The sequence below is a fragment of the Arachis stenosperma genome, unplaced genomic scaffold, assembly GCF_014773155.1.
Source record: "Arachis stenosperma cultivar V10309 unplaced genomic scaffold, arast.V10309.gnm1.PFL2 arast.V10309.gnm1.Scaffold_100025, whole genome shotgun sequence".
Lineage (NCBI taxonomy): Eukaryota > Viridiplantae > Streptophyta > Magnoliopsida > Fabales > Fabaceae > Arachis > Arachis stenosperma.
Genome location: NW_026651369.1, coordinates 257,567 through 329,655, shown reverse-complemented (window position 1 = coordinate 329,655; position 72,089 = coordinate 257,567). Strand labels below are relative to the sequence as shown.

At 40.9% G+C, this 72,089-nt stretch overlaps 3 protein-coding genes across 3 annotated transcripts; 1 reads left to right on the top strand and 2 right to left on the bottom strand.

Annotated features, from left to right (window-relative positions):
• Window positions 1-36,536: 36,536 nt before the first annotated feature.
• LOC130959863 (uncharacterized) lies at window positions 36,537-39,753 on the bottom strand. Its single transcript, XM_057885326.1, has 7 exons — window positions 39,383-39,753; window positions 39,036-39,202; window positions 38,647-38,810; window positions 38,374-38,553; window positions 37,723-38,272; window positions 37,128-37,605; window positions 36,537-36,654 (listed from the first exon to the last, which is right to left on the bottom strand). The coding sequence occupies exons 1-7, from the start codon at window positions 39,751-39,753 to the stop codon at window positions 36,537-36,539; spliced, it is 2,028 nt and encodes a 675-aa protein (XP_057741309.1).
• A 132-nt stretch (window positions 39,754-39,885) lies between these two features.
• LOC130959862 (uncharacterized) lies at window positions 39,886-40,728 on the bottom strand. Its single transcript, XM_057885325.1, has one exon. The coding sequence runs from the start codon at window positions 40,726-40,728 to the stop codon at window positions 39,886-39,888; it is 843 nt and encodes a 280-aa protein (XP_057741308.1).
• Window positions 40,729-50,585: 9,857 nt separating this feature from the next.
• LOC130959861 (uncharacterized) lies at window positions 50,586-51,362 on the top strand. The gene has a single exon (XM_057885324.1). The coding sequence runs from the start codon at window positions 50,586-50,588 to the stop codon at window positions 51,360-51,362; it is 777 nt and encodes a 258-aa protein (XP_057741307.1).
• The last annotated feature ends 20,727 nt before the right edge of the window (window positions 51,363-72,089 follow it).

Genomic DNA, 72,089 nt, shown 5'->3' with positions numbered 1-72,089 from the left:
CTGCTCAAAAGAACAAAAAGCCAAACAAGGAACAATTGACAGAGGACAAGCACACTACTGTTCAAAATCTCTCTGAGGACAGTAAGAGCCCAGAGAGGAATGTCATTGGCGTTCAAACGCCAGAAAGGGAAGGAAAGCTGGCGTTAACGCCCATTCCTTGCCCAATTCTGGCGTTCAAACGCCAGAAAAGGAAGAGAAGTTGGCGTTTAACGCCCAAACTTCACCCTTTCCTGGCGTTCAAACGCTAAGGGAAGATCAGACACCTGAGAGTGCTGATAATTATCCCTCTAACAAGGCTTCTTCAACCACTTCTGTAAGGAATAAACCTGCAGCATCCAAGGTTGAAGAATATCAAGCCAAGATGCCTTATCCTCAGAAACTCCGCAAAGCGGAACAGGATAAGCAGTTTGCCCGCTTTGCAGACTATCTAAGGACTCTTGAGATAAAGATTCTGTTTGCAGAGGCACTTGAGCAATACCTTCTTATGCTAAATTCATGAAAGAAATTTTAAGCCATAAGAAGGATTGGAGAGAAACTGAAAAGGTGTTTCTCACTGAAGAATGCAGTGCAGTCATTCTAAAAAGCTTACCAGAAAAGCTTCAAGATCCTGGAAGCTTTCTGATACCGTGCACATTAGAAGGCACTTGCACCAAGACAGCCCTATGTGATCTTGGAGCAAGCATCAATCTAATACCTGCATCCACTATCAGAAAGCTTGGGTTGATTGGAGAAGTCAAACCAACCAGGATATGCCTCCAACTTGCTGATGGCTCCATTAAACACCCATCAGGCATAATAGAGGACATGATTGTCAAGGTTGGGCCATTTACCTTTCCAACTGACTTTGTGGTGCTGGAAATGGAGGAGCACAAGAGTGTAACTCTCATTCTAGGAAGACCTTTCCTAGCAACTGGACGAACTCTCATTGATGTACAAAGGGGGAAGTAACCTTGAGAGTCAATAGGATGAGTTCAAGTTGAATGCTGTAAAAGCTATGCAGCATCCAGACACACCAAATGACTGCATGGGCACTGACATTATTGACTCTCTGGTAGAAGAGATCAATATGGCTGAAAGCCTAGAATCAGAGCTTGAGGACATCTTCAAAGATGCTCAACCTGATCGAGAAGAACTAGAGGAAGCAAAGGAATTTTCGAAAATTCCTCAGGAAGAGGATAAGCCTCCTAAGCCTGAACTCAAACCACTACCACCATCCCTGAAATATGCATTTCTGGGAGAGGGTGACACTTTTCCAGTGATTATAAGCTCTGCTTTAAATCCACAGGAAGAGGAAGCACTGATTAAAGTGCTAAGGACACACAAGACAGCTCTTGGGTGGTCCATAAGTGATCTTAAGGGCATTAGCCCAGCTAGATGCATGCACAAGATCCTATTGGAGGATAATGCCAAACCAGTGGTCCAACCACAGAGGAGGCTAAATCCTGCCATGAAGGAGGTGGTGCAGAAAGAGGTCACTAAATTACTAGAGGCTGGGATTATTTATCCTATTTCTGATAGCCCTTGGGTGAGCCCTGTCCAAGTTGTTCCCAAAAAGGGAGGCATGACAGTGGTTCATAATGAAAAAAATGAACTGGTTCCTACAAGAACAGTCACAGGGTGGCGCATGTGTATTGGCTACAGAAGACTCAATACAGCCACCAGAAAGGATCATTTTCCTTTACCATTCATAGACCAAATGCTAGAAAGACTAGCTGGTCATGATTATTACTGCTTTTTGGATGGCTATTCAGGCTACAACCAAATTGCAGTAGATCCTCAGGACCAAGAGAAGACAGCATTCACTTGCCCTTCTGGCGTGTTTGCCTACAGAAGGATGCCTTTTGGTCTGTGCAATGCACCTGCAACCTTTCAGAGGTGCATGCTCTCTATCTTCTCAGATATGGTAGAGAAATTTTTGGAAGTCTTCATGGATGACTTTTCAGTATATGGAGACTCATTTAGCTCCTGTCTTAATCACCTAGCACTTGTCTTGAAAAGGTGCCAAGAGACTAACCTGGTTTTAAACTGGGAGAAATGTCACTTTATGGTGACTGAAGGAATTGTCCTTGGGCACAAAATTTCAAGCAGGGGAATAGAGGTAGATAAGGCAAAGGTAGAGGTAATTGAGAAATTACCACCACCTGCCAATGTTAAGGCAATCAGAAGCTTTCTGGGGCATGCAGGATTTTACAGAAGGTTCATAAATGATTTTTCGAAAATTGCAAAACCTTTAAGTAACCTGCTAGCTGCTGACACACCATTTGTGTTTGACGCACAGTGTCTGCAGGCATTTGAGACCCTGAAAGCTAAACTGGTCACAGCACCAGTTATCTCTGCACCAGATTGGACATTGCCATTTGAACTAATGTGTGATGCCAGTGACCATGCCATTGGTGCAATGTTGGGACAGAGGCATAATAAACTTCTGCATGTCATTTACTATGCTAGCCGTGTTCTAAATGATGCACAGAAAAATTACACAACCACAGAAAAAGAATTACTTGCAGTGGTTTATGCCATTGACAAGTTTAGATCCTACCTAGTGGGATCAAAGGTGATTGTGTACACTGACCATGCTGCTCTTAAATACTTACTCACAAAGCAGGATTCAAAACCCATGCTAATAAGATGGGTGTTGCTTTTGCAAGAGTTTGATATAGAAATAAGAGACAGAAAAGGGACAGAAAACCAAGTGGCTGATCATCTGTCCCGAATAGAACCAGTAGCAGGGGCATCCCTCCCTTCTACTGAGATTACTGAGACTTTCCCAGATGAGCAACTCTTTGCCATTCAGGAAGCTCCATGGTTTGCAGATATTGCAAACTTTAAAGCTGTAAGGTTCATTCCCAAAGAGTACAGCTACGTGCAGAGAAAGAAACTAATTTCAGATGCTAAGTATTACCTCTGGGATGAACCATATCTCTTTAAGAGATGTGCTGACGGAGTGATCCGTAGATGTGTACCCAGAGAAGAAGCACAAAGGATCCTATGGCACTGCCATGGATCACAGTACGGAGGACATTTTGGAAGTGAGCGAACAGCCACTAAAGTCCTCCAGTGCGGCTTCTACTGGCCTACTCTCTATAAAGATTCCCGAGAGTTTGTGCGTAACTGTGACAGTTGCCAGAGAGCTGGTAACCTGCCTCATGGATATGCCATGCCTCAACAAGGGATATTAGAGATAGAATTGTTTGATGTATGGGGAATTGACTTCATGGGGCCATTCCCACCATCATACTCAAACACTTACATTCTGGTGGCAGTGGACTATGTATCTAAGTGGGTAGAAGCAATTGCTACACCCACTAATGATACCAAGACCGTGCTAAAATTCCTCCAGAAAATATTTTCAGCAGCTTTGGTGTTCCCAGAGTACTAATCAGTGATGGGGGATCTCATTTCTGCAATAAACAGCTATACTCTGCTATGGTGAGACATGGAATCAGCCATAAAGTGGCAACTCCGTATCATCCACAGACAAATGGGCAAGCTGAAGTCTCTAACAGAGAGCTAAAAAGAATCCTAGAACGGACTGTGATAGCCCAGAGAAAGGATTGGGCAAAGAGCTTGGATGATGCTCTGTGGGCATACAGAACAGCATTCAAGACTCCTATAGGAACCTCTCCATATCAACTGGTGTATGGGAAGGCCTGTCATTTGCCTGTGGAACTGGAACATAAAGCCTACTGGGCAACCAGATTCCTAAACATGGATGCACAGTTAGCTGGTGAAAAAAGATTGCTCCAGCTAAATGAGCTAGAGGAGTTCAGACTCAATGCCTTTGAAAATGCAAAAATTTATAAGGAAAAGGCAAAGAAATGGCATGACAAGAGATTGTCAACCAGAGTCTTTGAGCCAGGACAAAAAGTTCTGCTCTTTAACTCTAGGCTCAAGTTGTTTTCAGGAAAACTCAAATCCCGGTGGAGGGGTCCGTATGTGATTACAGGAGTCTCACCATATGGGTATGTTGAGCTTCAGGATACTGATTCTGACAAAAAGTTCATTGTTAATGGACAGAGAATCAAGCATTATCTTGAAGGAAATTTTGAGCAGGAGTGCTCAAAACTGAGACTTGAATGATTCTCAGTGGAAGTCCAGCTAAAGACAGTAAAGAAGCGCTTGCTGGGAGGCAACCCAGTCATTAGGAAGTTGTATGAATTGTTCTTACAGAGGCAAGTATCAAAAATGAAGGGATTCACAGAGTTACAGAAGGATTCAGCTCAAAAAGCAGAGAAAATGAGCTTACTGGCGAAAAAACGCCAGTAAGGGGCATTTTGGGCGTTAAACGCCAGAATGGGTATCATTCTGGGCGTTTAACGCCAGTAATGGTACCATTTGGGCGTTAAACGCCAGAATGGGCACCATTCTGGGCGTTTAACGCCAGGTGTGCAGCATCCTGGGCGTTTTGGAAAAACGCCCAGTGATAAAGGATTTCTGGCGTTTAACGCCAGCCAGGGCACCTGGCTGGGCGTTAAACGCCCAAAAGGGGCACTAAATGGGCGTTAAACGCCAGAATGGGTGCCATTCTGGGCGTTTAACGCCAGCAAGGTGGGGGGACCACAATTTTGTTTTCAACTCAAATTTTTTCAAACTTTCCTTTGCTTACCCATACTTTTCTACAAAATCACACTTCAATCATTCATCATTCACCTTCAAATCTTCAAAAATCAAAACCATTCTTCAAATTTATTTCAAATCAATTACAAACATTGTTCAAAAATTTCACTTTTTTTTCAATTTCTTTCCATATCTTTTCAAATCTCTCTCTTTTTTTTCGAAAACTCCCCTCCCCACCTTATAAATACACGATTGGCTCCCTCATTCCACCACACCATTTGAATTTTCTCTTCCTCCCCCTCTCTTCTCTCTTTTCTTTTGCTTGAGGACAAGCAAACCTCTAAGTTTGGTGTGCTTTTCCGTGATCACTAAGCCAAGATTCATCAATATCATGGCTCCTAAGGGAAAACAAACCAATTTAAGAGGGAAGAAAGAGACTAATCCAAAGAATCTTTGGAATCAAGAGAAGTTCTTAACCAAAGAACATGAAGACCATTATCAGAAAATAATGGGTCTGAGGTCAGTGATCCCGGAAGTTAAATTTGATCTGAAAGAAGATGAATATCCGGGGATCCAAGAGCAAATTCGAAACAGAGGATGGGAAGTTCTAACCAATCCTGAGACAAAGGTTGGAAGGAACATGGTTCAGGAATTCTACTCAAATCTGTGGCTGACAGATAAGCAGAGAATGACTGGAACTGCTTACCATACCTACAGAACTATGGTCAGAGGGAAAGTTATGTACTTTCATCTGGACAAAATAAGAGAAATCTTCAAGTTGCCTCAACTGCAAGATGATCCTGACTCCTTCAATAGGAGGATGGTGAGAGTAGACAAAGGGTTGGATCAAGTTCTAGAGGACATATGCCTCCCTGGAACTAAGTGGATAACCAATTCTAAGGGTGTCCCTAACCAACTCAAGAGGGGAGACCTCAAACCAATTGCAAGAGGTTGGCTAGACTTTATTGGGCGTTCCATACTACCCACTAGCAACTGTTCTGAGGTCACTATCAAGAGGGCAGTGATGATTCATTGCATTATGCTTGGAAAAGAAGTGGAGGTCCATCATGTGATTGCTTGTGAGATTTACACAATTGCAAATAAGAATTCCACTGAAGCCAAACTGGCCTACCCAAGCTTGATTTCCTTGCTCTGTAAAGAGGCTGGGGTGAAGATGGGAGTAGATGAATTCATACCCATTGAACATCCAATCACCAAGAATTCAATGGAAGGACAAGTGCAAGACAACTCTATCAAGAGGAGGGCGCAGGAATTCCTCCCTGAATTCCCAAGAATTGACTACTGGACCAGTCTAGAAGCATCTATCTCCAAGTTGCAAGAAACTATGGAGCAACTGAAGGAAGAACAGCAGAATCAGAACTGCATGCTCTGCAAATTGCTGAAGGAACAAGAGAAGCAGGGGCGTGAAATCCAAGAGATGAAGCGCCAAAAGCTCTCCTCTCAAGCTGAGGGAGCATCCACTTCTCAAAATCAAGGTTGTTGAGTCCTAACTCTGTGAAAACCTCTATCATTAGGAGCCTATTTTTTATTTTCTTTCTTTCGTTTTTCTTGTTTTGCTTTCTATTTTTATTTTTTTAGTTTCATCCTTTATTTATTTTTGAGTCTTGTTATTAATTCATAATTAATAAAACTTAAAGTTTATGCCTTAAAGCTATGAATGTCCTATGAATCCATCACCTCTCTTAAATGAAAAATGCTTTAATCACAAAAGAACAAGAAGTACAGGATTTCGAATTTATCTCTGAAACTAGTTGAATTAGTTTGATGTGGTGACAATACTTTTTGTTTTCTGAATGAATGCTTGAACAGTGCATATGTCTTTTGAATTTGTTGTTTTAAGAATGTTAAAATTGTTGGCTCTTGAAAGAATGATGGAAAAGGAGAACTGTTATTGAGGATCTGAAAAATCATCAGAGTGATTCTTGAAGCAAGAAAAAGCAGTGAAAAAAAAATTTCGAAAAAAAGAAGAAGAAAAAAAAAAGAAGAAGAAAAAGAAAGAAAAAGAAAGAAATAAAGTTGTGAACCAAAGCAAAAAGAGTGTGCTTAAGAACCCTGGACACCTCTAATTGGGGACTCTAGCAAAGCTGAGTCACAATCTAAAAAAAGGTTCACCCAATTACGTGTCTGTGGCATGTATGTATCCGGTGGTAATACTGGAAGACAGAGTGCTTTGGGCCACAGCCAAGACTCATACACTAGCTATGTTCAAGAATCATTATACTTAACTAGGAGAATCAATAACACTATCTGAGTTCTGAGTTCTCATAGATGCCAATCATTCTGAACTTCAAAGGATAGAGTGAGATGCCAAAACTGTTCGGAGGCAAAAAGCTACTAGTCCCGCTCATCTAATTGGAACTGTGTTTCTCTGATATTTTGGAGTCTATAGTATATTCTCTTCTTTTTATCCTATTTTGATTTTCAGTTGCTTGGGGACAAGCAACAATTTAAGTTTGGTGTTGTGATGAGCGGATAATTTATACACTTTTTGGCATTGTTTTTAGAATATTTTTGGTATGATCTAGTTAGTTTTTAGTATATTTTTAGTTTTTAGTTAAAAATCACTTTTCTGGACTTTACTATGAGTTTGTGTGTTTTTCTGTGATTTCAGGTATTTTCTGGCTGAAATTGAGGGACCTGAGCAAAAATCTGATTCAGAGACTAAAAAGGACTGCAGATGCTGTTGGATTCTGACCTCCCTGCACTCGAAGTGGATTTTCTGGAGCTACAAAAGCCCAATTGGCGCGCTCTCAACGGCGTTGGAAAGTAGATATCCTGGGCTTTCCAGCAATATATGATAGTTCATACTTTGCCCAAGATTTGATGGCCCAAACCGGCGTGGCAAATCAACCTCAGAATTTCCAGCGTTTAACGCTGGAACTGGCATAAAAAGTGGAGTTAAACGCCCAAACTGGCATGAAAGCTGGCGTTTAATTCCAGAAAAGGTCTCTACACATGAAAGCTTCAATGCTCAGCCCAAGCACACACCAAGTGGGCCCGGAAGTGGATTTTTCTGTCATTTTACTCATTTCTGTACACCCTAGGTTACTAGTTCACTATTAATAGGATCTTTTGACATTGTATCTGTACCGAATGACACTTTACACGTTTTCTTTGTGTACCTTCCACGGCATGAGTCTCTAAACCCCATGGTTGGGGGTGAGGAGCTCTGCTGTGTCTTGATGGATTAATGCAATTACTACTGTTTCTTATTCAATCATGCTTGCTTCCATTCTAAGATATCACTTGCTCTTAACCCGGATGAATGTGATGATCCGTGACACTCATCATCATTCTCAACTATGAACGTGTGCCTGACAACCACCTCCATTCTATCTTAGATTAAGTAGATATCTCTTGGATTCTTTAATCAGAATCTTCGTGGTATAAGCTAGAACTGATGGCAGCATTCAAGAGAATCCGGAAGGTCTAAATCTTGTCTGTGGTATTCTGAGTAGGATTCAATGATTGAATGACTGTGACGAACTTCAAACTCCTGAGGGCAGGGCGTTAGTGACAGACGCAAAAGAATCATTGGATTCTATTCCGGCCTGATTGAGAACCGACAGATGGATAGCCGTGCCGTGACAGGGTGCGTTGAACATTTCCACTGAGAGGATGGGAGGTAGCCATTGACAACAGTGAAACCCTACATACAGCTTGCCATGGAAGGAGCCTTGCGTGTTTGATGAAGAAGACAGTAGGAAAGCAGAGATTCAGAAGACGGAGCATCTCCAAAACCTCAACCTATTCTCCATTACTGCATAACAAGTACCTATTTCATGTTCTTGTGCTTTTCACAATCAATCCTGATAATTTCTGATATCCTGACTAAGATTTACAAGATAACCATAGCTTGCTTCAAGCCGACAATCTTCGTGGGATCGACCCTTACTCACGTAAGGTATTACTTGGACGACCCAGTGCACTTGCTGGTTAGTTGTGCGGGGTTGCAAAAGTGTGATTGCAATTTCGTGCACCAGTATACCTGGGAGATGTTAGACGAGGTTGAGCAGGCTTTTGTTGCTGCTTTAGAGGATATTTGGGGGGAACCTCCCCATCTTGAGACCAAGAAATTTCTGAGGGATCCATCATTGATCTGTACCATATTGGGTATTTTATAAACTGTGTCCCCATTTGTTTTTTTTTCTGCTTTCTTTTCTGGCTTGTAAGTTGTTGTATTTTTTATTTTTCAGAGATGTCAAAGAATAATAACTCGCTGAAGGCTTTTAAGAAGGCGAGGAAGGCTACTGCGGCTCAGAACGTCCCGGCCAAGGTGATCGGAGAAGGGTCCTCCCAGGTTTTGTCGAAACCGCCTGTCCCGAGCTCTCCTGGGCCGAGGAGGATGATCCCTACTCCCTGGGTTCGTTTGCTCGATCCATCGCAAACTTCTGTTGGTACCTCCTTTCCTTCTGTCGCTCCTCCTCCAAAAAGACCTCGTACCGTCGAGACTTTTAATCTTGGTACTCCCGACTTTGATGCTGTTGGGTTTGTAGATCAACAGATTACTCCCTATGGTGTCATGCATACTAATGATGTATCCATTCTTCATCATTTAGACTTCATTACTTGGAGTGGTATTACACTGGCACATATGGGAGTGGCTTTATACCGGACTTCTCAAGGTCTTCTTATCCATGCTACCAAGGCTTTTATGGAGGAGGTAAAATCGGAGTTTGAACGAATTAAGGGTTTGAAGGAGGAGCTTGAGGTTAAAGTGGCCGAGCTGGAAAAGGAGCTGAAGGAGGAAAAGGCTCGGGCTGTTGGTCTAGTAGCTGCTGTGCAACTGGCCGAGGATACGGCGTTAAAACATAAGGATTGTTATGTTACTACTTATGGAAAGGTGATGGAGCTCAGGGGTAGCTTGGAGTCTGTCCGGGACGATTATGCCGAACTTCAGAGTCATCTTGTAGGCAGTATTACTGCTGCTTATGAGAACCTGAAGGAGCAAGTTCGAGATCTTGCGCCAGATCTTGACCTTTCCCTTTTTAGTCTGGACAATATTGTTAGGGATGGTAAGATTGTCTCTGACGATCCTGATGATGATGATGATGATCGTCCTTCATTGCCCGCTACCAAGACTTCTGTTGTGCCAACTTTTCTGACTTCCACGGCTGAGATCAATCACCCAGAGGGGGAACCGGATTGCCAAATCTTGAATCGGGATGATGGGATGGTGGATGCGGTGCCTCTTCAGACTCGTCCTCCTTCACCCCGAGTTGATGCCGCTGAGAAGCCTTCTAATGTTAACTGAGTTTTCTTCTTGTTCGTTGTAGATAGCCCGGCTTATGGGCTTTTAAAACTCTTTATTTTGTAAATGATGTTTTGAAGACTATTGATACCCATTTAGTTGCTTTGTTTAGCAACTTTATTTAAAAAAAAAGTAGTTTCCGAGCTTTTGGGGCTGTTTCTGGTGGCCTCTGAAGTTTGCTTTTTATCTTAACTAGCTGTTTTTATGTTAGGCCTGCTTGCACTTGGCTTAGTACCTTTCTAGGTTTTGGGAGTGTTAGAACTTTTCCTTTGTCTGACCTCTCTGGATTTGCTTGATTTCTTTGCTTAATGCTATTTTCAGCAATTTATTTTGTTCTTTGGTTCGCTGTGGTTGCTGATTTTGTCATGTTGATTTTGTCCAAAGAGTTGTTAGTGACCCTCTTTTAGGGGTTATTTTGGTAGCTTTATGTTTTGGACCGACTTCGTCACGTCAGGCCATGTCGATTTACTTTGTAATCCTCTTGTTTGGACCTTTGTTCAGGTCTCTTACAAGGATTACCTTTGTAGCTTTATATTTTGGGCCGACTTCGTCATGTCGGGCCCTGTCGAGTTACTTGGTAATCCTCTTTCTTGGACCTTGTTCAGGGCTCTTTCAGGGATTACTTTTGTAGCTTTATATTTTGGGCCGACTTCGTCATGTCGGGCCCTGTTCGAGTTACTTGGCAATCCTCTTTCTTGGACCTTGTTTAGGTCTCTTTCAGGGATTACCTTTGTAGCTTTATATTTTGGGCCGACTTCATCATGTCGGGCCCTGTTGAGTTACTTGGTAATCCTCTTTCTTGGACCTTGTTTAGGTCTCTTTCAGGGATTACCTTTGTAGCTTTATATTTTGGGCCGACTTCGTCATGTCGGGCCCTGTCGAATTACTTGGTAATCCTCTTTCTTGGACCTTGTTCAGGTCTCTTTTAGGGATTACCTTTGTAACTTGTTCGTGGGAGTCCGACTTCATCATGTCAGGCTCTTCTAAGTTATAGTAATCCTCTTTTATAGGGTTGGCCAGACCTCTTTCCAGGGCTTTACTTATAACTTGGGTTGTTATGGCTGGTCCAACTTCTTTGTGCCGGCCAGTCTTCAAGTTATTTTATAGCAATCCATTTTATTAGGACCTCGTCAGTTCCTTTCTATGGATCACTTTCTATAACTTCTTGCATTATTCTGTTTTCATCTTTGCTGATTTTGTAGAGATTGGGTTTTAACCCTCGTTTGGCAGACCTTTTAATGAATTTGGTTTTCATCTTTGGTCTTTATCGCGATCGCGCAGTGAATTTGATTTTCACTTTCTGTCGATCTGTAGCGTTATAATCGGACGATGAATGTTTCGGAATAATACGGCTTGAGCGTTTGTAGAAGATCTAAACAGATTTTATTAAAAGAAAATGCAAATATACATGGGGTTTAATTTCCTAAGTCGGGTGATTTGTAGGTCTTGGCTTGGCGTCTCGTTAAAAAACCTTTTCAAAAAAAAGAGTGTGCCTTATCCCAAGGTCCTTCATCATCCCTAGCTATAGTACCTTCTTAGGTTGCAGGCGTGCCATGACCTAGGAAGCTCTCACTCGTCGAGTTCGGAAAGCCTGTAGTAGCCCTTTCCCAGCACTTCTATGACTCGGTAGGGTCCTTTTCAGTTCGCTGCCAGCTTTCCTTCTCCAGGTCGAGTTGTTCCGATGTCTTTTCGGATTAGAATGAGGTCGTCCTCAGCAAAGGCCCGCTGTATTACCTTTTGGTTGTATCTGGAAGCCATTCGTCATTTCAACACCTCTTCCCTTATCCGAGCTCTTTCTCGGATTTTCGGAAGTAAGTCAAGCTCTTCCCTTTGAAGTTAGTAGTTGGCTTTTTCGCTATAGTGGATCACACTGGGTGATTCTTCTTCGACTTCCACTGGGATCATTGTCTCCATTCCGTATGCTAATCGGAAGGGTGATTCCTTTGTGGTGGAATGTGGCATTGTTCGATATGCCCATAAGACCTGTGGGAGCTCCTCGGCCCAGGCTCCTTTTGCATCCTGTAATCTCTGCTTCAGCCTAGCTAGTATGACTTTGTTGGCAGCCTCAGCTTGTCCATTGGCTTGGGGATGCTCAACGGAGGTGAATTTTTGTTTTATATTCAAGTCGGCCGCTAGCTTTCTGAAGCCTGCATCTGTGAACTGAGTACCATTGTCTGTGGTGATGGAGTATGGAACCCCAAACCTTGTGATGATATTTCTATATAAGAACTTTTGACTTCTTTGAGCAGTGACGTTAGCTAGGGCTTCTGCCTCAATCCACTTTGTGAAGTAGTCTATTCCCACTATGAGGAATTTGACTTGTCTCGATCCTTGGGGAAAGGGTACGAGAAGATCGAGTCCCCATTTTGCGAATGGCCACGGTGAGGTCACGCTGATGAGTTCCTCTGGTGGGGTGATGCGAAAGTTGGCATGTTTCTGACATGATGAACATGTCTTTACAAATTCTATGGCTTCTTTTTGTAGAGTTGGCCAATAAAATCTTGCCCAAAGTACTTTTTTGGCAAGTGCCTGCGCTCTGAGGTGGTTGGCACAAATGCCACTGTGTACTTCTTCTAGGACTTCCTTTGTGTTGGAAGTTGGCATGCATTTTAGCAGTGGTATTAAAATCCCTCTTTTGTAAAGAGTATTATTTATGGTAGTATAATATTGTGCCTCCCGTTTCAACCTCTTTGCCTCTTTTTCCTCTGTGGGGAGTGCTTCTGTTTTAAGGTAGTTAATTATGGGAGTGATCCATCCCTGATTCCGACCTGTTATGGCTAGGACTTTTTCTTCTTCTGAGATTGATGGATTCTGTAGAATTTCTTGGATGAGGCTTCTATTGTTGTCCCCTGGTTTGGTGCTGGCTAGTTTTGAGAGTGCATCGGCTCGGGCATTCTGTTCTCGGAGTATGTGACGAATCTCATATTCTCCGAATTGTCCGAGTTGTTCTCTGACTTTTTCCAAGTACTTTTTTATGATGGGGTCTTTGGCTTGGTAGCTTCTTCCTATTTGTGAAGTAACTACCTACGAGTCGCTAAAGATGATAAGCTTATGAGCTCCAATTTCCCTGGCCAATTTCAAACCAGCTAGTAGTGCCTCATATTCCGCTTGATTGTTTGAGGCAGGGAACCCAAATTTGAGGGAGAGTTCGATTTGGGTTCCCTGGTTGCTTTCAATTATCACGCTTGCACCGCTTCCAGTTTTATTCGAGGAACCGTCCACGTAGAGATTCCATTCTGTGGGGATTTTCGGTGTGTCTGTAAATTCTGCAATGAAGTCGGCCAGGTGTTGTGATTTGATGGCCGTTCGAGCTTCGTATTGAATATCAAATTCAGATAACTCGACTACCCATTGTAAGATTCTGCCCGCCAGGTCTGTTTTCTGTAAGATCCTTTTTATGGGCTGGTTGGTCCGAACTCTAATGGTGTAAGCCTGGAAGTATGGGTGAAGTCGTCGTGATGTTAGTATGAGAGCGTAAGCGAACTTTTCTATTTTCTAGTAGTTTAGCTCGGATCCTTGTAATGCTTTGTTGATAAAGTATATGGGCTATTGCCCGCTGTCATCTTCTCGGACCAGTGCTGAGGCTACTGCCTGAATTCCTACTACGAGGTACAATATGAGTGGTTCTCCTTCCCATGGCTGAGTTAGTATAGGTGGCTGTCACAGGAATCTTTTGAAGTCTTGAAAGGATTGCACGCATTTCGCTGTCCATTAAAACTCCTTTCCCTTCCTTAGAGTGGCGTAGAAGGGGAAGGATCTTATTGTTGATCCAACCAGGAATCTGGGCAAGGCTGCCAACCTCCCGTTGAGTTGTTGTACCTCTTTGACACATGTCAAACTTTTCATGTCGAGTATGGCCTGGCATTTATCCGGGTTTGCCACGATTCCTCTCTGTGTGATCATAAAACCCAAGAATTTACCAGCTTCTACTGTAAAGGTGCATTTTACGGGATTGACTGCATGCCATGTCGTCTCATAGTGTCGAATACTTGGGTCAGGTCGGATAATAACATCTCTTCATTTTGTGTCTTTACTAGCATATCGTCCATGTAGGCTTCCATGATTTTTCCGATGTGATCCAAAAAAACCTTGTTCATTAATCTTTGGTAAGTGTCTCCTGCGTTTTTAAGACCGAAGGGCATGACAATGTAGCAGTAATTTGCTTTTGGGGTTAAGAATGAGGTTTTTTCTTGGTCGGGTGGGTACATTGGGATTTGGTTATATCCCGAGTATGCATCCATAAAGGAGAGGTATTTATATCCGGAGGAGGCATCGACCAGTGCGTCGATGCTTGGGAGTGGATAAGGATCTTTTGGGCAGGCTTTGTTGAGATCGGTGTAGTCGGTGCACATTCGCCACTTCCCGTTTGATTTTTTCACCAAGACGACGTTAGCATGCCATAGTGGGTATTTGAGTTCTCTTATGAAACCTGTCTCTAGTAGAGCTTGTACCTGCTCTTCCACAGCTTGAGAGCATTCTGGTCCCAACTTTCTACGCCTCTGTTGCACCGGCCGAGATCTTGGGTAGACTGCTAGCTTGTGGCACATTAACTTGGGATCTATACCTGGCATGTCTGCGGCCTTCCATGCAAAGAGGTTGACGTTATCCCATAAAAACTGTATGAGTGATTCTTTTATGTCTCCTTTTAGGAGTGTGCCGATATTGGTCGTTTGGTCCGGGGTATCCCCGATCTGGATTTTCTCTATTTCACCTTCAGGTTGTGGGCGGAGTTCTTCCCGCCTCTGAACTCCCCCGAGTTTGATTGTGTGGAATTCTTCTCCTCTGCTTCTGAGGTTTAGACTTTCATTGTAACAGCGGCGCGCCATCTTCTGATCTGCTTTTATCGTAGCTATCCCTCCTACAGTTGGGAACTTCATGCATAGAAGTGGAGTTGAGACTATTGCACCGAGCTGATTCAACGTTATCCGACCTATTAGGGCATTGTAGGCTGAACTTACGTCGACTACGATGTAATCTATCTTAAGTGTTCTTGACTGGTTTCCTTTTCCGAAAGATGTGTGTAGCGAGATATATCCCATCGGTTGAACCGGGGTATCTCCTAATCCAAACAGGCTATCCGGATATGCTCTGAGTTCTTTTTCTTCCAAGCCGAGCTTGTCGAAGGCAGTTTTGAATAAGTATTTGGCGGAGCTCCCCTGGTCTATCAGCGTGCGGTGGAGATTTGCGTTTGCCAGTATAATAGTGATGACCATGGGATCGTTGTGTCCTGATGTGATGCCGGATGCGTCTTCTTTGGTGAAAGTAATCCCGGGGATATCGGGTTCTTCCTCCTTCCCTTCGACATGATATACGTCTTTGAGATGTCATTTGCGAGATGATTTGGAGATTCCTCTGATAAATCACTATTTTATGGTTTATCTTGTGCTCAATTGAGTGGATTTTATCAACTCTTTACCCACTTATTCATACTATTTGCATGTTTTACGTTTCCCTTCCTAATTATGTACTTTGATTGAAAACATGCTTCTTTGGACTTATATTTGCTTATTATTAATCCTCTCTTATTACCATTAGATGCCTTGATATGTGTGTTAAGTGTTTTCAGAGATTACAAGGCAGGAATGGCTCAGAGGATGGAAAGAAAGCATGCAAAAGTGGAAGGAATACAAGAAGTTGGAGAAACTGCTAAGCTGTCCAGCCTGACCTCTTCACACTCAAACGGCTATAACTTTAGCTACAAAGGTCCAAACGACGCGCGCTCCAGTTTCGTTGGAAAGCTAACGTCCGGGGCTTCGATTTGATATATAATTTGCCATAGTTGCCCCGACGCTAGGCAACACAAACGCATGGGTCACGCGAACGCGTGACCTGGCAGGAACGCAACCCGCGCGGCCGCGTGGACAACGCGGCCGCGTCACTCTTCTGCGACCTGTACGGACCAGAAAGCGTTGGGAGTGACTTCTGGGCTACTTTTGACCCAGTTTTCAGCCCAGAACACACAGATTAGAGGCTATAAAGTGGGGGAATGCATGCATTCATAATCATGCACTCATAATTCACTTTTCATGATTTAGATTAGTTTTGAGAGGGGTTCTCTCCTCTCTCTCTTAGGATTTAGGATTTCTCTTAGTTTTAAGAGTGACTCTCAATCCCAGTTTCTTTATTTTTATTTATTTTTCCAATTAAATTTATGAACTCTTTCATGTTATGATTTTCTTTGAATTAATATTATTTGAGATATTTCAGTTATCATTGCTTTCTTTTAATTACATGATTATTGCTTCCCATCTGAACGTATTTTTATTCCAGCAGTTTCAATTTTCTTTCCTTTTGGCTTTGGTTAAATAATTGGTGACTCTAGAGTTATCAAACTCATTGTTGATTGAAAATTGGAATTCATCCACTTAACTTACCTTCATAATTAGAGGTTAACAAGGTGGGAGAAGAATCCAATTCTCTTCATAATTGATAAGGATAACTAGGATAGGATCTCCAGTTCCCATACCTTGCCAAGAGTTTAGTTTATAGTTATTTATTTATTTTTCTTATTATTTTTTGTGCAACATACTGCCCAACTAACCTTTTACCTTGATCCAAAAACCCCAAACACACTTTTCATAACCAATAATAAGAACATACTTCCCTGAAATTCCTTGAGAAGACGACCCGAGGTTTAAATACTCGGTTAACAATTTTAAAGGGGTTTGTTACTTGTGACAACCAAAACATTTGTACGAAGGGATTTCTGTCGGTTTAGAGACTATATCTACAACGCGACTGTTTTTATGACATTCTTTACTGGCAAAAATCCTAACGTCAAAATGGCGCCGTTGCCGGGGAATTGTCAAGCAAGGTTCAACATGGTTGTGTGCTCAAAGTTTAAATGCAAAGGTTGGTGTAAGGCTCAACTGAATGGGTCTAGGAAGTTGTTTGGACACTTCAGTGAGAATTCTAAAACTGAACCACCCGGATGGAATCATGATAATCAACTTGAAGACGGGTACAAAAGCAAGGTTTGGGACCCCGGAATTCATTCCAACAATCAACACTCTTGGGGCCTTGTAACTTGCTTTAACTTACTTGAAGGCTTTCTGCGCCTAGTTGGGACCCCGGAGGTTACTGGAGATACAAACATTGGTGGAGATTCCTGGATGAGTTCAAGCACAAGCCACCATAACAAGGAGCTCATCAAATGTCCAACTTAAGGACTTTAACTAAAAGTGCTAGGTGGGAGACAACCCACCATGGTATGATCGTCCTTTTTCATTTTTATTTAGTCTTATTTGTTTTTGAATTTTATTTATTTTGTTATATTAAACCTGGAGTTTTGCATCACATTCATATTAACACTGCATTCTGCATTTTTCAGATTATTAAAAAAAAAGCGAGCACGCGACGCGACCGCATCAGCGACGCGACCGCGTCGTAAGGAGATGAGAGAATAATAAATTGAACAGAGAATTTCGCAGGAGCAGGGCTAGAGGCGCGCTATTAGCACAAATTGACTCCACGCGAACGCGTCGATGACGCGTCCGCGTCATTTGGAAAAATAGCCTCCCACGCGACCGCGTCACCCACGCGGCCGCGTGACCTGAAATCGGCGTAAAAAGGGTATATGGCCGAAAGTTGAGCTGGAATTGGGCTGGACCCGTGCTAGCAGCACAAGCCCTGCCACGCGAACGTGTCACTCACGCGTCCGCGTCATATTGGAAATAAGGCCAACCGCGCGATCGTGTCGACCACGCGACCGCGTCACCCTGGATTTTGGCAATACCAAGTTTTGAACAGAGAGTTGTGCGGCCGCGAGGCTGCACTCGCACCACTTGCACAAATCGAGTCACGCGATCGCGTTCCCCACGCGTCCGCGTCACCCAACCTTATCGCGCACCACACGACCGCGTCACCCACGCGACCGCGTCGCCAGCGTCGCACAACCTATCCAGATTAGTGCCAATTTTCTTATCTTCTCTTTTCTAATCCTAATTTCTTCCTTCTCTCTCCTTTCTCACTTTCTTTTTTCTCCTCATCCTTTTTCCCTCTCATTTTATTTTACTTCATTTATTTGCATTTTTCATTCATTGCATTGTTCTCATTGGTGTTGGAGTTTTATTTGGATAAGTGCCTTATTTTATTTGAGCACGTGGCTACTTGGAGAAGAGATTTGACAATTGACATTTACTTATGGCTCTCATATACATTTGGATTACATTATTTTCATCCCTATTTTAACTTGCACACTCAATGTATTTGGGATTATTATTCACAATTGTCATCATTACACATGCTCTTTAATTTGGCACATTTATTACTTGATGCTTGAGCTATGCCTCTCATGCCTATTATTTGCATGTTTTTACCCTCTTGCATCTAATTATTTTGAATTGCTCTTTATTGTTGTCTTTCCTACATGTTATAGCTACCATGTAGATGGACTATCATCTTTCCTTTGGCATTCTTTATCACTTGGAATTTCCTCCCTTCTGGTCTTTGTTTTTTATATTTCACACTCTTCCTTTTTCTTCTTCCTTAGGCATGGGTACCAAGAAAGGAAAATAGAAGGCCACTGACAAGACACCAGCAAGGAAAGGAACCAAGAGATCTCCAACTAAGGCGCCTCCATCTACAAGCGTCAATTGGAGCAACCCGTCCACCTGCACATCTCAGCATGCACCGAGGACGGTGCAATCTTTAAGTGTGGGGAGGTCGATACCGATCTCCATGGATTAGTTACTTCTTGACTCAACACCAATATTTTATTTTATTTGTTTGTTCATTGTTGCATTTGCATGTTTGTTTGATTTTTGTGCATATTTTACCACTTGGTTAAAGTAATATTCTTCTTTTTCAAGAAATTTTTATAGTATTTCACCAATTTGAATAAAACTTTTTGAAAAACTTGTTTGAAGAAATATTATTTTGGAACATAGTTTAGAACTCGAACACACAAAACCTGTGAGATTTTGAGCCTATTTAAATTGGTTGCATTTTATCAACCAAAAATTTTGTTTTAGTGTGTATTTTTCTCTCTAGAATTGTGATCTTTGTCTTGCTTAATTCTATATTTCCATAATTTGATGTATGCATACACTTAGATGATTGAGGCCTTTGTTTCGCTATGCTTACATACCCATATGGCCTTACCTTTCATTATCCCTTGCAAACCAATGTTGAGCCCATTATACCCCTTTGTTCTTTACTTTAGCACATCATTAACTCTAAGCGGAAAACAATAATGTCCTTAATTTGAATCCTTGGTTAGCTTAGACTAGTAAAGATGCTCATGAATTAAGTGTAGGGAAAAGTGGGTTTGGAAATATTTGGTTTGAGAATTGAGTATGTTAGAAGTTTCTGAAAATGTGAAAGAAATGTTTAGGACATGTTCATGCATTCAATATATTAATCATATGCATTGAGAAAAACGAAAAAAATGTATAAAAAAAAGGAGCAAAATAAGTGAAAAGGGACAAAATGCCCCAAAGTAAGTGGTGAAAGCAATGCATATGAGTTGTACTTGAAATTAGAACGCATGAATATGTGGAAAACATAGTTAATGGGAAGCCAGATTTTATATTATGATTACATGGATTGTCCTAAGTTAGGTGGAATAGTTTAAGTTAATTAAGGATTCAGATTTCAGTCCACTTGACCAAATACAATCCTACCTTGACCCTAACCCCATTACAACCCTTAAAAGACCTCTTGATCTGTGTATTTGTGCATTAAATTTATGTTGATTGTTAGATGAAGAGCAAGCCTTAGAAAGCAAGGTTAGTAGAGAATTGAGAGATCGAACCTTAAACAACTGAGTGATTAGAGTGTATACACTACCAGTAAGGGTTCGATGCTCAATTCCTTGTTCCCTGCTTTCATAAGCTATTTTCTTCTTACAAGTCTATTTGTGCTTCATTTTTATGATTTGAATTAGTGAAATCCAGTTCATATTTGTTCTTGAAAGATTTGTTTATTTTTAATCAAGTAGGTAGAAACATTTTGCATGTAGTTGCATTTATATAGATAGGTTGCATTTCATACATTCTACCATTCCTCTTCATCTTTATAGCTTCTCTTGAGCTTAGCATGAGGACATGCTATTGTTTAAGTATGGGGAGGTTGATAAACCACTATTTTATGGTTTATATTGTGCTCAATTGAGTGGATTTTATCAACTCTTTACCCACTTATTCATACTATTTGCATGTTTTACATTTCCCTTCCTAATTATGTACTTTGATTGAAAACATGCTTCTTTGGACTTATATTTGCTTATTATTAATCCTCTCTTATTACCATTAGATGCCTTGATATGTGTGTTAAGTGTTTTCAGAGATTACAAGGCAGGAATGGCTCAGAGGATGGAAAGGAAGCTTGCAAAAGTGGAAGGAATACAAGAAGTTGGAGAAACTGCTAAGCTGTCCAGCCTGACCTCTTTGCACTCAAACGGCTATAACTTTAGCTACAGAGGTCCAAACGACGCGGTTCCAGTTGCGTTGGAAAGCTAACGTTCGGGGCTTTGATTTGATATATAATTTGCCATAGTTACCCCGACGCCAGACAACGCGAACGCGTGGGTCACGCGAACGCGTGGCTCACGCGAACGCGTGACCTGGCAGGAACGCAACCCGCGCGGCCGCGTAGACGACGCGGCCGCGTCACTCTTCTGCGACCTGTACGGACTAGAAAGTGCTGGGAGTAACTTCTGGACTGCTTTTGACCCAGTTTTCAGCCCAGAACACACAGATTAGAGGCTATAAAGTGGGGGAATGCATGCATTCATAATCATGCACTCATAATTCACTTTTCATGATTTAGATTAGTTTTGAGAGGGGTTCTCTGATCTCCTCTCTCTCTTAGGATTTAGGATTTCTCTTAGTTTTAGGAGTGACTCTCAATCCCAGGTTCTTTATTTTTATTTATTTTTCCAATTAAATTTATGAACTCTTTCATGTTATGATTTTCTTTGAATTAATATTATTTGAGATATTTCAGTTATCATTGCTTTCTTTTAATTACATGATTATTGCTTCCCATCTGAAGGCATTTTTATTCCAGGAGTTTCAATTTTCTTTCCTTTTGGCTTTGGTTAAATAATTGGTGACTCTAGAGTTATCAAACTCATTGTTGATTGAAAATTGGAATTCATCCACTTAACTTACCTTCATAGTTAGAGGTTAACAAGGTGGGAGAAGAATCCAATTCTCTTCATAATTGATAAGGATAACTAGGATAGGATCTCCAGTTCCCATACCTTGCCAAGAGTTTAGTTTATAGTTATTTATTTATTTTTCTTATTATTTTTGTGCAACATACTGCCCAACTAACCTTTTACCTTGATCCAAAAACCCCAAACACACTTTTTCATAACCAATAATAAGAACATACTTCCCTGAAATTCCTTGAGAAGACGACCCGAGGTTTAAATACTCGGTTAACAATTTTTAAAGGGGTTTGTTACTTGTGACAACCAAAACGTTTGTACGAAGGGATTTCTGTCAGTTTAGAGACTATATCTACAACGCGACTGTTTTTATGACATTCTTTACTGGCAAAAATCCTAACGTCATCCTCCCCCGGCGAATCCGCCGTGTATCATGTGGACATGTCTTTCTGGTGTACGAGGTGATCGCTCGGTTTGTCCAATATCTTCTGCTCTTCTTCTATTCCTTTGCTCATCGTCGCGGGTGGCCAGATATCGATCTAGCTTTCCTTCTCTTACTAGTTTTTCTATGACATTTTTTAGATCGAAACACTCATTGGTGGAATGCCTGCGGATCCGATTGTATTCACAATATTCAGCCCGGTTTCCTCCCCCTTTTTTGCCTTTGAGTGGCCGAGCTGGTGGTATTTTTTCCGTGTTGCAAACCTCTCTGTATACATCCACAAGAGACACCCGAAGGGGGGTGTAATTGTGGTTTTTTTTATTTTCTCTCCATGTCGATCTTCCTTCTTTCTGGAATCTTTGTCCTTATCCCGGGAGGCAAATTCGGCTTTTGAGGTCTCTCCTAGTCGGGAGTTTTCCTCCATGTTGATATACTTCTCTGCTCGTTCTTGCACTTCGTTCAGAGATGTGGGGTATTTTTTTGATATAGATTGACTAAAAGGTCCTTCTCGCAAGCCATTAATAAGGCCCATAATGGTGGCCTCTGTCGGTAGGTTCTGTATGTCCAGGCACGTCTTGTTGAATCTTTCCATGTAGTTGCGAAGGGTTTCCCGTTCTCCTTGCCTAATTCTTAATAGACTCAGAGCATGTTTAGGAGGTAGGTTGTCGAACCATCTAATTGCCGTCTTTGTCGAAGTAGTCTGAAAGGCTTTGCATCGAACTGCATCTGAGGCATCGGTGAGGTACATTCTACTTCTGAAATTGCTGAGATGATGGCCAGGATCTGTAGTGCCATCGTATAAGGTCATATCTGGGAGTTTAAAGTCTTTTGGGATTTTGGTCTTCATGATCTCCTTGGTGAATGGGTCTTGCTCCTTGCGGGAACTATTCTCGTAAGGGGATCGGTTGGCTTTGGTCTTGATATCGGCTTCAAGTTTTAGGAGTTTGTTCTCCAATTCCCGGCATCACCTTATTTCCCTTTGTAGGTCTTTCTCCGCCTCTCACTGATGTAGAGCTTCTTCTTCAAGTTGTTTTAAACGATCTTAGAGTTCTTCTTGTTGTTAGGTTGGGATGTATCTTTTGGTGTGCTGTCCGCATTTTTGTGCGGTGTTCTATCCTCTAGATCTGAAGTGTTGTCGTTGTCATGGTCGCCTTCCATAATGATGGGATGACTTCCAGCCTCCTTGGCAATAGCGCCAATGTTCCGAGGGTTACCTGAAACTGTAGGTCGATCTCGTGACCTTTGCAGATAAGATAAGTTAGTTGTCTTATCTTATCTTTATCTTATCTTTGAATGCGGTCATCTTATCTTCATGGGAACCGCCTTTCCCTTTGTAGGCTTGGGCTGCCTTAGGATTTGGGTCGTGTTCCTCTATTTGGGCCCTCTGCTGGGCTTTCCTGGTGACTTGGCCGAGCTCCCTGAGAAAAGGTGGGTCATCCTGACCTGAAGAGGTCGGTCGCTTTGTCTGTAGAACATCCCGAGTCGGACAACTTTGACCCAAGGTATGAACAGTCACTGATTATACCACATGTATTTCCAAATCAAAGTGTTGGGAAGATTACATGTCACTATATCCGCCCAAACCCCAATTTGGTCCAACATGAAAAAGTATTTCTAGCATGATCTCCTCATCCCTTTTCCAAGGCTCAGAGGAGATCCAATTATGGAGAGTTTCTTTTCCAAGACAACTAATTAATTGAATTAAGATTGAAAGCTTTCTAGTAAAATCAAGAGAAAAGAAAGAAGAAAAAGAATGAAAACTATAATTGATCTATCAAATTACAACAGAGCTCCCTAACCCAATGAGAGGGGTTTAGTTGTTCATAGCTCTGGAAATGGAAAATGGTAGGAAAGAGTACATGCTTAACAAAACTAGAAAATGCAGAAAGTAAATATACAGAGTGTAGTTCTCTAAAAGTGCCAACCTTCCCTATAGTTCAAAACTACTCCTATATATACTACTCTTCTTGATCTTCTAGTGAGTTCTTCAAGTCTTGGATATGGGCCTTTGATCTTGAGTTGAAGCAGTTACAATCTTTAGTGGGCTCAGCTTTGTTTGCAGAAAAGTGTTAGTTAGGCATGGGCGTTAGTTAGGACGTTAGTGGCATTAATGTTAAGTGAGGATGTGGGTTCGAGAACGTTAGTGACAATCACCTTTTCCACTAACATTCCAGCCCAAAATGATCAACGTTAACTTCAACGTTAGTGGCACTAACGTGACCACTAACGTGACCACTAACGTGACCACTAACCTTTGTCACTAATGCTCCAAACGCCCCTCCTTCCCACGTTAGAGTTCAAGTTAATTAGATTAACATGGCCACTAACGTGGTAGTGATTGCCATCTCCAACGTTAGTGACAAAGGTGAGTGTCACTAATGTTGGCTTATCATGCTTAGCTCCACGTTATCTCTCATGTTAGTGATCTTAACGTGACCACTAATGTGGGCACTCTTGGGTTGGTCCAACGTTAGTGACAAAGGTGAGTGTCACTAACGTTGGTGATTGGTTCTTCATCTAACGTTAGAGTTCACGTTAATTGGATTAACGTGACTTTTAACGTGGCTTCATTGTGCCTTTGTGGAACGTTAGTGGCAATCACTTTTACCACTAACATTGGAGCTCCTCTTCCTCCTCTACGATAGCTACTACATTAATCTAGTTAATGTGGCAACTAACGTGGGCTATGATGGCTTCGAAGGCGTTATTGGCGATCACTTTTTCCATTAACACTACAAGCTTGTCCCCATTCCACATTAGTGGTCACATTAATTAGATTAATGTGGTTGCTAACATGGCTCCTTCTTACTTCCTTTGTCCTGAAATCAAGCAATTAGAGTGCATCAAAGCTCTGTTCCAAGTCATGAGATTATGCATCATCAATTATATCATACAATTCCCGCCTAATCCCCATGAAATCATGTAAAGTTCACAACAATTGCTTGAATCAAGGTGTAAGTATATTTTCATCCAAAACTTGCTTATTTACTAATAAAATGCATGAAACTACCCTAAAACAGTAAAGAAAAGGTCAGTGAAACTAGCCAACATGCCCTGGCATCACAACACCAAACTTAAAGCTTGCTTTTCCCTAAGCAAGTACTGAAACACAGGAAAAATGAATGAAAGAATAAGATAAACAATTAATCATTATAGAAGTCAAATCCTTGGTTTATGGGGTTTCATACATAGCAACTTAGGTTTATTCCTTCACTGGTTTTCAGGCCTTTATTATGTCCTTGAACACTCACTTGATTGCATCCTTTGAGACTTCCTAATTGGTGATCCTTCCTTCCTTTCCAGGTTTTATTGCATTCTTTTTAGGCTAAGTGCTCTGTAAGAGGGCGACTCTTTATGATAAGCTTTCAGCCAACACTCCCGAACCAGTTGGTTCAAGGTGCTAGGTGTTAAGACACCCCTAAGGACGTACTCCCTCAAGTCTCTTTCCCCCATACATACGCACCACAGGCATATGGTTTGTTATTTTTCTTTCTTGAGACCTTGGTGTCCAGCACCTCTTTGGGTTACTAAGTGCTCTGTAGCAAATGTTACTCTTGAGAGTGGACTTTTAGCTGATAATTTCGGATTAGTTAACCCAAGTTACCAAGTGATAAGGCACCCCTGAGAGCTTATTCATCCAAGCATATCCCTTGGTGCCTAGCCTTATTTCTTATTGCACAGGAACACCACAGACACATGCCTCAATATTCAACCCTTGGTGCCTAGCCTTATTTCTTATTATTTTTCTTTCTTTTTCAACTCTTATTGCTCTTTCTCTTTTCTTATTAGGATCTTATTTTTGTGTTAGTCTCATCGGATGTGTTTCAAGCATGTGGTTTAGAGCATATAGTTGCCTATATACCTTGTTGGCGAACCAACTTAGCTAATTAATCACCATACCACAAACATTCAGACTTTGCTTCACAAGATAACTCCACTCTTGTTTTTCATAACATCTTCTTTTTAATTGACTTAAAAGGACAAGCATACATACAAGAAAGATAAAAATGAAAGCTAGGGCCTAGACCAATACACTTATATGTAAACAACGAAATCTTAAAGACAGAATTGAAAATTCCTAAGCTACTATGGAAGCATGTTCTATTTCATACATGATTTTCCTTATTTAAAGCTTGAAAAAGATAAAACTAAGAAGGAAGGTCCTCTCAGGTTCAGAATCAAAGGAAGTTGAAGCCCCGCTTCTTCTCTCTGTCATACAATCAACAAGGCACAAGCAAGGAAATAAATGCAAAAACTATTCTTGTTAAAAATTGCTATTAGTGTGAGTGATGCAATATATCAAACAGTTAGTGGGTGAGTGGAAAAGATTGTAAACAACTGGAATAAAGGGGTAAAGCGATGGGAAGAAAAACAACTGAAACTGAAAGTAAATTGCTCAAACAGAAATTTAAATCAGCAGAATGAAAAATGCTCAATCTAGTTATCCTCCAACTTAATCATTGTTGATACAAAATCAATCCCCAGCAATGCGCCATAAACTTGATGCACGGAAAATTCGTCTCGTAACAAATTTCCTTCGGCAAGTGTACCGAGTTGTCGTCAAGTAAAAACAACTATAGAGTGAGGTCGAATCCCATAGAGATTGATTGATCAAGCAATTTTAATTAGAGGAATGTTCTAGTTGAGCGAATCAGAATTTTCTTTGAGATTTGCAGAAAATTAAATAGCGAAAAAGTAAATAGCAGAAAAAGTAAATGCTAGAAATAAAGAGCTGAATGTAAATAGCAGAAAGTAAATTGCAGAATCTTAAATGGGAATGGGGGAAATGCTCAAAAAGTAAATGGCATAAATTAAAGAGAATGGGTAAGATTAGAAATGGGGAGTTTGGCTTAGGAGATGTTGCATTCTCCGGATCAAATTCAATTTCATCTCTTCCTCAATCAATGCATTCATTGATCTCCTTGGCAATCTTAAGTGATCGAATTCCAATTCCTTGGTAATCCAATCTCTCAAATCTTGATCAATAGCCAATTCCTTGGTCAATTGCTCATGAGAAGAGATGAAGTATGGTCACTGATTATACCACATGTATTCCCAAATCAAGTATTGGTAGGATTATAGTCACATATCCATCCAAACCTAATTTGGTCCAGCATGAGAAAGCATTTCTAGCATGATCTCTTCATTCCTCTTCCAAGGTTCCAAAGAGATCCAAGTATGAATAGCTTCTTTTCCAAGATAACTACCCAATTGGATGAAGATTGAAAGCTTTCTAGTAAAATCAAGAGAAAAGATAGAAGAAGAAAAATGAAAACTAATATTGATCCATCAAATTGCAGCAGAGCTCCTTAACCCAATGAAAGGGGTTTAGTTGTTCATAGCTCTGGAAAATGAAAACAAAGATGGAGAATACATCATGAAAGTAAAACTAGGAGTTGCAGAGAAAGTAAAATACAGAGAGTAGTTCTATGCCCAAGGCTCTCTAAAGTTTTCCAAAGCTACTCCTATATATACTACTCTTCTGATCTTCTAATTGGCTCTTCAAATCTTGGGTGTGGGCCTCTGGATCTTAAGTTTGAAGCAGTTATCCTCTTTATTGGGCTTAGCTTTGCTTGTAGAGAGAAAATGTGAAGTAGGCAGGGACTTTGGCTTAGGACGTTAGTGGTGTCAACGTTAAGTGAAAGTGTGGGTTCGAGATCGTTAGTGACAATCACCTTTTTCACTAACGTTCCTAACCCAAGTATGATCACGTTAACTTCAACGTTAGTGGCACTATCGTGACCATTAACGTTGCCTCTTGGTCCTTCGCACACGTTATTGGGACCTACCTTTCCCAATAACGTGGATAGTCACCCCTTCTCCCTACGTTAGAATCCACGTTAACTAGGTTAACGTGGCTTCTAACGTAGTAATGCCAATCCTTCGAGAATATTAGTGACACTTACCTTTGTCACTAACGTTCCAATGTGCCCCTACTTCCCACGTTAGAGTCCACGTTAACTAGGTTAACGTGGCTTCTAACGTAGTAATGCTAGCCATCTCCAACGTTAGTGACAAAGGTGAGTGTCACTAACGTTGGCTCATTATCTCTTTATCAACGTTAGCTTCCACATTAACTAAGTTAACATGGGTGTTGACGTTGCTTATGGTGGCTTGTGGTGGTTCACCCCAACGTTAGTGACAAAGGTAAGTGTCACTAACGTTGGCGATCACTTGCTTTCTCCACGTTAGCTTCCACGTTAACTAAGTTAACGTAGGAGTTAACGTGGCTCATTGTGGCTCGGCCAACGTTAGTGACAAAGTTTAGTGTCACTAACGTTGGCTTCTCTTTTGCTTTCCAATGTTAGAGTCCACGTTAACTAAGTTAACGTGGCAACTAACGTGGCCACTCATGAGCTTGGTCCATCGTTAGTGACAAAGGAGAGTGTCACTAACGTTGGCCTTGCTTCTTCTTCCACGTTAGAGTTCACGTTAACTTAGTTAACGTGACTCTCAACGTGGGCTATGATGGCTTCGAGGGAATTATTGGCGATTACCTTTCTCATTAATGTTGCAAGCTAGGTCCCATTCCACGTTAGAGGTCACGTTAGTTAAACTAACGTGGCTGCTAACGTGGTTCTCCTTTGCTTCCTTTGTCCTGAAATCAAGCAACAAAGTGCATCAAAGTTCTAATCCAGGTCATGAGTCATGCATCATCCAATTTGTCATATAATTCATGCAAAATTCTCATGAAATCATGTAAAGTGCACAATGTATGCTTGAATCAAGATGTGAGTGAATATCCACCCAAAACTAGCTTATTTCTTAAGATAATGCATGAAACTACCCTAAAAACAGTAAAGAAAGGTCAGTGAAACTGACAAAAATGCTCTGGTATCACAACACCAAACTTAAAGCTTACTTGTCCCTAAGCAAGTACTGGAGCAAGAGAATGATGAATGGAATTCCAAGAGAAATGAGTCATTCTTGTGGATATCATGTCCCTGGTTTTATGGTGGTTTCATGCATAACAACTTAGGTTCATTCCTTCACTGGCTTTTAGACCTTTATCATGTCCTAGAACACTCACTTGATTGCATCCCATGAGACTTTTATTTATTGATCCTTTTGTTATCATTTCAGGGATTATTTCTGTTCTTAGGCTAAGTGCTCTGTAAGGGGGCAACTCTTTAGAATAAGCTTTCAGCCAACACTCCCGAACCAGTTGGTTCAAGGTGCTAGGTGTTGAAACACCCCTAAGGACTTACTTCCTCAAGTCTCTCCCCCATACATACACACCACAGGCACATGGTTTGTTTATTTTCTTTCCTTGAGGTCTTGGTGTCCAGTGATGACAGGTCATCATATACCCATTTTTCAAGCTAATTTCACTTGTTTTACTAGTCTTTATGCACTTTCTTGCATCCTAAGTAAGTGATTTGGAGTGAAAATGCATAACTTCTTTAAATCAAACAACCACCATGAAATTAATGTTAACTCATGAGGTTTAAGCTGAATTTAATTGATTTTTAATTAATTTATAAGCCTTGTGAATTTAGTGATACTTTGAGTGGTTGTTTTGGTTTATTGTAGGTGAAGAAAAGAAGAAAAGAGGAAGCGTGGCTTAAGAAAGCGTGGCCCAAGAGAGAACAAGTGTGGCGCATTAAAGGAGGAAGCAAGCATTGCCCTCCACAAGGGCACACTGCCCTCTAGGAGGGCAACATAAGGAAACAAGGCTTGAAAGGCAACACTGCCCTGCCCACAACAAGGACAGAGCACAAATTGGTGCCATGAATCAAGAAAATCAAAAACACTGCCCTGCCCTCCTCAAGGGCAATATCGGGCTCAACAAAGGAAGAAATCCAAAGAAAAAGCTCACCATTGCTTGCCACAAGGATCGAACACGGCACCATGAGAAATCAAAGAACTAAGCCTTACTTTGGTGCCAAGAAAATCAAGGAAAAAGTGTAGTGTGTGCATTGCCCGAGTTTCGAACATGGGACTTCAATTAGGAAACATTGCCCTGCCCTCCGCAAGGGCAGGGAAGCATTTTGTTGTCGCACGGTCAGCGCACCATTCTGGCGCACCAAGGGAAGTCTCGGCAGCACCAGCACACGCACGGGCATCATTCTGGCGCACCAAAAATTCCTGCCCTGCCCTCCACAAGGGCAGGGCAGCATCCTGCAGCACCAACACGCACGCACCAAGGCACCAACGGCCGCACGCATCATTTTCTGCCCTGCCCTCCACAAGGGCAGGGCAGCCTTCTGGAAGCAAATTGTTTTGGGCTAAAAATTGAATTAAAAATCCAATTTAATTCATTTTCTTCACCAAATCAAAAGCCCATCCAAATCTCAAGATCCAAGAATAGAAAGTGTATAAATAGGAGCTAGTTTGATGTAATTAGGAACTTTTGGCTTTGAGCTTTAAATCTTTATTTTTATTTTGAAACTTTTAAATTTTCTTTAAGAGACTTCACCAAGATTTCTGAGAATTTGGGAGGAGAATTGATCTCTCTTCTTCCTGGTTCTTACTTGGGCATCTTTACCTTTCTTGTTTGAGTCTTGGGTGTCAAGAATTGAGGGAATTCTGTCTCAATCTCCACTCAAGAGCTCTTTAATTTCTTCTCTGCATAATTAAGTTCAATTACATTCCCTTTACTGCCTCTTCTTTAATTTCTTGTTAATTGCTTTGGGAATTTGGATCTGGGAAGGCAATTGAGATCTAGACTTTGCTATCTAGTCTCTGGAGTCCTGAGATCACATTTTCCTTTTGGTTCTTCTGTGAACCTCTGCTGCAACTCAATTTCCTCTCTGTTTGAATTCTGAGTATTTCCAAGTCATCTTCTGCTTTATTACTTGCTGCAATTTAATTTCCATTGCTTAAATTCTGAAATCCCAATCCTCAAATCCCTTTTTCATTCAAGCAATTTATATTTCTTGCACTTTAAGTTACTGCAATTTACATTTCTTGCACTTTAAGTTTCAGTCATTTAATTTCTTGTTCTTTAAGATTCGGTCCTTTTACTTTCAGTTCCTTTTAATTTCTACAATTCTTCCCTTTCCCCTTTACATTTCCTGTTGTTTAATTGCTGTTGGATACAAAACACTCAACCAATACTTAATTCGCTTGACTAAATCAACCACTAAACTAAAATTGCTCAATCCTTCAATCCATGTGGGATCGACCTCACTCATGTGAGTTATTATTACTTGATGCGACCCGGTACACTTGCCAGTGAGTTTTGTGTCGGATCGTTTTCTGCACATCAAGTTTTTGGCGCCGTTGCCGGGGATTGAAATAGATTGACAATGATTACGTGAAGTGGAGATCTAGATCAAGCACTTTTTCTTTAATTTTAACTAACACACTAACTGTTTGAGAAATTGCCTCTATTAACTCACTAACAGTTTATCTCAATTAACTGCACTCAATTCTCAAGCGTGCTGCTGTTTGTTTATCCTGATTGTTTACGTACCACAGGAAATCAAGTTTTTACAAACAAAGGATATCATGACATGAAGCCACCACTTATTACACTCATCAAGAACAATTGTTCTTATAACGGAAATCCATTGGAAGATCCTCAGCAGCACATTTCCACTTTTCTGAGGACTTGTAATGCTGTCAAAACTAATGGTCCAGATCATGACACTTATAAGATCCTGTTATTCCCTTTCTCATTAAAAGGTGAAGCTGTACAATGGTTTGAAACTCTTCCCCAAGGAAGCATCACTAGTTGGGATGATTTGGTCACCAAATTTCTGGCCAAATTCTCCTCATCCAGACAGATCATTCAGCTGAAAGAGGAGGAATATCTATTCACACAAGGGGAAGAAGAACCACTCTTCAAGGCCTGGGAGAGATACAAGAAAGCAACTGATAAAGTGGACTTCCGAGCTTTTTATGAAGGATTAACCCCAGAAACAAGAAAAGCAGTATATTACTTCTCAGATGGCTTACTCAAAGCAACAACAACTGCCCAAGGAATTGCAAATTTCAATGACAAAGGAGTCATCAACCAACACTCATGCGAGAAACCACAGGATGCAACTTCAGAAAAAGAAGTGATGAAACTTGAAGGAATGAAGGCATCCATGAACCTAAACAAACAAATGCACCATCAAACACAGCAACACATGGAACTGAGAGATAGAAAAGATGATTGCCTGCAGTCTGCTGCAGTGAATGCCCAATTTCCACCATGGAGACCTCATTCTTATCTGAGAACGAGGGAGTCTCAACATCAAGAACAAGGAAGTTTCAACCAGGGCAAATCCATGACCACAAACAACCAACATCACTCACCCACTAAAACCAATCAAAGTCAATACTCACAACACAGTCACTTCCAGACTCATTCCAACTGGAGAAGGACCAAGTACCAAAGTCACAAACCAAGGGACTTCAATTATAACAACCCCAACTTCACAAACCAACAAAGACACCATTATAGTAACAACAACCACTACATGCCACCACAACACCCACCCTTCCACCCTTCAATATCTCACAACCAACCAATCTCACAAGACTCTCAGAGGATCACGAACTTGGAGATCTTAATGGAGAGAATGATGAAACACCAAGAGGAGATAACAAAGAACCAAGAGAGTTCAATCAGAAGAATTGAGGGGTAGATAGCTCAACTGGCGAAGCACTTTGCAGAAATGGGTGAGAAGAGGGCAAATACTTCCCCCAGAACCATTGAAGACAAACCAACTGACAACAAGGATGCTGCAGAGAAGGAAGGATGGAAAAGGGTCATAGAGGAAAGTAAAAAAACCTTGGACAAAGAAAGTACCAGCCAAGAAAAACACAACAAGGAATTCTTACAAGGAGAGACAGAGGATAGAATTAAAGAAAAGCAGAAAACCCCCACTGGAAAATTTTCACTAGGGTATAGAGTAATGATAAATAGTCAAACCATGAAGGTGTTTCCACAGCTGTCTGATCAATACATTGTGACTAAAATCCTTCCACAGGAATTCATAGAAGTCATCAAAAAAGAAACAGGAAGGAAGTTCACAGTAAAGAGAGACAAGCTAAGGCACTGTGGTTTTCAATCTTCATAATCAGCAGATGGAGGATGTCAAGCTAGTGACAATAAAGAAGCACTTATTGGGAGGCAACCCAACCTGAGGTAGTTTTCTTTTCATAGCTTTTTCAATAAAGATGTTGAATCATTGATATGCATTGCAAGGAGCTAAGTTTGGTGTTGCACACCAAAACAAATTAAGAGAGAATGAAAGATTCTAAGTTTGGTGTTCCACCAAAAATTTTAAATAAAAGCACATTCTCACCACTTGCATAATGCTAGCTCCAAGCAATCGAACAAATTTTTCAACTATTTAACTGCTTTCTAGCTTTAATCCCATAACCTTCAGCAAGGATGTAAGGTTTCAAATATGGTTAACTTGTTGCATCAGAGGTAGTGGCAATCAATTAAGTTTGGTGTTCACACACCAGAATCCAAGAGCCACACTCAATTTATGCATACTAACCATACACTTAAGGGCTTGAGAAGCAAGCAACTTTGAGAATTATGCAGGACATGAGTCAACAATTGAAGATATGGTGCATCTTAACTCAAAGAAAACACAATAGAAGGAAGAATCAAAGGTCTGCAACTTCAAAGGTTGTGTCTAAACTTAATCCTTGCTGCTGTGAATTGTTTTGAACATGGGAACCATTATATATCTTGCTAAAGTGTTTATCTAGTTGCAAGTGAAGTTGTTTGATCAAGTATGATAATCTGCATAATGCTTGTCATTCATCATTTAGCTTGAATTTTGTTTTGTTTCCCATATGCTTGAATAAAAGAGATTTTGTTTGAATTGAAAAGTAAAAATCCAATGTTGCATAAGTAGAATGGAAGTCAATGGTGGTATATGTGTTTTATTAAATGAATAACTCATGAAATAAGTGCTGCATAATAACATTTTCATTTAAGTGTAAGCTAGCTTGCTGTTATAAAGGTTCTTATCAGAAAAGAAAAAAGCCCTTGAGAACAAAAATAAAACAGAAAGAAAAGGAAGAAGAAAAAGCCAATGTGGCAAGAAAAAAACAAAGAATAAAAGCTGGACACCAATAGCTTGGACCCTAGGACACATGCCTGTGGTGTTCTTGTACTAGGATATGCTTGGATAAGTAAATTCTAAGGGGTATTTTAAAACCCGGTCACTTAGATCAACTGATTTGGGATGGCCAATTGAAAGTCCACAATAAAGAGCAACCTAGATACAGAACATTTAGTTATCCAAAGAGATGCTGGGCATCAATGATCCTAGGAAGAAGTAGTGAGCTATGTGTCTGTGGTGGAAGATGTTGAGAAAAAAATAAAGCCAAAGGCTACTACTTCAACATTAGACACCAAGCCTTCAAGAATAATAAGCTTGATAAGCAACATGAGAAAAGAAAAGTTAGCAAGGGAGCAAAGAAAGAATAAACCTTATAACAGCAAGTTTAGCAAGCCTTTGAGGAAAATGTATATTATGTAACAGCAACAATAATCGAGTTATCATTATCTGCATAAAAACCCCATGAATCACATTCTGCTATATGCCTAATAAGGATATGTTTCTTTTCTTGTTCATTTCATTTTCTCTTAGTTTTGATGCTTGCTTGGGGACAAGCAAGATTTAAGTTTGGTGTTGTGAGGACAGGACATCATATACCCATTTTTCAAGCTAATTTCACTTGTTTTACTAGTCTTTATGCACTTTCTTGCATCCTAAGTAAGTGATTTGGAGTGAAAATGCATAACTTCTTTAAATCAAACAACCACCATGAAATTAATGTTAACTCATGAGGTTTAAGCTGAATTTAATTGATTTTTAATTAATTTATAAGCCTTGTGAATTTAGTGATACTTTGAGTGATTGTTTTAGTTTATTGTAGGTGAAGAAAAGAAGAAAAGAGGAAGCGTGGCTTAAGAAAGCGTGGCCCAAGAGAGAACAAGTGTGGCGCATTAAAGGAGGAAGCAAGCATTGCCCTCCACAAGGGCACACTGCCCTCTAGGAGGGCAACATAAGGAAACAAGGCTTGAAAGGCAACACTGCCCTGCCCACAACAAGGGCAGAGCACAAATTGGTGCCATGAATCAAGAAGATCAAAAACACTGCCCTGCCCTCCTCAAGGGCAATATCGGGCTCAACAAAGGAAGAAATCCAAAGAAAAAGCTCACCATTGCTTGCCACAAGGATCGAACACGGCACCATGAGGAATCAAAGAACTAAGCCTTACTTTGGTGCCAAGAAAATCAAGGAAAAAGTGTAGCGTGTGCATTGCCCGAGTTTCGAACACGGGACTTCAATTTGGAAACATTGCCCTGCCCTCCGCAAGGGCAGGGCAGCATTTTGTTGTGGCACGGTCAGCGCACCATTCTGGCGCACCAAGGGAAGTCTCGGCAGCACCAGCAGCACGCACGGGCATCATTCTGGCGCACAAAAAATTCCTGCCCTGCCCTCCACAAGGGCAGGGCAGCATCCTGCAGCACCAACACGCACGCACCAAGGCACCAACGGCCGCACGCATCATTTTCTGCCCTGCCCTCCACAAGGGCAGGGCAGCCTCCTGGAAGCAAATTGTTTTGGGCTAAAAATTGAATTAAAAATCCAATTTAATTCATTTTCTTCACCAAATCAAAAGCCCATCCAAATCTCAAGATCCAAGAATAGAAAGTGTATAAATAGGAGCTAGTTTGATGTAATTAGGAACTTTTGGCTTTGAGCTTTGAATCTTCATTTTTATTTTGAAACTTTTAAATTTTCTTTAAGAGACTTCACCAAGATTTCTGAGAATTTGGGAGGAGAATTGATCTCTCTTCTTCCTGGTTCTTACTTGGGCATCTTTACCTTTCTTGTTTGAGTCTTGGGTGTCAAGAATTGAGGGAATTCTGTCTCAATCTCCACTCAAGAGCTCTTTAATTTTTTCTCTGCATAATTAAGTTCAATTACATTCCCTTTACTGCCTCTTCTTTAATTTCTTGTTAATTGCTTTGGGAATTTGGATCTGGGAAGGCAATTGAGATCTAGACTTTGCTATCTAGTCTCTGGAGTCCTGAGATCACATTTTCCTTTTGGTTCTTCTGTGAACCTCTACTGCAACTCAATTTCCTCTCTGTTTGAATTCTGAGTATTTCCAAGTCATCTTCTGCTTTATTACTTGCTGCAATTTAATTTCCATTGCTTAAATTCTGAAATCCCAATCCTCAAATCCCTTTTTCATTTAAGCAATTTATATTTCTTGCACTTTAAGTTACTGCAATTTACGTTTCTTGCACTTTAAGTTTCAGTCATTTAATTTCTTGTTCTTTAAGATTCAGTCCTTTTACTTTCAGTTCCTTTTAATTTTTGCAATTCTTCCCTTCCCCCTTTACATTTCCTGTTGTTTAATTGCTGTTGGATACAAAACACTCAACCAATACTTAATTCGCTTGACTAAATCAACCACTAAACTAACATTGCTCAATCCTTCAATCCCTGTGGGATCGACCTCACTCATGTGAGTTATTATTACTTGATGCGACCCGGTACACTTGCCGGTGAGTTTTGTGTCGGATCGTTTTCCGCACATCATCCAGCACCTCTTTGGGCTACTAAATGTTCTGTAGCAAAGATTACTCTTGATAGTGGACTTTCAGCTGATAATCTCGGGTTAGTTAACCCAAGTTACCAGGTGATAAAGAACCCCTGAGAGCTTAGTAATCCAAGCAGATCCTTGGTACAAGAACACCACAGACACATCCCTCAAGACTCAACCCCTTGGTGCCTAGCCTCTTTTCTTGCTATTTTTCTTTTATTCTTCACTTTCTTTTTTTCTTTCCCTTTTTTTTATTAGGATCTTGTTATTTAGTTCGTCTCATGGGGTGTGTTCAAAGCATAGGATTCAGGACAGATAGTTGTCTTCCCACCTTGTTGGTGAACCAACTTAGCTAACTTATGATTACACCACAAACTCAGGAACTTACTCCATAGTATGAACTCCACTTTGGTCTTTTATAAAACACTCATTCTCTTTTCATTTGATTCAAAAGGACAAGCATACAAGTAAGTAAGGAAATGATGCAGTAATGACATTCAGGCTAGAAAACACAGACTTAAGCTGTGAGAAACTTAAAGACAGAATTGAAAAAGTTCCAACTAACGAGTAACTATTAATCAAAGGTGCATTTGGACTTCCAATTTTAACATTCTCAGTACATGGAATTAAGTAACAATACAACCTTCGGGTGATGGTTTCTGGTTGCCCTCCTCTTTGTCATCATCCATAGTCTTTGCTACTTCACTTTCTTGGATGAAGGTGCACCATTTCCTCATAAGGTTCCTGCAAAGTTATTGGAAGTTGCTTGTTACCGAAACACTTGAGAAATAGTTAGTTTGCATGTATGCTTGTGAACTTCTGAACTGAAGTTGGTGTGTGAACACCAAACTTAGTTCCTTGCCCAGTACAAAAGTTTTCATACATGCAGAGAACCTCATATCATGTTGTTAACAAAACCATTATTAACTAAAGACTAAACTACAACTAAGTGGTTCCCCTGATTAGTTAGAGCTAGCAATGTGTTTTGGGAGGTAGTGTGATTCTAACTAATATCTTTGGTGGAACACCAAACTTAGAATTACACTTTCACTCTTGGATTGTTTTGGTGTGGAACACCAAACTTAGCTCCTCGCAATACCTGGGAAACAACTTGTGATATTTATTGAAATGAAAATGAAAACGAAACTATCTCAGGTTGGGTTGCCTCCCAACAGAGCGCTCTTTTAGCGTCGCCAGCTCGACGATTCCTCCATTACTTGAGATGATACTTTACTCTGGGGTTTTCCCCTATGTTGCCCATATAATGCTTCAGCCTTTGTCCGTTCACAGTGAAAGTCCTCTCTGAACTTTCATCCATGATTTCTATGTGTCCATATGGCGAGACTTTTGTGACAAGAAAAGGTCCGGACCACCTTGATTTGAGTTTTCCTGGGAACAATCTCAATTTGGAATTGTAGAGGAGTACTTGTTGCCCCTTTTCAAAACTCCTGGGTGCAAGATGCAGGTCATGTCTTCTCTTTGCCTTTTCTTTATAAATCTTGGCATTTTCATAGGCTTGTGATCTAAATTCCTCCATCTCTTGTAGCTGCAAGATCCTCTTTGCACCAGCAGCAATGCTGTCAAAATTTAGTATCTTGAGAGCCCAGAGAGCTTTGTGTTCCAGCTCCAGTGGTAAATGACAAGCTTTCTCATACACCAATTGATATGGGGACATTCCAATTGGTGTTTTGAATGCTGTTTGGTATGCCCAAAGAGCATCATCCAGCTTCTTCGACCAATCCTTTCTTGATGCACCCACAGTCTTTTCCAAAATCCTTTTTAGCTCTCTGTTGGATATCTTAGTTTGCCCACTTGTTTGGGGATGGTAAGGTGTGGCAACCTTGTGTTTTACCCCGTATCGTAGGAGGAGAGCTTCTAGTGGTTTGTTACAAAAATGACTCCCTCCATCACTGATGAGTGCTCGGGGGACTCCAAAACGGCTAAAGATATTCTTCCTGAGGAAGTTCATGACCATTTTGTTATCATTCGTTGGAGTGGCAATAGCCTCTACCCACTTGGAAACGTCATCCACTGCTACCAAGATGTACTTGTTTGAATATGAGGTTGGGAACGGTCCCATGAAATTGATTCCCCACACATCAAACAGTTCCAGTTCCAAGATGAAATTTTGTGGCATCTCATTTCTTTTGGGCAAGTTTCCAGATCTTTGGCATTCATTGCAGCTCTTTACTAGTTCTTTGGCATCCTTGAAAAGGGTGGGCCAAAAGAATCCGCTTTGCAACACCTTTGCTGCAGTTCTGTCCCCTCCAAAATGGCCTCCATAGCATGAGCCGTGGCAATTCCATAGGACCTCTCGTTCTTCTTTTTCCGAGACACATCTTCTAAGGATTCCATCTGAATACTTCTTGAAGAGATATGGCTCATCCCAGACAAAATATATTGCATCATTTATGAGCTTTCTTTTTGATGTTTATTGATCCCTGGAGGTAGGGCCCCGGTTGCCTTGAAGTTGGCAATGTCTGCAAACCATGGTGCTTTGTGAATTGTCATCAATTGCTCATCAGGGAAGAGCTCGTTCACACTTGTATCATGTGTTCCACCTTCCTCATGACGGATTCTGGATAGGTGATCTGCTACCTTGTTCTCCACTCCTTTCTTATCTCTGATTTCAATATTGAATTCCTGCAACAATAAGATCCATCTTGTTAGTCTTGGTTTTGATTCTTGCTTGGCAAACAAATATTTAAGTGCTGTGTGATCTGTGAAAACAATCACTTTAGTACCAATGAGGTATGATCTGAACTTGTCACATGCAAAAACTATTGCTAGCAACTCCTTTTCAGTAGTGGTATAGTTTCTTTGAGCATCATTGAGGACTTTGCTAGCATAGTATATCACATGGACTAAGTTTTCCTTCCTCTGCCCTAACACGGCTCCAACTGCAAAATCAGATGCATCACACATCAATTCAAAGGGTAAGTTCCAATCAGGTGGGGAAATGATAGGAGCAGAGGACAATCTCTTTTTTTAAATTCTCGAATGCTAGCATGCATGTTTCATCAAAGATAAATGGTGTGTCGGATACAAGGAGATTGCTCAAGGGCTTGGCTATCTTTGAAAAATCTTTAATAAACCTTCTGTAGAAGCCAGCATGTCCTAAAAACTTCTAATTGCCTTGACATCACTAGGTGGAGGAAGTTTTTCAATAAGTTCCACCTTAGCCCTGTCCACCTCAATGCCTTGGTTAGAAACCTTATGGCCAAGGACTATTCCTTCTGTCACCATAAAGTGACATTTCTCCCCGTTCAAGACCAGATTGGTCTCTTGGCACCTTTTCAATACCAAGGCTAGGTGATTCAGGCAGCTAGTAAAGGAATCTCCGAATACCGAGAAATCATCCATAAAAACTTCAATGAATTTCTCTATCATATCTGAGAAGATAGAAAGCATGCAATGTTGGAAAGTCGCAGGTGCATTACATAGCCCAAATGGCATGCGCCTGTAGGCAAACACTCCATATGGGCAAGTAAATGAGGTTTTCTCTTGGTCACTGGGATCAACCACTATCTGGTTATATCCTGAATAGCCGTCGAGAAAACAATAATATGCGTGTCCTACGAGTCTTTCCCACATCTGATCCATGAATGGGAGGGGGAAATGATCCTTTCGTGTAGCCTCATTGAGTTTCTGGTAGTCTATGCACATCCGCCATCCTGTGACGGTCCTTGTAGGAATTAGTTCGTTCTTCTCATTGGGGACTACAGTGATTCCTCCTTTTTTGGGCATGACATGCACGGGGCTGACCCAGGTGCTGTCTGAGATCAGGTAGATTACTCCTCCCTGCCATAATTTCATAACTTCTTTCTGTACCACTTCCTTCATGATTGGGTTAAGCCTCCTTTGGGATTGAATGGATGGTTTGGCATCATCTTCCAACAGTATCTTATGCATGCATATGGCTGAACTAATTCCCTTCAAGTCAGCGAGGGTCCATCCAATGGCATCCTTATGCTTTCACAATACTTGGAGTAGTTCATCCTCTTGATCTTGGTTGAGGGATGAGTTTATGATTACTGGGTAACTTTCATTCTTTCCTAAGTATGCATATTTGAGAGTGGGTGGCAGTGCTTTGAGTTCAAGTTTGGGTGCCTCTATCTTTTCATTCTCTTCCTTTTGTGCACCTTGTATGCGAATCTCTGTTGTTGCGACCTCTTCACTAGATGTTGACTCCTCCTCTGTTAACTCTTCAGGTTCTTCCTCTTCAAAACTCTCCTGCACTTCCTCTTCAAGTGAGTCCAACCTCATACATTCTCCCAATTGTTCTGGTGGGTAACTCATGGCATTGAACACATTGATTGTCATCTTTTCATTGTGTAATCTCAGGGTGAGATCACCCTTTTGGACATCAATGACAGCTCCAACAGTGGCTAAGAACGGTCTTCCCAGGATGATGGAGGCCTTGGCTTCCTCCTGCATGTCCAGCACTACAAAATCTTCTGGGAATATAAAATCTCCCACTTTCACCAGCAAATCTTCTACTACGCCATGAGGGAACTTGAACGATCGGTCTGCCAGTTGTAAGGCCATTTTTGTTGGTTTAGCCTCCTCAATCTTCATCTTCCTCATCATAGCTACTGACATCAAGTTGATGCTAGCTCCTAAGTCACATAGAGCCTTCTCTACTGTGATTTCCTCTATAATACAAGGGATCTGGAAGCTCCCAGGATTTTTCAATTTCTGGGGCAGTTTATGCTGAATGATAGCACTACATTCTTTGGTTAGTATCACAGTCTCATTGTTCTTCCAGCTTCTCTTCTTAGTCATTAGCTCCTTTAAAAACTTGGCGTAGAGTGGCATTTGTTCTATTGCTTCAGCAAAGGGTATGTTGATTTGTAGTTTCTTGAAGATTTCCAAAAATCTCAAGAATTGGTTGTCATCCCCCTTCTTACTCAACTGCTGAGGGTATGGGACTCTTGGGGCGACTAGCTTCAGCTTTCCTTCTTCTTTTTGCGAACTTGAAATGGAAGCTTGAGCTCCATCTTGCTTTTATTCTTTTTCATTTGAGCCCTCTTCTTGTGGTTTCTGGGAGGATTCCTGCAGTTCCTTCCCACTCCTGAGGGTGATAGCTTGACACTCCTCCCTTTGGTTTGAGTTAGTATCGCTACAAAGGTTGTGACTGGGAATTTGCTTAAATAGGTACCCAATTTGTGTCTCAAGTTTCTTAATGGCAGCATCTTGATTCTGCATATTGGACTGCACTTCCTCTCAGAATACGTTACTGTCTTAGATCTCTTTGCATATGCTTTCAAGTAAGTTCTCAATCCTTGAGAGTCTGTCATCAGAAGGTGATGGTGAGTTGAGATTGGAGGGATGAGAATGGTTAGGTTGGCTTTGGTATAGGTGTTGAGAGGGGTTGTTATGTGAGTGTTGATATGGTCTAGGTGTGGCATGTTGGTGAGCTATGTTGCTGGGATTTGGACGTCTTTGATCTTGGCTTTGGTCTTGTTGATTTCCCCATCCAAAGTTGGGGTGATTTCTCCATCCAGAGTTGTAAGTTTTGGAGTATGGATCATGGACTTGTCTAGGTGAGTTTCCCACATAGTTGGCTTGCTCCCAATCACCTTCTTCTCCTATGTTTACTCCTTCTTGAGTTGGTGATGAGGTGATGGCTACTGCAACTTGGTTCTCTTCCACCTTCTTGGTAAGATCTGCTAGTTGCTTGGTGATCATCTTGTTTTGAGCTAACAATGCATCCATGTGGTTCAGCTCCATTACTCCTCTAGTGTTACTTCTTTCAGAGGCATAGAAGTAGTCATTCTCAGCAACTGTTTCGATGACATCTATGGCTTCTTCAATGGTTTTCTTCTTGTTTAAAGAGCCTCCTGATGAATGATCCACAGCCTTCTTTGACTCATAGGAAAGACCTTCATAGAAGATGTGAAGTTGGATCCACTCATTAAACATCTCTGGTGGGCATCTCCTTGTCAGATCTTTGAACCTTTCCCAAGCTTCATAAAGTGTCTCCCCATCTTGTTGTCTGAACGTCTGCACTTCAGTTCTCAGCCTATTGATCCTTTGAGGGGGGTAAAACCTTGCCAAAAACTTGTTCACTACCTCCTCCCAATTTGTCAGGCTTTCCTTTGGGAAGGATTCAAGCCACTTGGATGCCTTGTCCCTGAGTGAAAAAGGGAACAAGAGCAGCCTATAGACATCCGGGTGGACTCCATTGGACTTCACTGTGTCACAAATCCTCAAGAAGGTGGTTAAGTGTTGATTAGGATCTTCTTGAACACCTCCTCCAAATGAACAATTATTCTGCACAAGGGTGATGAGCTGAGGTTTTAGCTCGAAATTGTTGGCATGTATGGTGGGCTTCTGAATGCTGCTTCCACAGTTTCCTGGATTAGGATTGATATAGGATCCTAAGACCCTCCTTTCATGCCCAGCCCAGTTTGCATGGCCTTCTCTGGCATGATTATGAGCTTCTTCTTCACGATTGTTCTCCAAATTCTCTTCCATGTTGGGTTCGAAGTACTCTTCCTCTTCTTCAGCACCTACTACTCTTTTTCCTCTTGCTTCCCTCCTTAATCTAAGGAAGGTCCTCTTAGGTTCAGAATCAAAGGAAGTTGAAGCCCCGCTTCTTCTCCCTGTCATACAATCAACAAGGCGCAAGCAAGGAAATAAATGCAGAAACTATTCTTGTTAAAAATTGCTGTTAGTGTGAGTGATGCAATATATCAAACAGTTAGTGGGTGAGTGAAAAAGATTGTAAACAACTGGAATAAAGGGGTAAAGAGATGGGAAGAAAAACAACTGAAACTGAAAGTAAATTGCTCAAACAGAAATTTAAATCAGCAGAATGAAAAATGCTCAATCTAGTTATCCTCCAACTTAATCATTGTTGATACAAAATCAATCTCCGGCAACGGCGCCATAAACTTGATGCACGGAAAATTCGTCTCGTAACAAATTTCCTTCGGCAAGTGTACCGAGTTGTCGTCAAGTAAAACTCACTATAGAGTGAGGTCGAATCCCACAGAGATTGATTAATCAAGCAATTTTAATTAGAGGAATGTTCTAGTTGAGCGAATCATAATTTGCTTTGAGATTTGCAGAAAATTAAATAGCGGAAAAGTAAATAGCAGAAAAAGTAAATGCTAGAAATAAAGAGCTGAATGTAAATGGCAGAAAGTAAATTGCAGAATTTTAAATGGGAATGGGGGAAATGCTCATAAAAGTAAATGGCAGAAATTAAAGAGAATGGGTAAGATCAGAAATGGGGAGTTCATTGGGCTTAGGAGATGTTGCATTCTCCGGATCAAATTCAATTTCATCTCTTCCTCAATCAATGCATTCATTGATCTCCTTGGCAATCTTAAGTGATCGAACTCCAATTCCTTGGTAATCCAATCTCTCAAATCTTGATCAATAGCCAATTCCTTGGTCAATTGCTCATGAGAAGAGATGAAGTATGGTCACTGATTATACCACATGCATTCTCAAATCAAGTATTGGTAGGATTATAGTCACATATCCATCCAAACCCAATTTGGTCCAGCATGAGAAAGCATTTCTAGCATGATCTCTTCATTCCTCTTCCAAGGTTCCGAAGAGATCCAAGTATGAATAGCTTCTTTTCCAAGATAACTACCCAATTGGATGAAGATTGAAAGCTTTCTAGTAAAATCAAGAGAAAAGATAGAAGAAGAATGAAAACTAATATTGATCCATCAAATTGCAGCAGAGCTCCCTAACCCAATGAAAGGGGTTTAGTTGTTCATAGCTCTGGAAAATGAAAATAAAGATGGAGAATACATCATGAAACTAAAACTAGGAGTTGCAGAGAAAGTAAAATATAGAGAGTAGTTCTATGCCCAAGGCTCTCTAAAGTTTTCCAAGCCCCTATCTAAATCAAAGCTACTCCTATATATACTACTCTTCTGATCTTCTAATTGGCTCTTCAAATCTTGGGTGTGGGCCTCTGGATCTTAAGTTTGAAGCAGTTATCCTCTTTATTGGGCATAGCTTTGCTTGCAGAGAGAAAATGTGAAGTAGGCAAGGACTTTGGCTTAGGACGTTAGTGGTGTCAACGTTAAGTGAAAGTGTGGTTTCGAGATCGTTAGTGACAATCACCTTTTTCACTAACATTCCTAACCCAAGTATGATCACGTTAACTTCAACGTTAGTGGCACTATCGTGACCACTAACGTTGCCTCTTGGTTCTTCGCACACGTTATTGGGACCTACCTTTCCCAATAACGTGGATAGTCACCCCTTCTCCCTACGTTAGAATCCACGTTAACTAGGTTAACGTGGCTTCTAACGTAGTAATGCCAGTCCTTCGAGAACGTTAGTGACACTTACCTTTGTCACTAACGTTTCAATGTGCCCCTACTTCCCACGTTAGAGTCCACGTTAACTAGGTTAACGTGGCTTCTAACGTAGTAATGCTAGCCATCTCCAACGTTAGTGACAAAGATGAGTGTCACTAACGTTGGCTCATTATCTCTTTATCCACGTTAGCTTTCACGTTAACGTGGGAGTTAACGTTGCTTATGGTGGCTTGTGGTGGTTCACCCCAACGTTAGTGACGAAGGTAAGTGTCACTAACGTTGGCGATCACTTGCTTTCTCCACGTTAGCTTCCACGTTAACTAAGTTAATGTGGGAGTTAACGTGGCTCATTGTGGCTCGGCCAACGTTAGTGACAAAGGTTAGTGTTACTAACGTTGGCTTCTCTTTTGCTTTCCAACGTTAGAGTCCACGTTAACTAAGTTAACGTGGCAACTAACGTGGCAACTAACGTGGCCACTCATGAGCTTGGTCCATCGTTAGTGACAAAGGAGAGTGTCACTAACGTTGGCCTTGTTTCTTCTTCCACGTTAGAGTTCACGTTAACTTAGTTAACGTGACTCTCAACGTGGGCTATGATGGCTTCAAGGGCGTTATTGGCGATTACCTTGCTCATTAACGTTGCAAGCTAGCTCCCATTCCACGTTAGAGGTCACGTTAGTTAAACTAACGTGGCTGCTAACGTGGTTCTCCTTTGCTTCCTTTGTCCTGAAATCAAGCAACAAAGTACATCAAAGTTCTAGTCCAGGTCACGAGTCATGCATCATCCAATTTGTCATATAATTCATGCAAAATTCTCATGAAATCATGTAAAGTGCACAATGTATGCTTGAATCAAGATGTGAGTGAATATCCACCCAAAACTAGCTTATTTCTTAAGAAAATGCATGAAACTACCCTAAAAATAGTAAAGAAAGGTCAGTGAAACTGGCCAAAATGCCCTGGCATCACGCTCTTACCTTTCGATCACTTGATTGATGGCTTGCGTGAGCTGGGAGTAATGCTCCTGTTGCAGCTCCATTTGTTGTTTCTGCCACTCCCTTTGTTGACCCATCCAATTAGATAGTAGTTCTTCTTGATGATCTATCCTTTGAGATTGAACATGAAGTTGTTGTTCTTGTCCCTCCATATAGCTCCTTGCCAGATCCTCAATGGCTCCTTGAATGTGAACCAAATTTATGTTGGTCGGATCATATTGCTTTTCTTGCTGGTACCCTGTTTGTTGGGGTTCTTCTTGGTGAGGTTCTTCTTGGTGATGCTCTTCTTGTGCAGTTCTTTTCCTTATCTGAGGCCTTCTTTGCTGTTGAGCGAGTGCCACATAGTTTATACGCTGGAGCGTAACTAACCTCCCCGGGTTTACCCATTTTGGATTGTTATCTTCGAATACTACCTTGGCTTTCATACATAGTCTAAGGATGGTGCTGGGGTACCAAAGTCTAGCACTTGGATCATTCTTCTCGGCTGAATCTTGGATTCCCTCAGCTATAATTTCATGCACATTGATGCCTCCACCCTTTATTAAGCAATGTACTATAGTAGCTCGAGCAATGTTGACTTCAGAATTATTTGAGGCTGGGAGGATAGAACTCCTCACGAGCTCAAACCATCCCTTGGCTTCCGGGATGAGGTCTCCTCTCCTAATGAACCGTGGCCTCTTATCCGAGTACCTTTCCCAATCAGATCATATAACACACATATCGTTCACAATTTCTTCATGTTCATCCTCGTCGGGGACATTGCTTATTCTTACTTGATAACTGAGCTCATCAAAATATGGCAATCTCAGCTGAAGAGTCCTTGTTATAGCATTGGGGCTGAAGTCCACCTCTGTTCCTCTCACGTAGCTTTTGAAGGTGGGGGCCCTAGTATTGTCTTCTCTGGCCACATTGGCGTAGAACTCCTTGATGAGGTTTGCATTTATCTTTGTTTCTGGGTTCGTGAGCTTTTGCCAACCCCTATGTTCAATCTTTTCTCTAATCTTTGGGCACTCATCCTTGTTAAACTGGAATGTCAACTCTGGCAATATTTTCTTGTTTTTTATCCGTTCAAATTAGAGCTCATGGAAGGCGGTCTTAAATCTTCCTGCATCGAAAGGAATGCTCTCCACCGGTTCCTTCCCCTTTCACCTCTTGGAGCTTGATGATGCCATGAATAAGACTTGGTGTGTGAAGATCTTGAGTGTGTGTGTTCGAGAGAAGGAAGAGAGATGGATTGGAATGAGAATTACGTATGTAACAACCCCGATTTTCGAGTACGCGAGACCTTTTCTGAAAGCACGAATTTCTCCGGAAGATCAGTAAAGGGAAAACCATTGATATATCATCAAGAATATCAATCCTAATTGTCATTATGTCATCTTTAAGCTAGAACCTTTTAAGAGGCAAGCTCGATAATGCAGTTATGAAGAACATAGTTTTTGAACCGTATCGGTTAGGAGTTTTGATCCGGTTTTTTGTAAATAGTCTCAGTTTGACGAACCGAACTCGATTCATGAGAGAAGAGAGATAATAGGGTAATATCATCATTATATGAGTATTAGAAGCTTCTTGAATAATATTATAAGGTTACCTGGTCAGTTTTAGTTAAAAACAGAAAATCGGTTTAACTGGGTTCACAGTTTACTGGTGCTGCTTAGCACCAGCACTCTCGGATGACTTTAGCAATGCTAAGGCCTCATTATTCATGTTTTATTCTCATAATAAATATGTTACTAGTGTCATTTATGCTAGTAGCTCAGAAAATAATTTTTAGAGATGTTTTTGCAAGTGTTCCGATACACCTAGTTTTAGTAGTTATACACCTGAGATATTTTAATATTATTTTAATCCACCTCTAAGCCAACCAATCACAACTCACCCTACACCCCCAAAACCCCCAAGGCTGGCTCATTTTCACTTTGTGGCCGAAAATAGGTAGAGAGAAAAAGAGAGAAAAGTTCTTAGTTCCAAATCTTCAAAGCTTGATTTCTGCTGAACTAAAACTCAAATCAAAATTCCAATCCGACCAAAATGATCCTCTCTTCTTTCTCTACATGATCATATGACTTATCAAGGCTGGGATCAAGGTGAGTTGGCTGCACCATCTCTCTTTTGATTCGGTTTCAAGGAAACATGGTTAAATATGTGTTTTCTTGGTGTGATTTAGGAGGAAAAAGTGCTTAAGGACCACCTGAAAGTTTGATTGAATTAGGAGCAGCAAAACCAGGTAGGGTGTCACGAAATTAATCTTGATTATTTGTGTTTGAGATGTGTGAATGTTATATTATTTGGCTGTGCTAAAAATTGGTTGCATATATGATTGATTCTTGGTGAAAATTTGGTGAAATTTTGATGCAATTTGATGAAATTCAAGCTTTATGTTCATGTTCTTGGAGCAGCTGGAAAAACGAAACCCTAGGCTTAAATTGAGGTTCAATTTGTGATGAAATCATGTAGAAAAGATGGGGTTTTAGTGGCTGCTAATTTATTATGAATTGTAGTAAAAATCGGTTGCTGAAAAGACTGAAAAACGGGTAAAAACAGAGAAAGAATCTGAAGAATTTATGAAAAACATGAAGAACACTTTGAGTGTGATGAAGAACAATGAATAACAGGCCTTAGATCTTAAAAAGGGCAAGGAAGTAAAATTTTTGGTGCTTAAGGGGTTGTTTGGTAATTTCTGAAAGTTAGGGTGGTAAAAGTAGAAATATTAAAAGTTACGGGTGGTAAAAAGTGAATTTTAAAGGTTAAAAGTAAAAGGTAAGTTAATTTTCGAAAATTAATAGTAAAATAATAAATAATAATAAAATATTAAATAATAATATTTAAATAAAAATAATATTTTAATAAAAATAATAAGATAATGCGAAAAAGGCAGTTTTCCGTAAAAGCTTTAGAAAGACAACTTTAAGTGCAGAATTCTCCTAATTACCTTCATAAAACACTTAGGGAGTGGTAAGAACATATTAGTGAGGTAAAGATAAAGAAAGATAAAAGTCAAAGGAAAGATAAAAACCAAAGAAAAAGTCTGTAACGTTTTAACGACAGAAAAACAGACAGAGACTAGTGAACGAACTAGGGCAACTTAGTTAGTACTTGAGTTGCGGCTAGGGTTAGGTATAATATGAAAAGTTAAACTGTTTCAGTATAGACTTAATGAACCTATATTTGGGACAGGTTAACTATTCATACCGAAATTTACATAAGCTTTAAATACATACGTTAAGCAGAGAAATCAAAGTAGAGTAGAAAAACACAGAAAACAGAGTAACCGGAATAAAATAAAGAGATAAAGAGAAAAAGAGTAATATAGATACAGATGAAAAGAGTAATCAGAGAAGAGAAAAGAGATACAGAGAACAGAGTAATTAAAACAGAGTAAAGAGATACAGAGAAAAGGACAACCAGAACAGAGTAAAGAGATATGTATATATATTAGTTGCTTGAGGCAACCCAGAGCTATATTTAATATATATTAGTTGCTTGATGCAACCCAGAGCTATATTTAATATATATTAGTTGCTTAATGCAACCCAGAGCTATATTTAATATATATTAGTTGCTTAATGCAACCCAGAGCTTCTGTAGGGAAACTAAGTTACCTACAGCTATTTTCCGCTTCCCCAGAGCAGAGCAAAGTATATATATTTTCCTGCAGTAAGTAGAGGCTGTCTCAAATGAGCGGCTATTATTATATGCGCATTTATTTAGGAACGGAAAATCGTATCCGGGAAATCGGGATTACTCGTGACCGGATAAATGTCGGGATTGCGGGCAGCCAACCGACACGTGAGCTCATGGCCTGTACTAGGGCTAGACATGCATCATTCTTATCTGCACATCACTCTCTGTTGCTTTTCTTCTTGTGTGTGACTATTTCTTTATGTTTGTCTGCTTGAGTGCTAGGTGTGCTTTATTTCCTTGTGTTCTTCTGTTTGTGTTCTGTTGTCTCTACTTTCTATTTCTATCTTTATCTTCTGTTTACTGTTTCGCTATATTATGTTATTCGTCTGCTAATCGACCCCAAATAAATGAACGTAACTAATAACCCCGACCCTAATAAGGACTCCCCAGTTCTTACCCCTTCTCTCCCTGCCTCCCCCTCAGATGGAGACGGGCGTGATCTTCTATGAGTTCGAGGACCCTTACGTCTACGAGGATCCGGTACATCACAGTTACTTCATCATGGAATTGGAGCCTCATATTAGACGATATGCATTACCTAATCGAGCTTTTCAACATCCTCTGTCTAGCCCGCATTTTGACCTTGATGCTCCTTACGACTTTCCCTTATCCTGGTTACATCCTGACGCACCTGTACATCCTTTTCCTGATGACCCCGAGCACCCTATACCAGCTCAACCTTTGAATGAGGTGGAACCTGAGCCTATCATTCCTGATGAGCCCGAGTTAGCTGGTGACTACGTACCTGTGATACCACCAGAGTGGGACTTTCCCCCTGAGCCGATCCCTGACTTTCCACAGCCTGATGAGCCGGCACTACCGGACGATGGGGTAGCTCCTATATACCCGAACGGAGGATCTGAGGGTATAGTTGTAGCTGCGGATGATGAGGAGGAGGAGGATCCTGAGATAGAGATAGAGCAGGATGAGGAGATGGACAAGCCTCACGGCAATTCTCCGAACGGCCACGAGTAGATATAGTTTAACTGCGGAAGGGGCATTCTTCTGATGACACTCTAGTCTAACATTATCTGATAGTTAGTCTCTCACTTGTGTTAGTACACCCGAGAGCTAGCAGCTATATAGTGGTTAGGCTAGCCTGGGTGCCAGTTTAGCGGCTTTTTGCATGGGCAAGGCCCTGGGAGTGTCGTGTAAATATTAGCTACGTAGGATGACGAGGATGTAAACTGACTTGATCTTGTGTAAACGCTACATGTTTTGTTATAGTGTACATGATGTATATTATCAGCTGTATTTCTATGTTTCTTTATGCCACTTTTCTATTACTCTCATTGTATGCTTGTTTATTTTACCTGAACGTCCGTAACAAATAAAAAAAAAGATTAAAAAATTACTCGTAAAATTGGCATCGCTCTAACAAGGAACAGGCTCAAATATTAAATAACAGATAACAATTAAGAAGGATAAGTTAGTAACACTTAGCTTCTTGTATGACCATGGCATACTGGGAGTTGGGTCGTTACAAGTTGGTATCAGAGCAGTTCGTTCCCAATAGAGCCTGGAGAGTGGACTTATTATGCTTCATTGCATACTCTGTTGTCTGTCTCATGCTTATAGGATATCTATGTGATATGTGTTGCATGATTGTCTCTGTGTTTTCATTCTGGGAATGTTCACACTTGACTTGAAGTGTTAAGACTGATCACCTTAATAATGATTGTTTGGTGTGAATAGAACCACGATGGGTTCACGGAGACGAGGCGTACGGGAAGGAATTCCTAATGTTAACTACGAGAGGGAACAGGAGACGTTTATGACTACCATGAACGCTGTGGCTGAGGCAGTGCGTGAGGCTGCAGTAGCAGCGGCTAGGGCTGTTGATCGTCTTGGAGTGAGAAACGGGAATGAGAATGAGCATGGGGAAGATAGTGGAAATGATGAGAATAACTTAGGGCATCTCGAAAGACCTATGACCCTTGCGACTTTTCTGAAAGTTAAACCGCCTAAGTTTAAAGGTACACTTGTTGCGACTGATGCTGACAATTGGTTTCGAGCTATTGAACGATCACTGCGAGCGCAGCATGTTCCGGAAGGCCAGCACGTGGAGTTTGCTACTTATATGCTGGAAGGAGAAGCTGAGCATTGGTGGCAGGGGATACAACGACTGCTGCAACAAGATGAAGGTGATATTCCTTGGAATACTTTTAAGGATGAATTTTATAAGAAGTATTTTCCGAGGGCAGCTCGTGACGCTAAGGAGATGGAACTTATGCAGCTGAAGCAGGGTAACACAACTGTTGCAGAATATGCCCGTAAGTTTGATGACTTGTGCCGTTTCTCCAAGATCTGCCAAGGGAATCCTGCTGACTTTGAAGAATGGAAGTGTTTGAAGTTCGAAGGGGGCCTTCGTGAGGATCTGATGAGTTCAGTAGTTCCATTGGAGATACAAAATTTTGCTGAGCTAGTTAATAAGTGTAAGTTAGTGGAAGAATGTGCTAAGAAGGTGATGAGCGGATAATTTGTACACTTTTTGGCATTGTTTTTGGTATGTTTTTAGTATCTTTTAGTTAGTTTTTAGTATATTTTTATTAGTTTTTAATTAAAATTCACTTTTCTGGACTTTACTATGAGTTTGTGTGTTTTTCTGTGATTTCAGGTATTTTCTGACTGAAATTGAAGGTTCTGAGCAAAAATCTGATCCAGAGACTGAAAAGGACTGCAGATGCTGTTGAATTCTGACCTCCCTGCACTCGAAGCGGATTTTCTGGAGCTACAGAAGCCCAATTGGCGCGCTCTCAACGGCGTTGGAAAGTAGACATCCAGGGCTTTCCAGAAATATATAATAGTCCATACTTTGCCCAAGATTTGATGGCCCAAACCTGCGTAGCAAACCGGCCTCAGAAATTCCAGCGTTAAACGCCGGAACTGGCATAAAACTTGGAGTTAAACGCCCAAACTGGCATGAGAACTGGCGTTTAACTCCAGAAAATGTCTCTACACATAAAAGCTTCAATGCTCAGCCCAAGCACACACCAAGTGGGCCCGGAAGTGGATTTTTCTGTCATTTACTCATTTCTGTAAACCTTAGGATACTAGTTTACTACTTATAGGACCTTTTGACTTTGTAATCAGAACGGAATGCGACCTTATGACATTGTACACCTTTTCTTCCACAGCATGAGTCTCTAAACCCCATGGTTGGGGGTGAGGAGCTCTGCTGTGTCTTGATGGATTAATGCAATTACTATTGTTTCTCATTCAATCATGCTTGCTTCCATTCTAAGATAATACTTGTTCTTAATCCGGATGAATGTGATGATCAGTGACAATCATCATCATTCTCAACTATGAACATGTGCTTGACAACCACCTCTGTTCTACCTTAGATTAAGTAGTTATCTCTTGGATTCTTTTATCGGAATCTTCGTGGTATAAGCTAGACTGATGGCGGCATTCAAGAGAATCCGGAAGGTCTAAACCTTGTCTGTGGTATTCTGAGTAGGATTCAATGACTGAATGACTGTGACGTGCTTCAATCTCCTGAAGGCGGGGCGTTAGTGACAGACGCCAAAAGAATCACTGGATTCTACTCCGGTCTGATTGAGAACCGACATATGGAATGCCGTGCCGTGACAGGGCATTAGGAATCGTTCCAATGAGAGGATGGGAGGTAGCCACTGACAACGGTGAAACCCTACACACAGCTTGCCATGGAAGGAGACTTGCGTGTTTGATAAAGAAGACAGTAGGAAAGCAGAGATTCAGAAGATGGAGCATCTCCAAACCTCAACCTATTCTCCATTACTGCAAAACAAGTAACCATTTCATGTTCTTTTGCTTTTCACAATCAATCCTGATAATTTCTGATCTCCTGACTAAGATTTACAAGATAACCATAGCTTGATTCAAGCCGACAATCTCCGTGGGATCGACCCTTGCTCACGCAAGGTATTACTTGGACGACCCAGTGCACTTGCTGGTTAGTTGTGCGGGATTGCAAAAGTGTTATTGCAATTTCGTGCACCAAGTTTTTGGCGCCGTTGCCGGGGATTGTTCGAGTTTGGACAACTGACGGCTTGTCTTGTTGCTTAGATTAGGACTGTTTTATTTTTGTTGGTTTAGAGTCTTTTAGTTGAGTCTAGTTTCATATTTTAAGTTTGGTGTCATTTGCATGCTCTTAGTCCCTTTTTGATTCATAAAAGTTCTAAGTTTGGTGTCCTCTTTGTGTTTTTCCTTTAAAATTTTCGAAAAAAAATAGAGTTTGATTTTCTAAAATTTTAAGTTTGGTGTCATTTTGTGTTTTTCTCTTTCCTCTTTTTAAAAAAAAAAATCAAATCTTTTTCATAAAACTTTTCAATCATATCTTCTTAATTGCTGTTTTCAAAATCTTTTTAATTAACTAATTGATTCAGTTCTCAATTTGCTTTGATCTTATTTTCTTTCTAATTTTCGAAACCTTATTTTGTTCTCCTTTTGACTTTCGAATTTTTATTTTGAATTTCCTTTTTGTTTTTATTTTTATTTTTCGGTTATTTCAAAAAAAAAAACAAACAAAATTTATCTCTTTGCAATTGTTATCATTTCCCTTTTGTCCATTATGGACTTAAGTGGAATTAACCAGTCCAGAAGGACTCTGGGGTCCTATGCCAACCCCAATACAGCTGCATATGGGAGTAGCATCTGTGTACCTCCCATCAAAGCAAGCAGCTTTGAGCTAAACCCTCAACTCATTATCATAGTGCAGCAAAATTGCCAGTATTCCGGTCTTCCAGAGGAAGAACCTACTGAGTTTCTGGCACAGTTCTTACAAATTGCTGACACAATACATGATAAAGAGGTAGGTCAGGATGTCTACAGACTGTTACTGTTTCCATTGCTGTAAAAGATCAAGCAAAAAGGTGGTTGAATAACCAACCTACAGCAAGCATAAAGACATGGAAACAGTTATCAGAAAAATTCCTGAATCATTTTTACCCTCCAAAAAGGATGACACAGCTAAGGCTGGACATCCAAGGCTTTAAACAAGAGGATAATGAATCCCTTTATGATGCCTGGGAGAGGTATAAAGGTATGCTCAAAAATGCCCCTCTGAAATGTTTTCAGAGTGGGTACAGTTAGACATCTTCTACTATGGGCTTACAGAAAAAGCTCAGATGTCTTTAGACCACTCAGCTGGTGGATCTATACACATGAGAAAGACAATTGAAGAAGCTCAAGAGCTTATAGACATTGTTGCTAGAAACCAATACTTATATTCTAGCAAGGAATTCGTTCCACAAGAAGAGGTCATGGCAGTAGTCAATGATCCTGATCCTCAAGAACAGATGAATGAGCTTAATCAACAATTGCTCCTGATGACAGAACAGTTAGCAGAATTTAAAGAAATGCTCCATGATACTAAGGTTGCTAACAAGAACATAGAACTGCAGTTGAATCAAGCAAAACAGCAAATATCTAAACAAATAACAGAAGAATGTCAAGCAGTTCAACTGAGGAGTGGGAAAACACTGAATGCCACTGCTCAAAAGAGCAAGAAGTCAATTAAGGAACAGTTGACAGAGGATAACCAAGCCACTGTTCAAAATCCCTCTGAGGACAGTAAGAGCCCAGAGAGGAATATTATTGGCGTTCAAACGCCAGAAAGGGAAGGAAAGTTGGCGTTAAACGCCCATTCCTTGCCCAATACTGGCGTTCAAACGCCAGAACAGGGAGGAAAGCTGGCGTTAAACGCCCATTCCCTGCCCAGTTCTGGCGTTCAAACGCCAGAAAAGGGGGAGAAGTTGGCGTTTAACGCCCAAACTTCATCCACTCCTGGCGTTCAAACGCCCAAGGAGAATCAGGCACCTGAGAGTTCTGATGATTATCCCCCTAACAAGGCCTCTTCAACCATTTCTGTAAGGAATAAACCTGCAGCATCTAAGGTTGAAGAATATCATGCCAAGATGCCTTATCCTCAGAAACTCCGCAAAGCGGAACAGGATAAGCAATTTGCCCGCTTTGCAGACTATCTAAGGACTCTTGAAATAAAGATTCCGTTTGCAGAGGCACTTGAGCAAATACCCTCTTATGCTAAGTTCATGAAAGAGATCTTAAGCCATAAGAAGAATTGGAGAGAAACTGAAAAAGTGTTTCTCACTGAAGAATGCAGTGCAGTCATTTTGAAAAGCTTACCAGAAAAGCTTCAAGATCCTGGAAGCTTTATGATACCCTGCACATTAGAAGGCGCCTGCACCAAGATAGCCCTATGTGATCTTGGAGCAAGCATCAATCTAATACCTGCATCCACTATCAGAAAGCTTGGGTTGACTGGAGAAGTCAAACCAACCAGGATATGCCTCCAACTTGCTGATGGTTCCATTAAACACCCATCAGGCATAATAGAGGACATGATTGTCAAGGTTGGGCCATTTGCCTTTCCAACTGACTTTGTGGTGCTGGAAATGGAGGAGCACAAAAGTGCAACTCTCATTCTAGGAAGACCTTTCCTAGCAACTGGACGAACTCTCATTGATGTACATAAAGGGGAAGTAACCCTGAGAGTCAATGAGGATGAGTTCAAGTTGAATGCTGTGAAAGCTATGCAGCATCCAGACACACCAGAAGACTGCATGGACGTTGACATTATTGATTCTCTGGTAGAAGAGATCAATATGGCTGAAAGCCTAGAATCAGAGCTTGAGGACATCTTCAAAGATGCTCAACCTGATCAAGAAGAACTAGAGGAAGTAAAGGAATTTCGAAAATTCCTCAGGAGGAGGATAAGCCTCCTAAGCCTGAACTCAAACCACTACCATCATCCCTGAAATATGCATTTCTGGGAGAGGGTGACACTTTTCCAGTGATTATAAGCTCAGCTTTAAATCCACAGGAAGAGGAAGCACTGATTCAAGTGCTAAGGACACACAAGACAGCTCTTGGGTGGTCCATAAGTGATCTTAAGGGCATTAGCCCAGCTAGATGCATGCACAAGATCCTGTTGGAGGATAATGCCAAACCAGTGGTTCAACCACAGAGGAGGCTAAATCCAGCCATGAAGGAGGTGGTGCAGAAAGAGGTCACTAAATTACTAGAGGCTGGGATCATTTATCCTATTTCTGATAGCCCCTGGGTGAGCCCTATCCAAGTTGTTCCCAAAAAGGGAGGCATGACAGTGGTTCATAATGAAAAAAATGAACTGGTTCCCACAAGGACAGTCACAGGGTGGCGCATGTGTATTGACTACAGAAGGCTCAATACAGCCACCAGAAAGGATCATTTTCCTTTACCATTCATAGACCAAATGCTAGAAAGACTAGCTGGCCATGATTATTACTGCTTTTTGGATGGCTATTCAGGCTACAACCAAATTGCAGTAGACCCTCAGGACCAAGAGAAATCAGCATTCACCTGCCCTTCAGGCGTGTTTGCCTATAGGAGAATGCCTTTTGGTCTGTGCAATGCACCTGCAACCTTCCAAAGGTGCATGCTCTCTATCTTCTCAGATATGGTAGAGAAATTTCTGGAAGTCTTCATGGATGACTTCTCAGTATATGGAGACTCATTTAGCTCCTGTCTTAACCACCTATCACTTGTCCTGAAAAGATGCCAAGAGACTAACCTGGTTTTAAACTGGGAGAAATGTCACTTTATGGTGACTGAAGGAATTGTCCTTGGGCACAAAATTTCAAGCAGGGGAATAGAGGTGGATAAGGCAAAGGTAGAGGTAATTGAAAAATTACCACCACCTGCCAATGTTAAGGCAATCAGAAGCTTTCTGGGACATGCAGGATTTTACAGAAGGTTTATCAAGGATTTTTCGAAAATTGCCAAACCTCTGAGTAATCTGCTAGCTGCTGACACTCCATTTATCTTTGATAATGAGTGTCTGCAGGCATTTGAGACCCTGAAAGCTAAGCTGGTCACAGCACCAGTTATCTCTGCACCAGATTGGGCATTACCATTTGAATTAATGTGTGATGCCAGTGATCATGCCATTGGTGCAGTGTTGGGACAGAGGCATAATAAACTTCTGCATGTCATTTATTATGCCAGCCGTGTTCTAAATGATGCACAGAAGAATTACACAACCACAGAAAAAGAATTACTTGCAGTGGTTTATGCCATTGACAAGTTTAGATCCTACCTAGTAGGATCCAAGGTGATTGTGTACACTGACCATGCTGCTCTTAAATACTTACTCACAAAGCAGGATTCAAAACCCAGGCTTATCAGATGGGTGCTGCTTCTGCAAGAGTTTGATATAGAAATAAGAGACAGAAAAGGGACAGAGAATCAGGTAGCTGATCATCTGTCCAGAATAGAGCCAGTAGTTGGGGCGTCCCTCCCTTCTACTGAGATTTCTGAGACTTTCTTAGATGAGCAATTACTTGCCATTCAGGAAGCTCCATGGTTTGCAGACATTGCAAACTATAAAGCTGTGAGGTTCATACCCAAAGAGTACAGTTACATGCAGAGAAAGAAATTAATTTCAGATGCCAAGTACTACCTTTGGGATGAACCATATCTCTTTAAGAGATGTGCTGACGGAGTGATCCGCAGGTGTGTACCCAGAGAAGAAGCACAGAGGATCCTATGGCACTGCCATGGATCACAGTATGGAGGACATTTTGGAAGTGAGCGAACAGCCACTAAAGTCCTCCAATGTGGCTTCTACTGGCCTACTCTCTATAAAGATTCCCGAGAGTTTGTGCGTAACTGTGACAGTTGCCAAAGAGCTGGTAACCTGCCTCATGGATATGCCATGCCTCAACAAGGGATATTAGAGATAGAGCTGTTTGATGTATGGGGAATTGACTTCATGGGGCCATTCCCACCATCATACTCAAACACTTACATTCTGGTGGCAGTGGACTATGTATCTAAGTGGGTAGAAGCAATTGCTACACCCACTAATGATACTAAGACCGTACTGAAATTCCTCCAGAAGAACATTTTCAGCAGATTTGGCGTTCCCAGAGTGCTAATCAGTGATGGGGGCACTCATTTCTGCAATAAACAACTATACTCTGCTATGGTCAGATATGGAATTAGCCACAAAGTGGCAACTCCGTATCATCCACAGACAAATGGGCAAGCAGAGGTCTCTAACAGAGAACTAAAAAGAATCCTAGAACGGACTGTAATGGCCCGAAGAAAGGATTGGGCAAAGAGCTTGGATGATGCTCTGTGGGCATACAGAACAGCATTCAAGACTCCTATAGGCACCTCTCCATACCAATTGGTGTATGGGAAGGCCTGCCATTTGCCTGTGGAACTGGAACATAAAGCCTACTGGGCAACCAGATTCCTAAACATGGATGCACAGTTAGCTGGTGAAAAAAGACTGCTACAGCTGAATGAGCTAGAGGAGTTTAGACTCAATGCCTTTGAAAATGCAAAAATTTATAAGGAAAAGGCAAAGAAATGGCATGACAGGAAATTGTCAACCAGAGTCTTTGAGCCAGGACAAAAAGTTCTGCTCTTCAACTCTAGGCTCAAACTGTTTCCAGGAAAACTCAAATCCCGTTGGGGGGGTCCATATGTGATTACAGGAGTGTCACCATATGGATATGTTGAGCTTCAGGATATTGATTCTGATAAGAAGTTCATTGTTAATGGACAGAGAATCAAACATTATCTTGAAGGAAACTTTGAGCAGGAGTGCTCCAAACTGAGACTAGAGTGATTCTCAGTGAAAGTCCAGCTAAAGACAGTAAAGAAGCGCTTACTGGGAGGCAACCCAGTCATTAGTAGGTTGTATGATTTGTTCTTACAGAGGCAAATATCAAAAAATGAAGGAATTCACAGAGTTACAGAAGGATTCAGCTCAAAAAGCAGAGAAAATGAGCTTACTGGCGAAAAAATGCCAGTAAGGTGCATTTTGGGCGTTAAACGCCAGAATGGGTACCATTCTGGGCGTTTAACGCCAGTAATGGTACCATTTTGGGCGTTAAACGCCAGAATGGGTACCATTCTGGGCGTTTAACGCCAGGTGTGCAGCATCACTGGGCATTCAGAAAAACGCCCAGTGAGGAAGGTTTTCTGGCGTTTAACGCCAGCCAGGGTACCTGGCTGGGCGTTAAACGCCCAAAAAGGGTGCCAAGTGGGCGTTAAACGCCAGAATGGGTGCCATTCTGGGCGTTTAACGCCAGAAAGGTGGGGGACCACATTTTTGTTTTCAACTCAAATTTTTTCAAACTTTCCTCTTTTTACCCATAATCTTCTACATAAATGCACTTCAACCTTTCATCATTCACTTTCAAATCTTCACAAATCAAAACCATTCTTCAAATCTATTTCAAAATAATCTCAAATCTTCTTCAAAAACTCACCCTTTTCTCAAATTTTTTCAAAATCTTTTCAAATTTCCTTTCAAATCTCTCTTTGTTTTCGAAATTCTCCTCCCCCCACTCTATAAATGAACGTTCCTCACCCCTCCTTCCTCACACCATTCGAATTTCCTCTCTCTCTCTCTCTCTCTCTCTCTTCTCTTCTTTCTTTCTTTTTGCTTGAGGACAAGCAAAACCTCTAAGTTTGGTGTGCTTTTCCGTGATCACTAAGCTAAGATCTATCAAGATCATGGCTCCCAAGGGAAAACAAACCAACTCAAGAGGAAAGAAAGAGACTAATCCAAAGAATCTTTGGAATGAAGAGAAGTTCTTAACCAAAGAACATGAAGACCATTATCACAAAATAATGGGTCTGAGGTCAGTGATCCCGGAAGTTAAATTTGATCTGAAAGAAGATGAATATCCGGAGATCCAAGAGCAAATTCAAAACAGAGGTTGGGAAGTTCTGACCAATCCTGAGACAAAGGTTGGAAGGAACATGGTTCAGGAATTCTACTCAAATCTGTGGCTAACAGATAAGCAAAGAATGACTGGAACCGCTTACCATACCCACAGAACCATGGTCAGAGGAAAAGTTATGTACTTCCATCTGGACAAAATAAGAGAAATCTTCAAACTACCTCAACTACAAGATGATCCTGATTCCTTCAATAGGAGGATGGTGAGAGTAGATAAAGGTTTGGATCAAGTTCTAGAGGACATCTGCCTCCCTGGGACTAAGTGGATAACCAATTCAAAGGGTGTCCCAAACCAACTCAAGAGGGGAGACCTCAAGCCAATTGCAAGAGGTTGGCTAGACTTTATTGGGCGTTCCATATTGCCCACTAGCAACCGTTCTGAGGTCACCATCAAGAGAGCAGTGATGATTCACTGCATTATGCTTGGAAAAGAAGTGGAGGTTCATCATGTGATTGCTTGTGAGATCTACACCATTGCAAATAAGAATTCCACTGAGGCCAAACTGGCTTACCCAAGCTTGATTTCCTTGCTCTGTAAAGAGGCTGGGGTGAAGATGGGAGTAGATGAGTTCATACCCATTGAACACCCAATCACCAAGAAGTCAATGGAAGGACAAGTGCAAGACAACTCCATCAAGAGGAGGGCGCAGGAATTCCTCCCTGAATTCCCAAGAATTGACTACTGGTCCAGCCTAGAAGCATCTATTAACAAGCTGCAAGAGACTATGGAGCAACTGAAGGAAGAACAGCAGAATCAGAATTGCATGCTCTGCAAATTGCTGAAGGAACAAGAGAAGCAGGGGCGTGAACTCCAAGAGTTGAAACGCCAAAAGCTCTCCTCTCAAGCTGAGGGAGCATCCACTTCTCAAAATCAAGGTTGTTGAGTCCTAACTCTGTGAAAACCTCTATCATTAGGAGCCTCTGTTTTTCGTTTTTTTTTTATTTTCCTTTATTTTGTTTTTATTTTTCGTTTTTCTAGTCTCATTCTATATCTATTTTTGAGTCTTGTTTTTAATTCATAATTAATAAAACTAAAGTTATGCCTTAAAGTTATGAATGTCCTATGAATCCATCACCTCTCTTAAAAGAAAAATGCTTTAATCACAAAAGAACAAGAAGTACAGGGTTTCAAAATTTATCTCTGAAACTAGTTGAATTAGTTTGATGTGGTGACAATACTTTTTGTTTTCTGAATGAATGCTTGAATAGTGCATATGTCTCTTGAATTTGTTGTTTTTAAGAATGTTAAATTTGTTGGCTCTTGAAAGAATGAGGAGAAAGAGAACTGTTATTGAGGATCTGAAAAATCATCAAATTGATTCTTGAAGCAAGAAAAAGCAGTGAATACAAAAAAAAATTTCGAAAAAAAAAAGAGAAAAGAAAAGAAAAAGAAAAGAAATAGAGTTGTGATCCAAGGCAACAAGAGTGTGCTTAAGAACCCTGGACACCTCTAATTGGGGACTTTAGCAAAGCTGAGTCACAATCTGAAAAGGTTCACCCAATTATGTGTCTGTGGCATGTGTGTATCCGGTGGTAATACTGGAAGACAGAGTGCTTTGGGCCACAGCCAAGACTCATATATTAGCTATGTTCAAGAATCATTATACTTAACTAGGAGAATCAATAACATTATCTGAGTTCTGAGTTCTCATAGACGCCAATCATTCTGAACTTCAAAGGATAGAGTGAGATGCCAAAACTGTTCGGAGGCAAAAAGCTACTAGTCCCGCTCATCTAATTGGAACTATGTTTCTTTGATATTTTGGAATCTATAGTATATTCTCTTCTTTTTATCCTATTTTGATTTTCAGTTGCTTGGGGACAAGCAACAATTTAAGTTTGGTGTTGTGATGAGCGGATAATTTGTACACTTTTTGGCATTGTTTTTGGTATGTTTTTAGTATCTTTTAGTTAGTTTTTAGTATATTTTTATTAGTTTTTAATTAAAATTCACTTTTCTGGACTTTACTATGATTTTGTGTGTTTTTCTATGATTTCAGGTATTTTCTGACTGAAATTGAAGGTTCTGAGCAAAAATCTGATCCAGAGACTGAAAAGGACTGCAGATGCTGTTGGATTCTGACCTCCCTGCACTCGAAGCGGATTTTCTGGAGCTACAGAAGCCCAATTGGCGCGCTCTCAACGGCTTTGGAAAGTAGACATCCAGGGCTTTCCAGCAATATATAATAGTCCATACTTTGCCCAAGATTTAATGGCCCAAACCTGCGTAGCAAACCGGCCTCAGAAATTCCAGCGTTAAACGCCGGAACTGGCATAAAACTTGGAGTTAAACGCCCAAACTGGCATGAGAACTGGCGTTTAACTCCAGAAAACGTCTCTACACATAAAAGCTTCAATGCTCAGCCCAAGCACACACCAAGTGGGCCCGGAAGTGGATTTTTCTGTCATTTACTCATTTCTGTAAACCTTAGGATACTAGTTTACTACTTATAGGACCTTTTGACTTTGTAATCAGAACGGAATGCGACCTTATGACATTGTACACCTTTTCTTCCACAGCATGAGTCTCTAAACCCCATGGTTGGGGGTGAGGAGCTCTGTTGTGTCTTGATGGATTAATGCAATTACTATTGTTTCTCATTCAATCATGCTTGCTTCCATTCTAAGATAATACTTGTTCTTAATCCGGATGAATGTGATGATCAGTGACAATCATCATCATTCTCAACTATGAACATGTGCTTGACAACCACCTCTGTTCTACCTTAGATTAAGTAGTTATCTCTTGGATTCTTTTATCGGAATCTTCGTGGTATAAGCTAGACTGATGGCGGCATTCAAGAGAATCCGGAAGGTCTAAACCTTGTCTGTGGTATTCTGAGTAGGATTCAATGACTGAATGACTGTGACGTGCTTCAATCTCCTGAAGGCGGGGCATTAGTGACAGACGCCAAAAGAATCACTGGATTCTACTCCGGTCTGATTGAGAACCGACATATGGAATGCCGTGCCGTGACAGGGCATTAGGAATCGTTCCAATGAGAGGATGGGAGGTAGCCACTGACAACGGTGAAACCCTACACACAGCTTGCCATGGAAGGAGACTTGCGTGTTTGATAAAGAAGACAGTAGGAAAGCAGAGATTCAGAAGATGGAGCATCTCCAAACCTCAACCTATTCTCCATTACTGCAAAACAAGTAACCATTTCATGTTCTTTTGCTTTTCACAATCAATCCTGATAATTTCTGATCTCCTGACTAAGATTTACAAGATAACCATAGCTTGATTCAAGCCGACAATCTCCGTGGGATCGACCCTTGCTCACGCAAGGTATTACTTGGACGACCCAGTGCACTTGCTGGTTAGTTGTGCGGGATTGCAAAAGTGTTATTGCAATTTCGTGCACCAGAAGGTAATTGCCTCTAAAGCAAGTCGTCAAGGATTTCCACCAAGGAACTACAATAGCTATAGTTGGCAACCACGAAGGACAAACTTCAAGACACCTGGTGTGCCACAGCAAAGGAATCCACAAGCTGGTAACGTTCCTGCTCGCCCTATGGGTGGAAATGGAGGTAGACCGAAGCAGGATAATGGCAAACGACCTCAACAGGTGCAGGTGAACACTACATGCAAGCGATGTGGGAAGGATCATGGTATTAAGCCGTGTTTGTTTGGAACATTCAATTGTTATAGATGTGGAGGAACTGGACATATTGCTAAGGAATGCTCAAAGATATTCGCTCGGAATCCAGTACGAACCCAGCAACAAGGTCGAGTGTTTGCCATGACTGCTGATGATGCTATGCAATCAGACGCCCTGATCCAAGGTCAGTGTTACGTCAAGAATCGATCTCTAACTGTACTGTATGATTCGGGTGCATCGCATTCTTTTATTTCTTTAACTGTTGCTCGTGAGTTGGGACTAGATTTTTCTGAGTTGAACTTTGATCTGATTGTCCATACACCTGCATCCCAAAATGCTTTGACTAGTTTAGTGTGCCTGCAAGTACCATTCACTATTAGGAACAGAACTTTTATACATGATCTAATCTGTTTGCCTCTATGTGGTTTAGAAGTTATTCTAGGGTTGGATTGGTTATCTAAGTATCATGTTTTCCTTGATTGCTTTGAAAGAACTGCTGTTATTCCGTCTGATAGTTTAGATATTAAACCATTTTTGTCATATACCTTATATCTGAATTCTGTAAGAGTTACCTTAAACGGGAGTGATTGTGAGGGGTACGTTCTGTTAGCGGCTAGCTCAAATGACAGTGAAGTAAGCTTAGAACAAATCCGAGTGGTGAAGGAATTTCCTGATGTTTTCCCGGACGACATACCTGAGTTTCCTCCTCAGCGAGAGATAGAATTCAGCATTGAACTTGTACCTGGAACCAGACCGATTTCCATAGCACCGTACCGGATGTCACCACTGGAACTTGCAGAGTTGAAGAAGCAGTTGGATGAGCTACTTGGAAAGAAATTTATTCATCCCAGTGTATCACCTTGGGGAGCTCCGGTATTGCTAGTAAAGAAGAAGGATGGTGGAATGAGACTTTGCGTAGATTACCAACAGTTAAATAAAGTCACTATCAAGAACAATTATCCACTTCCACGAATAGATGATTTGATGGATCAGTTAAAAGGTGCAACTGTGTTTTCGATGATTAATTTGCGATCGGGCTATCACCAGATTCGAGTGAAAGAATTAGATATACCGAAGACTGCATTTAGAACTCGATATGGTCACTATGAGTATACAGTTATGTCGTTTGGACTAACTAATGCTCCTGCGATTTTCATGGATTACATGAATCGTATTTTCTGTCCGTACCTTGATCAGTTCGTAGTAGTTTTCATAGACGATATTCTCATCTATTCGAAGACAGAAAGAGAGCATGAAGAGCATCTAAGGGCTGTATTGCAGATACTGAGGACTCGAAAGTTATATGCTAAACTATCAAAGTGCGAGTTCTGGACAGAGAAGGTGGCATTTTTGGGACATGTTATATCACAGGGAGGAATTGCGGTGGATCCTTCAAAAATTGAAGCAGTAGTGCAATGGGAACCACCTACGACCGTTACAGAAGTTCGGAGTTTTCTCAGACTTGCTGGATATTACCGGAGGTTCATCAAAGGATTTTCCCAGATAGCCTTACCTTTGACTTACCTTACACGAAAGGAAGTTCCGTTCGTTTGGACGGCTGAGTGTGATAGAAGTTTCAAGATGCTTAAGGAGAAGTTAACAACCGCACCTGTATTAGTACTACCCGACCCACAGAAACCTTTTGAAGTATACTGTGACGCCTCTCATAAAGGACTTGGATGTGTGCTGATGCAAGACAAAAATGTGGTGGCTTATGCTTTCCGGCAGCTGAGACCTCATGAACAAAATTATCCGACGCATGACTTAGAGTTGGCTGCAGTGGTGTTTGCTCTGAAGATCTGGAGGCACTATTTGTATGGCGCTCAACTAGAAGTTTTCTCTGACCACAAAAGTTTAAAGTATATCTTTGACCAGAAGGATCTTAATATGCGACAGCGAAGGTAGATGGAGTTCCTGAAGGACTATGATTTTAAGTTAAGTTATCACCCAGGAAAAGCAAACGTGGTGGCAGACGCCTTGAGCAGGAAGAATTTGAGTATTTCTTGGATGATGATAAAGGAAGAGAAGCTACTTGCGGAATTTGAGGACCTTAAGTTGGCTATGACTGAGACGTCAAATGGAGTCTGTTTGGCGCAGTTGCATATAACACCTGATTTTAAGATTAGGATTCAGCAAGCACAAGCACAGGACTCAGAAATGATGACGATGCTGAGACGGATGAAAGTAGAAGAACCAGAAGCTGTAAGACTAGATCGTAGCAGTTTCTGGAGGTACAAGAACAGAATTTGTGTGCCTAGCTCTGGAGATTTACGGCAAAGGATTCTTGTAGAAGCTCATCAAAGTAGATTTTCTATGCATCCTGGAGTAACAAAGATGTACCAGGATTTGAAACAAATGTTCTGGTGGCTGGGCTTAAAGAAAGAGGTAGCTGATTATGTCTCAAAATGTTTAACTTGCCAGAAGGTGAAGGTGGAACACCAGAAACTGTCAGGAACCCTGCAACCCTTAGAAATACCACAATGGAAATGGGAGCAGATCACTATGGATTTTGTTATGGGATTGCCAAGGACTTCAACAGGACACGATGCCATTTGGGTAATTGTGGACAGGTTGACAAAATCAGCGCACTTCCTTCCAATTCGAGTTGATTATACCTTAGAAAGGCTGGCACGGATATATATCCAAGAAATTGTACGATTGCACGGAATACCTTCATCAATTGTTTCAGACTGAGATCCGAGGTTTACTTCCAGATTCTGGGGAGCTTTCCAGAAAGCTTTAGGAACAGAATTGCATATGAGTACAGCATACCATCCTCAGACAGACGGACAATCAGAGCGGACAATCCAGACATTGGAAGACATGCTAAGATCTTGTGTGATGGATAACCAAGGTAGTTGGGATAAATATTTGCCGTTGGTCGAGTTCGTCTACAACAACAGTTACCAACAAAGTATCGGGATGGGACCATATGAAGCTCTCTATGGAAGGAGATGTCAGACACCATTGTGTTGGAATGATGATGGAGAAGCTAGTGTCTTGGGTCCAGACTTAGTGCAAGAAACTACTGAGAAGATAAAGGGGATTCGCTAGAAGATCCAGACAGCACAGAGTCGTCAAAAGAGCTATGCCGATAATAGACATAGACCCTTAGAGTTTAGTGAGGGAGACCATGTATTTCTTAAAGTAACCCCGACTACTGGAATAGGTAGAGCCCTTAAGACTAAAAAGCTTAACCCTCGATACATAGGACCTTTCAAAATACTTAAAAGAGTCGGTCTAGTAGCTTATCAAGTAGCCCTTCCTCCATATCTATCAAACCTTCATGATGTTTTCCATGTATCACAACTTAAGAAATATATTCCCAACGAGAGTCACATTTTAAAGCCAGAGACAGTACAGTTACGAAACAATTTGACATATCAAGCATCACCAGTTCAGATCGTAGAAAGAAGTGATAAGCAGCTGAGAGGCAAGACTGTTCGCTTAGTCAAAGTAGCTTGGGGACAAAGAGGAGAAGAAGAACACACTTGGGAACTGGAGGATAAGATGAAAGCTGATTACCCGCATCTATTCTCAGGTAACTGAAAATTTTGAGGGCAAAATTTTCTGTTAGGAGGGTAGAATGTAACAACCCCGATTTTCGAGTACGCGAGACCTTTTCTGAAAACACGAATTTCTCCGGAAGATCAGTAAAGGGAAAACCTTTGATATATCATCAAGAATATCAATCCTAATTGTCATTATGTCATCTTTAAGCTAGAACCTTTTAAGAGGCAAGCTCGATAATGCAGTTATGAAGAACATAGTTTTTGAACCGTATCGGTTAGGAGTTTTGATCCGGTTTTTTGTAAATAGTCTCAGTTTGATGAACCGGACTCGATTCATGAGAGAAGAGAGATAATAGGGTAATATCATCATTATATGAGTATTAGAAGCTTCTTGAATGATATTATAAGGTTACCTGGTCAGTTTTAGTTAAAAACAGAAAATCGTTTAACTGGGTTCACAGTTTACTGGTGCAGCTTAGCACCAGCACTCTCGGATGACTTTAGCAATGCTAAGGCCTCATTATTCATGTTTTATTCTCATAATAAATATGTTACTAGTGTCATTTATGCTAGTAGCTCAGAAAATAATTTTTAGAGATGTTTTTGCAAGTGTTCCGATACACCTAGTTTTAGTAGTTATACACCTGAGATATTTTAATATTATTTTAATCCACCTCCAAGCCAACCAATCACAACTCACCCTACACCCCCAAAACCCCCAAGGCTGGCTCATTTTCACTTTGTGGCCGAAAATAGGTAGAGAGAAAAAGAGAGAAAAGTTCTTAGTTCCAAATCTTCAAAGCTTGATTTCTGCTGAACTAAAACTCAAATCAAAATTCCAATCCGACCAAAATGATCCTCTCTTCTTTCTCTACATGATCATATGACTTATCAAGGCTGGGATCAAGGTGAGATGGCTGCACCATCTCTCTTTTGATTCGGTTTCAAGGAAACATGGTTAAATATGTGTTTTCTTGGTGTGATTTAGGAGGAAAAAGTGCTTAAGGACCACCTGAAAGTTTGATTGAATTAGGAGCAGCAAAACCAGGTAGGGTGTCACGAAATTAATCTTGATTATTTGTGTTTGAGATGTGTGAATGTTGTATTATTTGGCTGTGCTAAAAATTGGTTGCATATATGATTGATTCTTGGTGAAAATTTGGTGAAATTTTGATGAAATTTGATGAAATTCAAGCTTTATGTTAATGTTCTTGGAGCAGCTGGAAAAACGAAACCCTAGGCTTAAATTGAGGTTCAATTTGTGATGAAATCATGTAGAAAAGATGGGGTTTTAGTGGCTGCTAATTTATTATGAATTGTAGTAAAAATCAGTTGCTGAAAAGACTGAAAAACGGGTAAAAACAGAGAAAGAATCTGAAGAATTTATGAAGAACAAGAAGAACACTTTGAGTGTGATGAAGAACAATGAAGAACAGGCCTTAGATCTTAAAAAGGGCAAGGAAGTAAAATTTTTGGTGTTTAAGGGGTTGTTTGGTAATTTCTGAAAGTTAGGGTGGTAAAAGTAGAAATATTAAAAGTTACGGGTGGTAAAAAGTGAATTTTAAAGGTTAAAAGTAAAAGGTAAGTTAATTTTCGAAAATTAATAGTAAAATAATAAATAATAATAAAATATTAAATAATAATATTTAAATAAAAATAATATTTTAATAAAAATAATAAGATAATGCGAAAAAGGCAGTTTTCCGTAAAAGCTTTAGAAAGACAACTTTAAGTGCAGAATTCTCCTAATTACCTTCATAAAACACTTAGGGAGTGGTAAGAACATATTAGTGAGGTAAAGATAAAAGAAAGATAAAAGTCAAAGGAAAGATAAAAACCAAAGAAAAAGTCTGTAACGTTTTAACGACAGAAAAACAGACAGAGACTAGTGAACGAACTAGGGCAACTTAGTTAGTACTTGAGTTGCGGCTAGGATTAGGTATAATATGAAAAGTTAAACTGTTTCAGTATAGACTTAATGAACCTATATTTGGGACAGGTTAACTATTCATACCGAAATTTACATAAGCTTTAAATACATACGTTAAGCAGAAAAATCAAAGTAGAGTAGAGAAACACAGAAAATAGAGTAACCGAAATAAAATAAAGAGATAAAGAGAAAAAGAGTAATATAGATACAGATGAAAAGAGTAATCAGAGAAGAGAAAAGAGATACAGAGAACAGAGTAATTAAAACAGAGTAAAGAGATACAGAGAAAAGGGCAACCAGAACAGAGTAAAGAGATATGTATATATTAGTTGCTTGAGGCAACCCAGAGCTTTATTTAATATATATTAGTTGCTTAATGCAACCCAGAGCTTCTGTAGGGAAACTAAGTTACCTACATCTATTTTCCGCTTCCCCAGAGCAGAGCAAAGTATATATATATTTTCCTACAATAAGCAGAGGTTGTCTCAAATGAGCGGCTATTATTATATGCGCATTTATTTAGGAACGGAAAATCGTATCCGGGAAATCGGGATTACTCGTGACCGGATAAATGTCGGGATTGCGGGCAGCCAACCGACACGTGAGCTCATGGCCTGTACTAGGGCTAGACATGCATCATTCTTGTCTGCGCATCACTCTCTGTTGCTTTTCTTCTTGTGTGTGACTATTTCTTTATGTTTGTCTGCTTGAGTGCTAGGTGTGTGCTTTATTTCCTTGTGTTCTTCTGTTTGTGTTCTGTTGTCTCTACTTTCTATTTCTATCTTTATCTTCTGTTTACTGTTTCACTATATTATGTTATTCGTCTGCTAATCGACCCCAAATAAATGAACGTAACTAATAACCCCGACCCTACTAAGGACTCCCCAGTTCTTACCCCTTCTCTCCCTGCCTCCCCCTCAGATGGAGACGGGCGTGATCTTCTATGAGTTCGAGGACCCTTACGTCTACGAGGATCCGGTACATCACAGTTACTTCATCATGGAATTGGAGCCTCGTATTAGACGATATGCATTACCTAATCGAGCTTTTCAACATCCTCTGTCTAGCCCGCATTTTGACCTTGATGCTCCTTACGACTTTCCCTTATCCTGGTTACATCCTGACGCACCTGTACATCCTTTTCCTGATGACCCCGAGCACCCTATACCAGCTCAACCTTTGAATGAGGTGGAACCTGAACCTATCATTCCTGATGAGCCCGAGTTAGCTGGTGACTACGTACCTGTGATACCACCAGAGTGGGACTTTCCCCCTGAGCCGATCCCTGACTTTCCACAGCCTGATGAGCCGGCACTACCGGACGATGGGGTAGCTCCTATATACGCGAACGGAAGATCTGAGGGTATAGTTGTAGCTGCGGATGATGAGGAGGAGGAGGATCCTGAGATAGAGATAGAGCAGGATGAGGAGATGGACGAGCCTCACGGCAATTCTCCGAACGGCCACGAGTAGATATAGTTTGACTGCGGAAGGGGCATTCTTCTGATGACACTCTAGTCTAACATTATCTGATAGTTAGTCTCTCACTTGTGTTAGTACACCCGAGAGCTAGGAGCTATATAGTGGTTAGGCTAGCCTGGGTGCCAGTTTAGCGGCTTTTTGCATGGGCAAGGCCCTGGGAGTGTCGTGTAAATATTAGCTACGTAGGATGACGAGGATGTAAACTGACTTGATCTTGTGTAAACGCTACATGTTTTGTTATAGTGTACATGATGTATATTATCAGCTGTATTTCTATGTTTCTTTATGCCACTTTTCTATTACTCTCATTGTATGCTTGTTTATTTTACCTAAACGTCCGTAACAAATAAAAAAAAGATTAAAAAATTACTCGTAAAATTGACATCGCTCTAACAAGGAACAGGCTCAAATATTGAATAACAGATAACAATTAGGAAGGATAAGTTAGTAACACTTAGCTTCTTGTATGACCATGGCATACTGGGAGTTGGGTCGTTACAACGTATGGCAAGGTGTAGAGTGGTGGTCATTTATATAGGAAGATGATAGGTGATTGAAGGGTGTGGATTGATGGCATGGCTTAATGGTGAACGGCTGGGGTTTGGCATTGGATAGTCACAAGGATCACTTCTTTTATGATGGTCTTGGTTCGGTCCCCAAGGCTATCCTACTTCTAATGTTGCATGGCAATATTTCCCAAGTTACTCCCCTTGAAGACAAGTGTGTAGTTCTCTGGGTGAAGTGGCCGAACCCCCCCTTCAATTGGTTGTCCCATCAAGTTCCTCCAATATTCCCTTCAAATTCCTTGCAAACCAAAAGGAGAGAGAGATTATTTTGAATTGTGGCGGTAAAAAAACTTTTGGAAGGCTAGTGGTGCACGAAATTGCAATAACACTTTTGCAATCCCGCACAACTAACCAGCAAGTGCACTGGGTCGTCCAAGTAATACCTTGCGTGAGCAAGGGTCGATCCCACGGAGATTGTCGGTTTGAAGCAAGCTATGGTTATCGTGTAACTCTTAGTCAGGATATCAGAAATTATCAGGATTGATTGTAAAAAGCAAAAGAACATGAAATGGTTACTTGTATTGCAGTAATGGAGAATGGGTTGGGGTTTGGAGATGCTCCATCTTCTGAATCTCTGCTTTCCTACTGTCTTCTTCATCAAACACGCAAGGCTCCTTCCATGGCAAGCTGTATGTAGGGTTTCACCATTGTCAGTGGCTACCTCCCATCCTCTCAGTGAAAATACGTCCCTGATGCTCTGTCACAGCATAGGCTAATCATCTGTCGGTTCTCAATCAGGCCGGAATAGAATCCAGTGATTCTTTTGCGTCTGTCACTAACGCCCCGCCCTCAGGAGTTTGAAGCACGTCACAGTCATCCAGTCATTGAATCCTACTCCGAATACCACAGACAAGGTTTAGACCTTCCGGATTCTCTTGAATGCCGCCATCAGTTCTAGCTTGTACCACGAAGATTCCGATTAAAGAACCTAAGAGATAACTACTCAATCTAAGATAGAACAGAGGTGGTTGTCAGGCACATGTTCATAGTTGAGAATGATGATGATTGTCACGGATCATCACATTCATCCGGATTAAGAACAAGTGTTATCTTAGAATCGAAGCAAGCATGATTGAATAAGAAACAGTAGTAATTGCATTAATCCATCAAGACACAGCAGAGCTCCTCACCCCCAACCATGGGGTTTAGAGGCTCATACTGTGGAAAGAAACGTGTAAAATGTTATGAGGTCATAAGGTACCGATACAATGTCAAAAGATCCTATAAGTAGTAAACTAGTGTCCTAAGGTTTACAGAAATGAGTAAATGACAGAAAAATCCACTTCCGGGCCCACTTGGTGTGTGCTTGGGCTGAGCAATGAAGGAATTTCGTGTAGAGACCTTTCTGGAGTTAAACGCCAGCT

What these genes read in the sequence shown, in the direction of transcription:
- LOC130959863 (XM_057885326.1), bottom strand. Translation starts at nt 39,753, where the DNA reads ATGAAGGAAGTGGTACAGAAAGAAGTTATGAAATTATGGCAGGGAGGA. An exon ending in CATACCTCATTGGTACTAAA is followed by an intron (nt 38,554 to 38,646) that starts GTGATTGTTTTC and finishes TTATTGTTGCAG; the next exon opens with GAATTCAATATTGAAATCAG. An exon ending in AGAGTAAAGTATCATCTCAA is followed by an intron (nt 36,655 to 37,127) that starts GTAATGGAGGAA and finishes ATAACTTTGCAG; the next exon opens with GAACCTTATGAGGAAATGGT.
- LOC130959862 (XM_057885325.1), bottom strand. Translation starts at nt 40,728, where the DNA reads ATGCCACTCTACGCCAAGTTTTTAAAGGAGCTAATGACTAAGAAGAGA.
- LOC130959861 (XM_057885324.1), top strand. Translation starts at nt 50,586, where the DNA reads ATGGGTTCACGGAGACGAGGCGTACGGGAAGGAATTCCTAATGTTAAC.